Raw genomic sequence first — 66,444 nt, 5'->3', positions numbered from 1 at the left:
CGGGGGCTGTGGGGGAGGACTGAGGGGATGGAGAGGAAGAATGTAACCTGTTCAGATGACGGGAGGATAGAAGAACGTGAGGCAGGACGGGTGAGGAAGGTGCGAGGCTGCAGATGGGAGGGAGGTATGCCAGGCTGTGTGACAGTAGCTATATTGAGCTCAGCGTGTGTTGACACTGTCTCCTGTATCTCACCCAGGAACAAAATCTTCCTATTGGCACAGGACAGAGCTTCCTCTTCCCCTCTGCTATTCCTCTCTACTCCCTTGGTGACCAAAGTGCGAGCTCCCTGCCTCCCCCTCATCTGTCCTGATTTCCTTCCTTATCTTTGATTTGATTATTCTCAGTCTCATCCGTCCTTATATCAACTGTTTCAGTTTCTTTGGACTCACTATCATTTATTTTTCAGTGTTTCAGTTATAATCACACTTTATGACAACCATCGTTAATACATGGTAAACTGAGAATTTGTATACTCTTAACGCACAATGTAAAGATAATTAATCATGTTTACGAATTATTAAATTGTGCTGTTTTATCTAGAACGTGTTAAATGGTTAATAAATACTAAACATATAAAACTAAAAATCATTTACATGCCATAATAATTGATTTCTTGTGCTTGTCTTGTAATATTTAGAGATGTTTTACAAACAATTTCTCAAAGACTTTACCAAATAACTTTCCATATATTACTAATGAAACCAGTATGTAATGGCTATTGTATCTTAGCAGCAATGATACATGATGTACTTTATAAACAAAGTAATAATAAATTGACCTCTAGCATTACATATAATTACAAATGAGTAATAATTACAACACTTAATAATAAACGTAACATTTTAAAACTGTGGTGTGACCATAAGGACTCAAAGTATTGGTTTCATCCTTTTGGCCGGGAATTCCCTCAGTTGTTTTTGATGCTGATACAACCAAAAATCAGATCCTTTCTAAAAATGTAAATGTACAGTTAACGATTTGGGGAAACTTGCTCAATTGGAAATTGAAAGTCTGGCCCAATAGTGGTTTCACCATAAGGAAACAAACTCAGGAAAGCAAGAATCATGTAAGTATATTGTCTTCAAATAAGCCTGACCATTATAAGTGCTGCTGTATTGTCTTCAAATACAGTAAGTCAAAATATCGATACGTACAGAAGAACTCATAAATAGCTTCATACTTAAATCTGCTGAGCAAATTTACATGTTTCTCTGTCAGTTTCAAAGGCGTAAACCTATGGAGGGAGGTGATCACAGCCTTTACTGCTTTGGAGAGATGATAAACAAAAACAATTGTAACAGTTACCTGAAATAATTAACTTGTTCCCCCCTTCATGATGTAGATTTCAAACATCCCTCACTCTGTTTCCACGCTCTCATGCATACGTGTCACAGCGATGCCAGATTTAGAGTAGGTTAGTGTGTGTGTGTGTGTGTGATTGTGTGTGAGTGAGGCATGTACTGTATGTACGGAAGAGGTCAGCTCCTGTGACAGCCTCGGCTCCTCTCCCCTCTCCCTCATCCTCAATTACTCATCCTCACACCAAGCTAAGTCTGGGTCACTCGCCCCCCTCCTCAGATTGGATCACAGAGGTGCTCGGCCACCAGCCACCGAATAACCCAGGAATACCAAACGCTCATCACATACAGAGAATAGCCCTGAGCTCCGGACACAAGCCCCTGCAGCCACATAACAGCCCCGGGCTTGTTCCAAACATGACTTCACATGTTTTAACTGAGGGTGGGATGCAACGCTAAATCACATCCAGCGGCGGTACATTCATTACGGCGAGTGACATTTGGAGAACAGTTTTGGCAATTGAAGGAAGCTCCATGTCATGTGACCCAGTGGAATGATATCAAAGCAGTATTGGATATCCACACCGGAAAAATAGGACACACCACTTCTATTTTATCCGAATAAAACAAAGATATTTGTTTTAACAAAAACTCCTGGATTTTTTCAATAGCTTCTGTACCACTTGACCTGTTGATTCCAAATCAATGCAGTATTGAATTACTTCACTGAAAAGAGTCAGACACAACTGCTTTTGTAGTCTTTTAGTGCTTTATTATATGAATAAATCAACGTGTTTTTTTCTATTGAAGTCTTGGATTTGTTCAAAAGCTTCTAAATTATGTGACAAATTCACTCAAAATCGATGCAGAATGTGTAACTTAATTGGAAGAGCAGGAACTTTTTCATTGAAAAATCTTCAAAAGCTTGAATTTGATTTGAACATTTTACTCGAAATCAATGGAGAAACTGTAGTTGGTGGATCGGTGGTTCACTGAACGTCCCAGGTGGTGTGCAAATTAAAACACTGGATCCAGCAGGCCGTTTAACAGTTGGACAATCCGATGGTTTGATGGCTGTTACAACATGAGTGTGGATGATTTTATCTAAATATATTGGCATTGACATATTAGCTGTCTTATAATAACAACACTTTTCCTTTCACGTATGTACAGATCAAAGAGGGGCTAGCAGGTCAATCTAACAGGTAAACAAAACCATCTGGTAACTTTAAACTTAACATTTCAGATGGTTACAAACATTCCGGACATGCATGTGCCACTCACAGTACCTTGCTCTACCTGCAGTCTCCGGAGGGGAGGAAGGGATCTACCGGTCTGAAGGGCGGAGTTTTATAAGCCCTGGTAGGGGGAGTGGTCTACACTTGATTGACACTGGTGATTCAGGTAGAGAGGAGACGTGGGATGTTTAACAACACTGAAAGAGTAGGACACACCTCTTTTTCATATGAACAGTTCTATTAAAATTCAGCAATTGTTGTATTGATAAGTGGAATAACAGTATTTCAAGCAAAACAAGTACAACTTTTTCTATTGTATAGGACTATTTTATGAATCCGTTTTTAATTAGAAAGCTTTGCAGGATTGGATTACTACACCGACAGAGTTGGACACACCTGTTCCGTAGTGTTTTAGTGCTCCTTCTTTTTTATAAGAATATTTTTATGAATAATTCAACAGTTTTTTGATTAAAAAGTATTGGATTCTTTCAATAAATTACATGTCATGTGACCTAGTAACTCCAAATAAATGCAGCTTTGAATTACAGGGAAAGTAAAACAATGTTTTGAAGGACTTTAGTGCTTTTTTATCCTTTGCTATAAACATTGTAACTCATTTTACCAAAAGCTTCCTCAAATCACTGCAGCATTGGATCACTGCACTAGACAAGAGTGACACATAGTTTTTTTTTATAGGATTTTAGCGCTTTAAAAAGATATTGTTGTTAACAATTAGCAGCTTTTTTATTGAAAGTCTTGGTTATTAAGTAGAATAAACAAAATTCCAAAGCAATACGGAGCATTCATACTTACACCCATCGTTCATTCAGAGGACGATGTGGCTGAACCGTCTCCTTGGCCCCTACCCTCTATACCCCCCCCCTCATCATCATCAGCTGGGCACGCAGACAGCAGGTCTGTAGGTGGTTCAGTATGTGTCATGCATTACATGCCAGTGCAGGGGAGGAGGACTGACACAGAGCATGTGTTACACTTGCTCAGTTTGATGTGCTCTGCCCTCGCACAGGCACCGCTGTGGGTGGCATAGTTATGTGTCATAATCACCATCATACTCTGCTTTGTCGGATTTTATTCTCAAATGTGCGTGCGTGGCTCTACTGTGGGTCCCTTTGTGGAGGTGCTGCGCTGTGGGCTCATTCACAGTGTGGGAGCTGATGTTATTCATTCTTTCTGACCAGTGTGTTGTGTATTATAGCCGTTTGAAGCCTTAGCCTTAATCATGCAAGCGCTCCCCTAATTATGCATTCACTGTGCTGTGTGTTTACATGGACACTACGATTATCCATGGTTTTTTTTCAAGAATTGAAGTTATGAAACATTTTTTAGTGCAACAAAGAATTATATAAACTCAAGGTCAGCTCAGCAGATTCTTCAGGGTCTATGGAGAGGACAACTTGTGATGATTTTGAGAGCAGGGAAGGCAGGAAGGACGTTACATTTAAACCAAGAGACATGCAGCTTCACCAAAGATGCCTTAATAAGGAAACTGGTGGCAGGCATGTAAAGCTGGCAGGTAGCACGCAATCATAACTTTATATAGCAGTAGTAAAAGACAGGAACAATCAAAAAAACAGCCAGAAGTAAAGTGAACAACATAATCTAAAAGAAGGGCGAGTATGACCCTGTTAATGTCTGGATTTATACATGTTTATGCTGTAATATTTTATGATCAGATGTAACACTTTTTAAATTCCTCACTTAGAGGCTTTGTTTGCTTTACGACCCTGTCACAGTAATACTCAGGTATCCAAACGCCTGTTTCATTCCTCGAGTGTCAAGGTTAACTTTTGACTTTTGATCTCAGGGCAAACTCCATTTACTAGCAGGAGCATTTAGTATCTTACTTTTTCTCAAGAGTTTTTTGTGAGTAAATTGTGTTGTTGTTTGCTCTAGATATCAATCAGTTACAAACATATAATTCTGATTATTGCTAAATATCTTTCGATCAATTGGAGAAATTAAAAATCATCATCTTAAAGAGTTTTGAGAAGAGCGTTAATCAGGGCTCTCTGGGTTATGTGTCATCCAGTGGGCGGGCAACATCCCTTCTGTGCCCAATATGTGTTCCTGTGTGTGTGTGTGTTTCTGAATGACGTTCAGATCTCCATTATACCGTTGTGATTCAGGAATGGAGGAGGCATAAATGTACTAAATGACTGTCACATCCTTATCTCTCTGAAAGCGCTTTCATGTTAATTTCCGCGAACAGTCAGCCTCTTGCCTTCATTCAGGTTTTTGGCATTTTATTGACAAGGTGTAAGCAGAGGGGATGAGGGAAATCTAAGAGAACAGAGCCGTTATAATGATAAATATAAATCATATCCACAGTCACTGCGGGATTCGTATGTGCTGCTGATTACACCATTGTTCCAGACTTACCCTGAAGCATTGAATCGTAAACACGTCGTTGAAATTGAATAGCTGGCAGGAAATCAACCAACAGCATAAAATGAGAGTTTATCAGAGCTATTCACGTTCTTACAAAAGCCACAAACACAGATTGAAGTGGCTGAATAACAATGTGAGCCAAACTGTGATCTTTTTTATTTATTTTAACTCATTGAAAACTAATTCTGTGCTAATTTAATGAAACTGTATTCATGTTTCATAACAGTTTTAAACACGCTGAGAACCTTGAAGTTAAAGGAATTAAATTGAATTCATTGGTTAAATGATCAACTTTACTATCATCACCAATTCCTTTGTTTTAATTTTTCCAAAGCACCTCTTTCAACCCTCTGACTGAAACCAGAGCCCAGCCTGCTCTGATTGGTTAGCTGGCTGGCTCTGTTGTGATTGGTAAATCACTTAGAGATGTCCCGCCCCTTAACAGGTACAATGTGTTGGAGCGAGAGCCAAGAGCAGCACAAGTGATACATGGTGATGTCACTATGTTGTGAAATATACAACAAAGGACACACAGCAGGAAAGGGAAGACCAAAGAAGCATATAAGGACCTTTAAGTGTGAAAATGTGTTGCCTTAGTATTTTTTATATAAAGTGAATTGAATATCGCTGGATTTCTGACTTTTCCTGAGACAAAAAATGGACATTAGCTACAGCTACCTAATTTATTTTATATTAATTTCTTAAGCTTTCTAAAAAGCTACTTTTTCCATGTGTGGCTTGGTAGAGGGCAAGAGGTTGTGGGGTGAGGCAACAGTAGCTTACACACACACACACACACACACACACACACACACACACACACTGCTACTCAGGGAAGGAAACTAGATCTGTCTAGTGGCACTTCACCGCTGGCACTGTCTCTCACTGGCACCAACGCACGCACGCACACACACACACACACACACACACACACACACACACACACACACACACACACACACACACACACACACACACACACACACACACACACACACACACACACACACACACACACACACTGGCAGTGTTCCTGGTTAACTGACAGCTGGTGTTCTGTCTCCTCGTACCGCTGACACAGTGAGGCCCTGTTCGAGGCCAACTGCACCTTCACCGGGTTCCTCCGGAGCCAACAGAGTGGCTGTGTGTTAACTGACTCCTCACCTCACCAGATACGCTGCTCTCCAGTTACCCGCTCCATGCCACTGGGTGGTTTTACAGTCACGGAGACTGACTTCCTTTTCTCAGATGATGTCAAACATTTAGTGCTCAGACAAAGGCACGCAGAATGTTACGATCCCCATCAGGCCCACAGAACATTTGCTCCTTCCTATAATAAGTATCTGGAGATGACATTTTGACTCATCGCTGTTACATAGCAACCATATTTTATCTCAAGGAAGGTATTTATTAATAACTTATTTTGGAATGAAACACTATTAAAAGAGTATGACAAATATGACTTAATTAGCAACCATTAGCATTATTAAACAATATGCAGTTATGGAAGAAATGGTTGAAAGCTCTGCAGGAAATCTGGTAAGACTTTACTGTTTCAGAGCTGTAGAAAAACTCAACCCGAGGCTATTTCACACTCATAGAACATACATGTTGTTGACATTTTGAGCAATGTACGATCTCAACTTGATATTCTTAAAACGAAATTGAAAATTTGCAAATTATTGATGGTGTCTGGTCCACATTTCCTAAGGTGAGGTGGGTCTGGTGTGAGGATTTGGACTAATCATGTCATTATTTATATTTTTGCACTCAAAATCTTATTAGTAAATACGGAGCTATTGGTACTTGAAGTACAACAAGTAAAAGTAGTCAGTGTGCCATTCCACCTCTGGCATAAAGAAACATAAAATGTACTTTAAATGTATTCTTAAATAATTGACTAAATGTACTCAGTAACATTTCCCCATTAAGTATTAATGAGTGCAAACAACAGACTTATTTTGTGAAAGGAGAAATATATCATATTGATGCGACAACACAGCAGCCCAGATCTACCCGAGTCACCGTGGTGACAGGATCACATGCTCACCGCCGCCGTCCGTGACTCAACTCCAGGTGGGAGTCTAAAAGCTGTCACACTCCAGCATCCTACCTAATCATCCACCTACTGAGCCACACAGCGGGGGGAATGCAGAGGAGGAGGCAGAAGAGGAAGAGGAGGAGACTTTTTCCCAACTTGTTTCCCCTCATAGAAGACTAGGTAAGAGCATGTTATAAAGGGTAAAGCTTTTGTGTCTTTTGCAGAGGGTACAGTTACGGTTGAGATTTTTTTCTGTGTCTGTCTTTAAAACTATATTTTAAATTTGCCAGAGCTTAAATACTTCTGAACAAATGTACTTTACTCTGAAATGCATTTGAAAGTAAGCTTAAGACAAAATGAATTAATCCCAGAGGGGAAATTGAGTTTTTCCCCTCTGGTGTTGTTTACGATACATCACACACAAAGCATCGAAATACACACATGCACAAACAGGACATGTATACATGCAAGTGTCAGAGTAAAAGAGGCTGCCCGAGAGCATTGGGGGTGTTGGTGCCTTGCTCAAGGATACCTCGGCAGTGCCTGTGATGCAAACTGGCAAGTCTCCATCTATGAATCTGTATTTTTGGTCCGATCGGCACTTGAACCGGCGACCCTTTGGCTTGGAGACCGAACTGATTGAGCGACTGCTACCCCCTGTCCTGTTGTTGTCATATATCTCTATTTATTAGATTTGTTTTAGGGTATTTGGTTAGTGTTTTTTAGCCTCTAATGCTTTTGTACGATACACAAAATCACCTAAAGTCTAGACGTGTTAGTAGTATAGTGTTGAAGACTTTATGTTTGATGACATGAATCCTTTTTCTACATGTTTATTAAATGCAGTAGATGTAGAATGTGTGTTCTCCCCTACTTGCATTTTTAAACTTCGAATACATTGATTTGAGGAGGTCGAGGAACAGGAGGAGACAAGAAAACAAACAGAGAATCAAACACTTTTGGAGGCCAAACGTGCGCAACTGTTGGTAAATTAGCAGATGTCCCCTGACTCATAAGAACATAAATGGAGGGACAGATGAAGACGATCTGCCCTCTCTTCATCACCCCCAACAACAACAACAACAAGTCTGGAGGTGAGAACTTGTAATGTGTAGGGTGAGGAGATGCAGGGTGAGACTTCTACGTGACTTCCTCTCGCTCAGAGTGTCAGAAATCTCTGGGTAATCATTGCAGCCCCAGAAAAAAAGTAACACGTACATTGGACAAAAACAACAGCCTGATAATATTTTTCTGCCCTTCAGTACTTCATGAATTTATATATTGAGTCCCTTTTGACAGAGCTTTTATTTTCTTGATGTTGAGAAGAGGAACTCACATACCATGGAAATGAAAAAACTCATTTGGAAAAGGGTTTTTGGAAATAAAATGAAAGCACAAATGGGAAAGGGATACCCGCCCAGAGACTATGTATGTAAATTATATTTTTGGGGAAACAGCATTTTGACATCTTGTATTATATACACATGTTTTATTAAATGATATTGTCCCCATAACAAAAGGGTTCACATATTTGAATATTTATTTCACTTTCCAAATAAATGTTCTTATTTTTTTTTAACATTTAAAAACTAATTGATTAAATTAATTTGTATTTCCAACTATTTATCTGTTAAGTAATTTCTTATTAGTATCAGTTATGAATTCCTGTTTTGTAATGCCCTTTAGTCATCAATCAATTGAAACTATATTTCCATGACACTTGAAGTCCTCCATAACTACAGAAATATCAGCCATGGTGGGTTGTCTTTACCTGGGCTCAGGGAGGAGACATATACAGTCTAACAGCTCGCTCTACTGGTTGTAAAGGTACATGACATCTATAAGTTAATTTCCTGTTTCCTAAATGAGGTTTCTCCTGAAAGTGATGTTTGATTTAAGAAAGAGGACAAGAGCCAGGGAGGGGATCATCTGTACAGTTTTTGTCTCCTGTTTTATTTGGATGAATGAAACACTTTCAGTTACAAAAATGACTTAAAATGAACAACACTGTACAATGAACAAGTAGAGTTATTTTTCTTCTTTTTTTTGGTTTTCAAGATAAATACACTAAAAGGCTAACTTGCTACCACAAGGGAGAAAAGGGAGGGGGAGGAAGAGGAGGGAGGGGAGGGGGGGGGGCTGCCCACAGGATGGAAGACACAAAGGGGACACACACACACACACACACACACACACACACACACACACACACACACACACACACACACACACACACACACACACACACACACACACACACACACACACACACACACAGAAAGTAGTTTCAAAGTTGCAAACAATCTGCTTGATATCTACAAATTTAACATAAATGCAACACTGCTGCAGTGTTAAAATCAAGAAAAAAAGTCCTTTAATGCGCATACACACACACACACACACAAACACACATAAACACACACACGCACACACACACGCGCACACACACACACACACACAGTTGTGACAGGGGGAATTAAAGCTATGGGAAGTTGGCAAACAGTACGTTACAGTTGACGTGTGTGTCGGGGGATCGTTGTTGTCCAAAGAACAAGTAATCTTTTTTGTTGTGTTTCTTTTTAAACACACCACACCCGTCCCACTTCTCCAGCAACCGCCGCCCACCCAGTCACGCACACATGCTCACACACAGGTGGAAATGCAATAGACTGAAGCCCCTCCCCCTCTTTAACAGCTAACAAGAAACCATTTCGAGAGAAAAAAAAGGTTCCCTTTGTCAATGTTTGACAGCTCACACACACACACACACACACACACACACACACACACACACACACACACACACACACACACACACACACACACACACACACACACACACACACACACACACACACACACACACACAGGGGTAAAGGTCAGACAGGTAGACGTTAGGACGAAACACTGGGAAAACCAAATTAAAAAGGAGGGAGTAAGGGAGGGAGGGGTGATGACGAGCAGAAAGGACAAGAACTTAAGAAGGATCAGAACAGCTACAAAGATACCAAGAGAAACTTCATTATCATCGTCATCATCATCATCACCATCATCATCACCATCATCATCACCATCATTATGAGAAGATTATTTTTCCAATGACAAATACTTAAAAATATACATTTCATCATCATTTTAATTATCATTATTATTATTATTATTCCCCTTTGGATAGCTGAGGTTAGCGCTTCAAAGACCGGCGCGCTAGGTGACGGAGGAGATAAAGACAGCAAACAGGGAGGATGGAGAGAGAGAGAGAGAGTGAGAGAGAGAGAGAGAGAGGTGGAGGATAGGTGGAGGCTTTGTGTTGAAGAGAAGGTCAAGTTAGAGCTCTTTGGTTTTATTCTTTAACGTCTGACTCGCTTTGCTGTGTTGCTGGAGGAAAACCTTTGGACTAAAGCTGTATTGTAGACGAGAGAGACAGAGAGAAGAGAGGGATGGAGGAGAGGGTGGTGTGGAGGAAGAAGAAGCAGCTTGTTTGTTGTTGTTGTTGTTTTTTTGGCTCAGCTCACCATGTCTCTACTTCTGTTTCTTATCTTGACATGATTTAAGTATTGTTTCTTGCATTTAAAAGGAATAGTTTGACTTCTTTTGAGGTTTTATTGCCAAGGTTTTGAGGATGGATTGACTACACAAAACATGAAGCTACAGCTGGGTTCACTTAGCTTAGCATAATGGCCTGAAAAAGGGGGAAAGTGCTAGCCTGGCTCCACCCAAATTAAGAAGGAATTTTGACTCATTTTGCTGATTCAAATTGTTTTGTTCACTTTAGCACAAAGATATGTAGTTACTGATCATGCAGTTTGTTTCTCTTTTTCCAAAATAAACGTGAATTAAATACAAAGCAGTATTTAAAACTCTGCCATTCTGTCTTCAGTAAGTGCCAAGTTTAGGGTTAAAGTCGTAGTTTTTAGTACAAAACTAAACCTATACAGGACATAGTTTCAAGATAAAAAGCCCAGGCAAAGCTCATTTGCTACGGAGCTATCACAGCATTATTATTTATGTGGTCTTCCAGTTGGTAAGCTTTTAGATTTAGCTTTCAGTTACCATTAAGAGGAGTGCCATGGCTAGAAGCTACTGTCCTAATACATCATTTTAGTTTCAATATAATGCAACACAATTATGTATGTGTATGGATCAGCCTTTAAGCAGCTCTAAAGCTCAATAATGTAAGTTAGTTTGTTGGGAACTAATATAAACCTGCAAAGACCTTCCTTCCTGGCTCTTTTCTTCCTCTTGGCAGGAAAATTAATACACTTGTTTCCCCAAAAATGTCAAGTTACTCCTTTAAAACTTATTTTTAGATGTCTGTAAAGGCACATCTGTGAGCCTGATTATGTAGAGAGAGAATTATTAAAGCATGGAGGGAAGAGGAGTTTCTGCACACTCACTGAAGGTGGACATCAGGGTTTTAGGGAGTGTGTACATGGTGCTGGATCCCATGGCAGGGCATTAACTTTGGTATCATTCACTAAGGGGGTATCCCCGCCGGAGAGACCAACACTTCACACCCTGTCCCTCAAACCCTAACGCTCACTAAAGAAGAGCCTCGTCAGATATGGCCTCCTGTTTCCTCTGAATGCTGAAGGAGAGCAAAACAACAGATGCTTTTTCTAAAGTCTCAACACACACCGGGTCGTGAGAAGCGTTTGGATGCGTCACCTAGCATCACCGGTCCCAGCCGAGCCCCCTTTACCTGCCCTGCTGCGCCCCCTGATCTACATAAACTGGTCAGTATGCCCCCTCATCAGGCAAGACCTAAAGGCGAGAGGGGGTTTGGAGACCTTAAGGGTAAACTGCTCTGAGGCAGGAATCTAGAAGCTTTGGACTTCCAAAAAATGGATCCAGATTTGATTCTAAATTTGCACCAAAGAGCAGCTTCACAGTCCGTGTTTGACAGGGAGGAAGCAGCCAGGGTCAGATATGAGGAGAGGGCTGTGCTCAAAGCTCAACACAGACAGCGGGGGGTGTTTTCCAGGGGGACAAGGTGTGTGTGTGTGTGTGTGTGTGTGTGTGTGTGTGTGTGTGGACCAGAGCATGATCCAGTGCAGCCCTTTGACCTGAAATGGCAACTTCTGAATCCCATGGAGAAAAACTGATCTGATCCATGATCTGTTGACTCCCAGATCAATCCCAAACCTCTCTGTTCACAACCCGGCCTCACTGCCTCTGCTCCTGGGCCACACTACACACACTATCCACACATAACACCACTATCCCCACTCGAACCCCGCATTTTAAAGCATTCATCTATTTGGTTTATCATCAAAGAATATGAGGTATATGATGAACTATCTCTCTTTTACATCCTACAGTGGATGAAGAAAAAAGTTTAAACAGACGTCTAGAAAAGTGGAAACAAAAAACTGAAAAAAGAGACAAAGTAGAGGGTAATCTAAAATCCAGAATCACCCTCGTGCCTCCTTCTTTACTCTCTGTCATGTAAAAACCGCTAGCCCCAGTTGATCTTCTTCTTTTGTGTTTTTGGTTGTGTAGCTGTAAAGCTTTCAGTGTTTTCTCCCTGGAGAGAAGATATCGAGAAGAGGCAGAACCGCGTCTTAAAAAACACCTCATCCTCACACGTTATATTTGCGCATTGAAACAGCATTTAAACTAGCCATTTCTGTCACATCATCAGGAGAGGGAAAGTCCAGAAAGCCTCTATCAAATGCATTGTTTATCCTGCAGATGATGAGGTGTTTGCCACACAGTGCTGCCTCTCGTTGCTGTGAGTTTCTCCTCCCTTTACGAGGAGGAGAACATCTTTACGGCTGACCGTTCAATCAGCCATATTCTCTTACTAAGTCCCGACAGGACCCGAGGTTGCATTTCTGGTATTATTTGGTTTTAAGTAGGAAAGAACTTCAGCAGGGGGCACAAAAAAAATCACAAATACATCCCAGGATATGAAAAAGCACCTCTAGAAATAAATTAAACAAATAAATAGCAAGCAAATAAATCAACCCTACCCTGAATAAATAGTACAATCAAAAGTCTAAATCATCATTAATAACGAAAAGAAAAAGTCCAAAGAGAGATAGTTAAATTTTTGGTCTAAAATCAAGTTATTATCATCAATGTTTTTAAGGATCTTTTTTTTTTTCTCAAAGTCTTTTTTGTACGTTTTTTTCTTTTTAATACATTAGCGATAAGTAAGCAGTAGAACATAGATCTTTTTTCTACAAAATCTATAGAAGCACTAACAGATACATTCCGTCTAAGAGTCAATGTGGAGAACAGGTTTCACCTTTAAGGTGCAAACCCCACATCTAAAGTTTGGTTCGTGAAACGATTCTCGCGTGTCGACTGTTTTTCTGGTGTGGATCAAACCAAATATTCTTTGGATACGTTTACGTCCAGCTCTCAAAAAACATCAACCTGGCTGAGGCCGCCGCTGTGTGTGTGTGTGTGTGTGGGTTATTCTGCGTCGGAAGTGCCGTCTCTGGGGTCAAAATGAATGACAAGACATCACTGCAGACCCCTTTTCCTTTCCTGGCCTCCCTTTAAGTTCAGAACAACGCACAGTTTCACCTCAGACAAATCAACACGTTTCCACGCCCTCATGCAGAGAGGGCTCTTCTCTACTGTGTTTGGTTTGGTTCAGTATTTGGTTTTTCAAGGTTTACTATTTGTTTTTGGCTTGTTGTGTGTCTTTTTTTTTTTCCTCTGCCAAGTTTCTTTATCTAATAAAAATCTGGAAGCTAAATTTTCACAGTATTTTTTCCAACCACCTGATAAAAATCTCTAGCACGACTACGAAAAAAATAAGGAGCTCTTGTAGTAAGTAAGCGAGTACATTATTCCAAATGAGTAATAAGCACTAAAGTACAGTACATAAAACGGCATCAAGAGACACAGCAGAGATAAAACAATAAAAAAAAACAACAGAAAAATAAAAACAGATTTTTTTTTTAGAAGATTTCAGTTCAGTGAGGTCATTTGCGTTTAGCTCCATCCAGGACCAGAGAGCTGGGCTGGAGAGAGAGGCAGAGGAGGGGAGGAATTGTCTGTCCTTCACCTGTCTGTCTGCCTTTCTATCCTCCCTCCATCCATGCTACACAGTTTCAGAGACGGAAACTCTAAAGCTCACAGACAGACAGACAGACACCTGCACTTTGTCCCCCTCCCCTCCTCCCTCCAGCCACATTTGGTTAGGGTTTCTTTTTGGTTTGTCATTCCTTGGGTTGTTTTTTTTTTGGTATGAGTTTATTTTTGGTATCCTCTTACAAAAACAAAAAAAAGCCTGCTCCCGTCACTACGGTGCATCCCTCCTTCGTCCCGCCCTGAACCCTTCTTTCTGGGGGTTTCGGAGTAAAGGATCAGTTCCCTAAATAAAGCTTCCCCCGTGGGTTTTTCAGGGACGGGCCAGGTGGAGGGCATTACACCAAAGAGGGGCTTCAACGTCCTGCCCCTCCGTGTGTCTTTATTGTGTTCACATGTCTTGGCGGAGGCTCTTTAGCCCCGGGCCTTGAGAATGCTTTGGTTTCCATTTGAGAATTAATGGCAGTCTGAGGTGGAAAATGACAGTGAAATGTGATCGATGGGGTGATGATGGAAACAGACGAACATCAGTAAACACGTCTAGACAGGCAGGTGTGTGGCAGGACTGTGACTAAACTTGGCTTTATTGACTTATTTATTCTTCAGTCTCAAGGGTTATTACTTTTTAAATCTCCAATCACAGCCCCATTTCATACTTTCAATGGTAACAAACGCCATATTTCAGTGTGCGAAGTTCTCCAGGGCATGTTCATTTAGTCACAGAGGCTCTATGTAATGGGGTTATCTTAAAGAGAGGGGTCTGATTAACAACGATAAGTGTTTAGGTCTTAATAAATTCAGTCACACCGTGAAATCAACTTTCTGTTTTGGATCTATGGCACTTGGTGAGCTTCTCTTCACCTCTCTGCAGAATAGTCACATTTAAAACGACATACACACATGATGAACAACAATGATGATGATGATGATGATGATGATTCAAACGCTACGAAAAAAGCTGCAACAATAAATAGGAGTTGGATGGAAAATGACACTAATAAATAATTAAATCAGACTCTCAAAAGTGTAAAAAAACACACCAAGTCTCTCAAAGAAGAACCCTACTCTATGCTCTTGGAACCAAAGGTAGGTAAAGAGACTAAGATGGCGATCATTCAGCTCTGGACTCGCTCAGTAATGATGTTTTACAAAACGATTGAATATATATCTAGCATGAAAAGAGACGCATGAGCTGACAGACAGGATGGTGGGATGGGTTGGTGTGTGTGTGTGTGTGTGTGTAGCAGTAGTCCTGGTCCTGGATAGCTTCAGTATTTACACGTCCTTTGAATAAAGCTTTTCTCTCCGCATTTTTGGTTTTTGGTATTTGGGATTTTGGTATGGTTGGTTGTTTTTTTTTTCTTTTTTTGTCATTGTGTATTCCTCCTCTTCCTCCTCCTCTTCAGGTTAATTTTTGGTTTAAACTTCTCCTCCCTTCTCCTCTTCCTTCAGACCCGCAGCTTCTCGAAATAATACAAAAAGGGAAAACGTAAGCACAGTCCTCCCCTCCATCTTCTTTTGTTGTTGTCCTTGCCGCCATTCCTTTGTCACATAGTAAAGTTATCTTTTGTCATTTTTGGTTTATGCACTTCGACATGCTCCTCTGTTAGAGAGTCATTGGTTAGTTTTCCTTCAGAGAGAAAGAGTTGACATGTCGATATCACGTGTTATTGACAAAAAGGTCCCACGTTGCCTCCTCTCCGTCTGTTTGGATAGATAAAGATTTTTGGTTTCAATCTTCCCCTTTCCCCCCCTTCTCCCCTCTTTCACCTCCCTCCCTCCCTCTCTCCTCTTTCATTCTGTGTATTTTTGGCATCGAAAGACTGGGAGAGAACAAGAGAGAGAACCATTGCGTGAAAAATATCGGAAGAAGAGCGCAAGAGAGAGAAAGAGATAGCTTTGGTGTGAAAGGCGAGGTTTCCGTTTCCTCCTTCCTCCTCCTCCTCTCTGATTGGCCGTTTGGGCGCGGTCACTCAATCTTGGCCCCGCCCGGAGATGTTGGGCTGTGTGCCATTTCGCTGGAGGAGCAAGAAGAGGCGGGGCTTGAGCAGGGGGAGGGAGAGCAGGGGGTGGGGCTGATGCTGCTGGCCAATGGGAAGGGGGAGGCTTGGGAGGCTCTGGCTACGGCGGCGCTGAGGAGTCCCGGGTTCTGGCTCATGTGGAGCAGGGCCGGGTGGTTCAGGAAGAGGGAGGAGGGCAGGCCTCCTTGGCCCCCGGAGGCCCCCAGCATCAATTTACTGGCCCCCTCAAGACTGGAAAGAGGCAGCTGGCCACCACTGGCTGCTAGGGCTGCTGGAGGGAGAGAGACAGAGATTAAAACATTCAATAACTGTAAAGTCATTTAGCGTGATTAAAGGTGCAGTGCATGCTTTTCACTGGTTATACATTGTGTGTGTGTGTGTGTGTGTGTGTGTGTGTGTGTGTGTGTGTGTGTGTGTGTGTGTGTGTGTGTGTGTGTGTAGGCGGGTGCTCGTGTGTGTGTGTGTAAGACAATTGCTGTTTGACTATTCCTTATAACAAAAATAACAAAAACCTTTATGATCTGTTTGGAAAGTGTTTGAAAACGTAAGAATCAATCCATTCTGTCCCCCACAAAGGACCTATTTTAATATAGTTACAAGTCTCATAAATAAAAAGCATCACCCTTCTGAGGAACAGGAATCATATTTCTTATATATTCGATCAGTTATCTCTTATTTGCTGCAGGATGTGCATATGTCCCCGCCATGTGTCACTACCAAGCCCAGGACGAGCTTTTCACAAAACATCAGGACTGAAATAGACTTAAATGTGCGAAATAAAAGCCTCTGTGTCACCTCCCATAGAGGGCAAATAGAAAAGGCCATGTCTCATTATTTCGCAGGTAATTTTTTTCCTTTCAACCTATCCACCTCTTTCTTCAGACACTTTAATAAGGAAATACAAAGCTGATCGTTTGCTGATAATAAGTAAGATTGTTAATGAAGGTAGGTTTTTAGAAACTGTTGAAATAAATCTGATTGCAGCCCCTCTACAGATAACTGAGCATTGTCTTATATCCCGTATAGATCATCTTTGGGATCAGACACAGAGCACTGTACAGGTCATCTGGAGTGAGTGGTCTGTAGTTATGGAAACGAGGTTGATGATCTGGAGCTACGCGCAGCGCTTCTTTCATAATTGTAATTAAATACACCCTATTACTGTGTGTGACTGCATGGCAACAGCAGAACACATTTATTTTCATTGGAAACAGAGAATTGAGCTCCGTTACTGCTGTCGTGGAAACCTTTGGTGATTTATTTCTGCCCCCTCAGTGATTAATCTCTTGCTGTTTCAGTGTCGCGCATCAGACTGGATCTCTGTGCACGGTTGCACGTTTTAAGATGTGTCCCTCATGCAAAATATTTCCCAAAGCAATTCATTCAGGAGCGTTGCATAAAGTAGTTTTTAGATGGATTCCTTGCGTTATGTAAGACTTTCACTTTAAGTACAAACTGTCCTTCTATAGCACATGTGCGCTATGGATATGCTTCATTGGCATCATCATCCTTTAACTTTACTCGGACAACAAAGAGAATACAAAAGGAGAGAAAGGTGTAACTAGACAGAAGACAGGCATGTTGTTCCCGTTTAAAAAACTGATGAGTATAATATATTTCACTATGTGTAATATAATTGAGATTTTGAAGATAGACGGTTAAATCTAAAACCTCAAACAAGTTACTCATCGGTCTTAATGTTCACTGGGTTTTTCCCCGTTTTGAATATTAGGTCCTGGTTTATCCTCCTCCTCCTCCTCCTCCTCCTCCTCCTCCTCCTCCTCCTCCTCCCCAGTCACCATGAATTATGAAATGATCTTCAACATATTTCACATTTTAGAGACTGGTATGAGCTCGTTTCTGAGTTAAAAAAAGATTGAAAATACCTAAAGCAATGCATCAAGGAAATTATAAAGGAGCTAGAAGTAGAACCAACCTAGAGATCATCTTAGGACATCCCAAAGGAAGTTTTTCGAGTGTTTTATGCAATAATTTGTTACTCAAATGAACATTTAAGGGGAATTTAGTCACGAGATGTTTTATCCAACCAGGCGCTGATATTTAAAGTCGTTGTAGTGAATGTTTAATGTCATCATGTCCAGTATTGGTGCATGAAACCTCCCCAGCAGCATCGTTTTCATCTGTATTACAAAGTATTTGTGTTCCTACCCATTATACTGATGATGAAATGAAGAGATGAAAGGCTGAGTTTTGAGTGAGACACACAGAACACTTAGCCCACACACTAACGTCAAAGAGTTGTCACACACACGCACACACTCGATGGGATGGAGTCATGGATGTTGATGTCGACATACGAGTTCCTCTCTGAAACTCTTGAGCTGCCTCACATACTGTGGATGAGCAAACATTGGCTGTGTATTCAAGCATGTCTCCAGCCTGTAGAGCGATTTGATTCCCCTACCGTGCATAACTGTATTACTCATCATCACACTTCTGTTATTAGTACTTCTTCTCAGCCTCGCTGCACCAGGTGCGATCAAACAGTTGCTATGCTGGCGATGGGTTCGGCTGCTTCGTGGTCAGTTCTGCAGGATTGTAAACTTTTTATTTTCTTATTCCGTTCTTGTGTTGTTTCTTAAGTGTAGGAAGGTGTGTCGTGCATGGTGTAGGAGTGCGAGCGTTTGAGAGGAGGAGAATATATTTCCAGAAGATATTTTTACGTGCTCTGTGACCCTAAGATTTTCCTAAGAATGAAACAATAAGCATTTCAGTCGTGACCTTTAATTGATATTCTGTTTATCAGCGCTGATGCTAAGCCTTCTCTTTTTTTAGTCCCTGAAAAAAAAAAACTAATTCCAGCATGTCTCTTTCTCTTACACACACACACACCTTGGATAGTGGCCAGGGGATTGTTACCGAGGAGGGCTTGGTTCATCCCTGTGTTAACTCCCATCACAGTGTTCCTGTTGTTTCACACACACAAACACACACCATACATGTGCAGACAGAACGCAGACAGGCAGTGGGGGAAAGGTGAGAAAAAAAAGCAGGTTTAGCAGCAAGGACAAGCGGAGGGCATATTCAGCCCTGCACGGAGACAAAGAGCAGCAGTCGGTTGAAAGTTGGCAGAACAGATGTAAACAAGAGGTTAGAGATGCAGAAAGAAACTGAACATCTTGGAAAATTGTATAAAACACTAAAAGTTTCATTAACCCTCTGAGGCCTGCAGCTGTGGAACTGCAACATGTATTTAAAACTAGTCTAGATAAAAATTCACTTTATCATGACCAAAAATCATTGGTTGGGAAATAATTTAAAGTTCAAACAACATGGTTTCCCCTAGACCTCTATTTTGGACACATTTCCACTATCTTCCAGGTACTTCTGGGACCTAATATATATGATAATAACAATACAATGTATATTAGGTGACATTTGGTGGGTTTTCTTATGTTGCAGGAAAGCATCAGTGGCCTTTTTTAGATCAAAACGCCCCAACTCCTAAAAATAACTACATTTATCTTGTATCTTAATGTGGAAATCTACAATGTTTTATTTATTTTGTTTATGTATATGTGTGTCATAGGGATAAAGGTAAGTGGTTGAACTTATATATACTTTTAAGGTGTATCATTTTACACTTAATTTTTTAGGAAACCTGTTCAATCTGCTTGTTAATGCAAATATTTAATCACTTTGCAGCAATTCAATGCATTTAGAAATGAAAACATGCTCAACACAAACTAGTTAAGTTCAAATCAGGTTTCAGAATTGGGAAAAAAAAGTGATTTACGTGATGTTGAATGTGGCATGACTGAAGTGTTTCTGAAACAGCTAATCTACCCCAGTAGATTAGCTGTTTCAGAAAAAGCTAATTTGGAGACTGATCCACACAATCCTGGAAAAACCCTTAGAAAAATATTTGTTTGGTTTGCTAGAAGACTGTTTGCATAAATTAAACCAATAGTTCGAGAGGGTTGACTGTGTTTTCATGTTGGAAGTGATTCATTAGAAGAACACAGCTTTCTGATGCAATAAATAAAATCTGCACGTGTGTGTGTGTCACATTCACCTCAAGTTTGCAGCAAAATCGGTGATGTAGTTAGACACGTCACCGTTCTTTTTACCCATACGCCATAAGCTGTGAACACAAGAACCACACACACACACACACACACACACACACACACACACACACACACACACACACACACACACACACACACACACACACACACACACACACACACACACACACACACACACACACACACACACACAGGGTTAGAGTACACCGCAGCATAATGGGAAGCAGTGGTGCCCAGAGGCATGTTTAAGAAATCAGTGTGTGTGTGTGTGTGTGTTTACAGTATCAATCATTTAGCTACAAACTGCAGGTGAAGCGTGTGTGGTGCAGTGTTCACGGTGTTTATGGAAATGCGTGGTTGTATTTCGTGGCATTAGGAAATACTTCTCCTAAATGTATTCAGCTGTGGGTGCCATAAACAAATTCAGATTCAGCTTACTTCAAAATAGAACTAAACATAATACTTAAAGGGTCATTTCCCCCAATATTAATTAATTACTGTCCGAAACCAATATACACGTTAAGTTTTATTCATCAGTAGAGGTTCATTTGAATAAAGCTGCATTGTAGTTTATTTGAGATGTCAGGGGAGGCATTTTTCATGCATCATTTCCCATGCAGAAATCTCAGGACACAACATGTAGTCTAACCACGTTATAAAGCGAACGTATTGTCCGTAACGGCATTCAGGAGGGGTCGCCATAGACGGCGTAGATGTTTAAATATTTGAATAATGGAGCACATTTTCAGACAGTCTCTCTTCTGAAAGGCCTGGTAAAGCTGTACTTGTTTGCACACATAAAAAGAGGCAGATTGTGTTGTGTTAAGAGGACAAAAGAGGAGTTAAGAGAAGGTTTCAAGTTTCCCACCTCTTAACAAGTGGGCGTAAACTAAAATATTGTCCAAAAACAGAAGATGTTTAAACATCCATAAAGTATACTGTTGAAGCACATTGAATCTAGTGATGCTTTATATGTTTGTAACTGTGCACTGCTTTGTTACCCTACTGCTGCTTGCAAAATTTAGATGAATAGAAGGACATTTAATCTAAGTTTGATCAAATAAAACAAAAACCATCTAGATAGATAGAGGGACCATTTTTAATTCCTACAGACACTTGTGTTGTGTACTCACCCTGTGTTGAGGTTGAGTGTGCTGTGGCTGGGGGTGGCGGGGCTGGCCGTGCTGCGGGGAGGGGGAGGAGGAGTCACCGGGGAGGGAGCGGAGCTGAGGGAAGGGTGGGTGGAGGTGAGGCTGGAGGTCAGGGGGCAGCCAGGGGACATGGTGGTCACCGTTGTGCTGAGACTGGTCACGGCCTGCGACAGCTGGCTGGACATCTGCAGGGAGGGAGAGACATTCAGGTTGTTTGTTTTGAAGTGCACATTTATTTACCTTAAATGTACTTTTATTATGATTTTATTGCACATTTTTTACTTTAACTTCTTTGCTTAATATAAATATATACATATTTTTTATTATTATGTATTAATAATATGGATCTTTAAGCTAAATCTTACACATACATACATTAACAGGAAGACATGTGTAACAGTGAGGTTGTATATGTACCATGTGAGGGCTGTAGCAGGGCTGTTTGTGCATTTGGGGGGCAGTGGGGGGCTGGCTGGGCAGGGGAGGGGTGGCACTGGAGGGATTGATGCGTTTCTCTTTCTGCCGGCGGTTGCAGAACCAGACCCGGATCACCTCCTTCTCCATGTTCAGCTGCTCTGAGATCATGAGGATCTCTTCTGAGGTAGGCTTCTGGTTCTGCAGCAATAGAGAGGAGCAGTGATTCAGATATTTCTTCAGACATTTCTTCAGACATTTCTTCAGATATTTAGTGCAATGTTTCAGTCACTCGATATTGTAAAACACCTAAAAAAAATGGTATTGTATCAAAAGTCAATAAAAGCGGTAGATGGATGTAATGGAATTAAAGTGCATTTACTTTATTTCAAATGTAATCAAATAAGATTAAAGAGTATGATTCAAAATAACTATTTACCTAAAAATAAAGTACATGCAACAGTAAATGTAATGCCATTTAAAAGCTTAAAATAATAACTTATGGTTTAGAATCTCATAAAACTCATTTCATGTTAAAAACAATCATCTTTAATTGACTCTTTGATGTTTAATTTCTTCATTTTCTAAGGAAATAATGACGATAATTACCGTCATGAATGCGCGTTCCAGGGCCACGCGTACATTCGTCTCGATGCTGGTTCTCTTCTTCCTGCGGCGACCAGGCATCCCGTCAAAGCCCATCGAGGAAGAGGACAGGGAGCTGGGGCTAGGCATGGTGCAGTCTAAGGACATGGTCTCTGAGGAAGAGGAGCAAATCAATACATTCAACACATATTGGTAATTAGCAAAGGAGGCATTTTGGTTCATTTAGGAGCAAACTACAGAAGCAATTAGACAGAGTGTAGGAACATAAACACTAAAATCAGTAACCTCACATTTGCTTTCCAGCCCACACACTCAAAACTGAAACACAAGTTAAAATACATAGTTTTTTTTGAGAGCTCACCTGCATCATTGAGCCACTTCTCCAGCAGTGGCTTCAGCTTGCACATGTTCTTAAAGCTCAGGTTGAGGGCTTCGAAGCGGGAGATCGTGGTCTGACTGAAGTCGTTTCCGTACAGCTTCCCCATCGCCAAACCCACATCTCCCTGGAGGAGGGGAAGAAGGAGAACAGTCGAAAAAGATCCCTGCCTCAGACACTGTAGATGACCCGCGCCCCCCCACACACACACACACACACACACACACACACACACACACACACACACACACACACACACACACACACACACACACACACACACACACACACACACACACACACACACACACACACACACACACACCAGGCCTCTCTCCTCACCTGTGTGAAGCCCAATTTGATGCGTCTCTGTTTGAAAGTGCGGGCGAACTGCTCCAGTTCCTCCAGGTCGCTGGGCTCTTCGGGGTGAGGGGTCACTGAGTTCACCGTTGTCACTCCACTCACCTCCATACTCTTATCACGCTGAGGCGGGAACCACGTCAGAGGAAGGAAAGTGAAACCAGGAGTGAAAGAGAGGACACACAAGAGTGTTTGTATTACTGGTGCAGAGGCTGTGTGTTCATTTTCCACTGACTGATGCTCGAATACATTTCTGATCTTCTGCATCATTATGATAAGTGTCCTCATACCTGTGCTTGGAGTCCCATTCTATTCGAAGGGGACAGCAGGCTCCCTTGGGTTTGCTGAGGTAGCGAAATGAGATTTGGTGTCGATAGGAGTCCTGAGAAGAAGAAAACAAGCAAATAATCCACTTTAATAAAACAAATAAAAAACGAGAACAAACAAACAGATCTTTATTTTAACAACTTATTCCAGCCAATAAACACAAAAACAGGATTCCTGTAGGAGTTCTTCCCCACCTTGCTGGCCCTGCTGTGCCGGTGGGAGGAGGAACTGGGCCGGAGACGGGAGGGAGTGACCGGGCACCAACACCAGCTGCTGGAGCTGCAGCAACTGCTGGATGTCCTGTCCAACCAAGAGAGAAAACACAGATCAGAGAGAGAAACAGTCAAGACTTTTAGGAAGTTAGAGGGCTATGCCAAATAAAATATATGTTATGTTTCTCCTCTGGAGGTTTTGATTTTTAAAGTCCCTTAATGTATCTATTACACAGAGAATGCAGATCACTCTCACCGCATCACTTGAGGAAAAACAAAGAAAAACAACATTACAGAAAACAAAAAATACTAAAGAAAGAAACGTATCATTAAGAGAAACAAAACAGCTCCCCACTGAGCATGAAACATCCTCAACATCCTAAATCTGACGGAAAACCTTCACTTGGTTACAACATAGGATTGGATTTGGACTAACGGAAACCCAAAGGTGGGAGGAAAATCATTGTCATTGTATAAGTTATGAGAAGAGAAATGGAAAATATGTGCATTTGTGTAGGGTGGAAACTGTGAATCATGAAATAAGCATGCATGAAGAATTGTTCCACGGCTACTGGTTCCCCAATCAAGCCGCTCACCAGGAAGTGGCTCTGATTGGCGGGCAGTACCTGGGCGGTGAGCTGGATTGGCTGGGAGAGGGTTAGTTGGGGAGGCTGGACAGGGATGCTTTGGGTCGTCTGTTCCTGTGTGCGCTGTCCCTGTCCCTGGGACTGAGACTGGGCCTGCTGCCCTGTCTGTCCCGCATGCTGCTGCTGCTGCTGCTGCTGCTGCTGGGCCTGATGATTCGCTGCTGCTGCGGCTGCCTGAGCTTGCTGATTGGCTTGGGCGGCTGCGTGGGCAGCATGAGCGGCGTGTGCTGCACTGGACTGCTGCACGGCTGCAGCCAGGAGCTGAGCCTGAGCCTGCTGCAGCAACAACTGCTGCTGCGCTGGCAACAGAGCCGTCAACTAGCGGAGCGGAGAGGAGAGGAGAGGAGAGGAGAGGAGAGGAGAGGAGAGGAGAGGAGAGGAGAGGAGAGGAGAGGAGAGGAGAGGAGAGGAGAGGAGAGGACATTCAGACAAAGCAGAAAAGATTGCAACAGACAGAGGGACACAAAGAGGGAAACAAAATGTTTAAAAAGCAGCACAAGAGAAGCAAGCAGGATAAAAGCAAAGCAAAGTGTGTGTGTGTGTGTGTGTGTGTGTGTGTGTGTGTGTGTGTGTGTGTGTGTGTGTGTGTGTGTGTGTATTGTAACTGTGTCTCACCCCTGCTAGTTGGGAGCCGGTCAGCATGAGCTGTGTGTGCTGCAGGGCCGTCTGAGAGGGAGGCGGGCCGTGAGACATAGGGAGCGCCGGAGACATCTCTCCACACTCCTCCATCTTATTCTGAAGGGAAGACAAATGTGATAAAGAAAATAAAACAAGTTCTCGAACAGTGCTGCATCACTTGTACTTTTTCACTCCAACATAATTAGAAGCTGGTCACTCTAAAGAACACACTTGCAAAATGAAAGAGCAAGATATAGACATTTAACTAACTACACTAGTTACCTCAAACTAAATCTGCTTACCTGGGTATTCAAGATCAGGATAGGGACTGCTGATTATTTAAATGTAAGATGTAAGTTCTCCGAGGAAATGAGAGTCCACTACTCTCTTTATTTATAACATAAGGGGATGAACTCTCCTCCCAGGGTGAGCTTTGTGTGAACGGGCATTGGACTCTTCCAGCAGACTGATTTGCATACCCCCTGTGGTATGCAAATGAGGGTCCTTTCCCTTTTTCTGGACAAGTGATCAATCAGTGCTGTATCACTTTAACTTTCTCAGTTCAAAATATTTACAACCAAGTCAAACTCTAGTCTTTCCCAGGCATTAAGAGTACACTCTCTTTATTTAAAACACATGTGTGAACGGGCAGTGGACTCTTCCAGCTAACTGTTTTGCATATCTCCTGCAGTATGCAAAAGAGGGTCACTTCTCCTTTTTCCTGGAAGTTGTGTAATAGTTTTATTACAATTTTTTGAAAAGGGAGGTGATTGAATTTGTGAATATTCCTGTGAGTGAATTTGTTTACATTCAGGAGGACTGGGTGGAGAGTCGACACATTATGAACCTCAACGATGAACAGGACAAAGGAGCGACTGAATGAGCAGCGATGAATACAAAGCTGTACTGTCAATAAACCTGGACACACAAAAGACGCACAGACAGAAGAGCAGACATGCACAGGCCGCTTGGTAATGTGGACACACACACACACACACACACACACACACACTGACCTTGTTGCTGCTCAGGGTTTGTGAAAGGGAAAAGGGATTGACTTTCATTGACTGAGCCTAGACAGAAAGATAAAACACACTTCATATCAGAAATTACTGCCAAACATGACTGTAAATGCAATCTATTTATATTATTTTATACCACAAATAGTTGATGTATCAATACATTTTTGAACAATTGTTTTAGTAAATGATCAAGACAAAAAAGACTTTATTTTAAAAGTGATTATTTTTTAATGACGTTCAAGCGATTGAAGATCACCTCTTGACGTCATTTCTCACTATTTTCTTACGTTATGTTGAATAATAATCGTTGAATAAAGTTGAAGAGATGATGGAAATAACCAGCCTTTTAACTATGACTGGTTCTGTAATCTTTTTTAGCTATTAATGATGTCGGAGAAAGAGGTGTGAGATAAGTCGTTGTAATCAAAAGGCCTACCTGGTGATTTGATTCAGGTCCATTCCGCTCTGAATCTGCGTGGGAGGGAGAGGAAAAAGTGAGAAACCTATCGCGTGCAGAAGCTCAGACGACTCCGACAAACGCCATCACGTAGAGCGGAGAAATCTAACTAAGTACATTTTCCCACTGTAAGTACCGCTCTTGAGTAACAAATGAAGGTACTTGCAGTTGAGTTTCTTTACATGCTTCTTTATATTTCTTTACCCCATTTCATTTTGTTTGCTTTCTGATTTATAGTTTGTGTCTTATCACCTGTACATGTATCAGTGTGCATAGAAAAGCACTATATAAATAAAAACTATCATTTATTATTTTATTATGATAGAAATAAAGCAGACCTTTTTTCACTTTATTACATGTATTTCAACAAATAAGTTATTGCTTATTTTGCAGATTTAGATCAATAACACCAGATATAAATTAAATAATAAATACAAATACATTATGATAGGTTAAGCTACCCAGTAGTGTATAAATTGATTAAAATAAACCAAGTGCAACGATGAAGTGCATCCGCTAGTATAAAACAATAACTTAGTGAATATGTCTCTGAAACATGTTATGTAAAAGATCTTCTTCCACCTCTGCATAAGTACTACTTCTAATACATAATAAGTATTCTCCGTCTATAACAGCAGCACATCTCACCTGCACCCTCCATCGGAGAGTTGGCCCCAATTTTCTCGACCTCTGCTGGCTTTGACATCCTGATATCTGCAACAGGAAGACCCAAAGATAAATAAGTCTGCAAACTTCTTAAATCTATGTCAGAGAGAGAGAAAAAAAAAAACTGCAGACAGCAGCAGAACATATTCATGAAGCGGGCGATAAACAATCTGGATGACGAAAGGGGAAAGAGGATGTCCAGGGCGTTGTTGTCAGAGAGGTTAGAGTGTTTTCAGGTCGCAGGCCCACACACTGTACAACAAACAATGAATCATTCATTCACTGCAGCCCACATTCATTCACTCTTTCCAATTAGCGGTTTAACAAAGGAGTAGGCTGACCAAAGTGTTTGCTGCTTCTAAAAATACAACTCAGGTGTTTATGTGGAAGAAGCTATAAGTGTCTCAGGTTTGTGTGTCATCCATTACGAGACCACATCACTTCCTGGTTGATACTGTACCGGGACAGCACCGTCACGGCAACATCAGAGGAGAGAGGAAGGCGTTCAGAACCCTAAACTTTGTACTTCTATTCCACTACATCTCACAGCAAATATTGTACTTTTTACTCCAACAAATTGTATTTTAACAGACATAGTTACTAGTTGCTTAGTTCATAAAAACCATGAATATGCTGATTCGGTATAATGCAGTACTGTGCTCTACACAGTATTTCACGTATCGACAAAAAACTACAATACTAAAAGCTCCCACATGTATGTAACAGGACAATATAATAACCATAATAACACAATACTTTGAGAAGTTACTTTCTGCATAATGAGTGCTTTAACTTTTATACTTTAGGTACATCTTTATGTGAATCATTGTGTACCTTTACTACAGTGACATTATGAAATCAGGAGTTTTATTTGCAATGCAGTAAATTAAGACCCTTATATTTGTACTTTTACTGAAGTAAAGGATCTGATTACATCTTCCAACTCTTTTGGAACCAAGAGGAAGGATCATCATCCTTCCTCTTGGGATGAGGGATTTGTGTGTGTGTGTGTGTGTGTGTGTGTGTGTGTGTGTGTGTGTGTGTGTGTGTGTGTGTGTATGTGTGTATGCAAAAAGTGGAATCTAAGCAAGATGAGATAAGTCAAATCAAGGCAATACATTTAGTTTTTGTCTGACAGGATAAGGGGCAGTTTTATGTTGCAGATGAATGAAAATAGCTAGCCTTGTTTATCGTGGTAAGATGTTGTAACTTGTTAATTAGATATTAATAATTGTTCTTATTAACGTAATGATTGAAACTTATGGGAATTATAAAGATGTTTCTCACACTGACAAGTACAAAACTGCTTTGTAGAATTCCAAATGTCTTGTTTAATGCACGTTATCCTTTCCATCTCCTCACACATTCAGAGCGGATCATGAATAAACTTACAGCACGGCACAGAATGCACAGGTCTGTGTGCCGAGTATCAGCTTGTTTATTCACTCAAGCTATTATCTCACTATTAAACGTTTTACTAGTCTGAAACCACAAACTGAAAGACACTGAACTTTTTGTTGTGTACATTTGAAATCGTTTTTTCTCTCTTTTCTCTCTCTCCCTGACACACACACACACACACACACACACACACACACACACACACACACACACACACACACACACACACACACACACACACACACACACACACACACACACACACAGCTACTTCCCTTTTGTGAACATATGCAAATCTGCCCAACGACCGACTAATTATATCTGCCACCTGCATAATAAACTCTCAGTCTCCCTCCCCCTGTCTCTCTCTGCCCCTTCCTCCCTCCTTCATCTCTCCTCTCTTCAATCTGTTGTTTCTCACGTTGCAGCTGGGAGATGGTACACTTTAATATCTCCATTAGGTTATTGAGTTTAGCGTCTTTAACTATATTATACATTGGCAAGAAATGATTGTATTGGACTTTGGTAGTAGTGGTCAAACTCGTTTTTCGCCATCGGGGGGCAGCAGTGTCTCATGGAAACACCACCACTGACCTGAAGAAGCTTTTAAATAACCAAACCACCAATCCAGTGCAATCATTTTAAAGACAAAGATCAAATGATTGCACACCAATATTATATTCAGCGACAAAATCAGGTTTGTCTCAGTTAAATAAATGAGAGGACCGTGGACATGCAGCTTCTTTAGGAGGAAGGGGGGAAGTAAAAAAACTCCAATCTGCCTCCACACTGGTTATTAACTGAGGTCAGGACACACACACACACACACACACACACACACTGACCACAAGATTTCCCTCAAATAAACAGACTTCTGCAAAAAGCTAAATTGGTCACAAACCCTGTCGATGCAACATCTGGTGTATCTATTCTCAGGTTGGAGCTGTGGTTATTCCAACATTACAAGTGGTTTTTGTATTGGCATTTTATTTCAATCATGGCAATGCGTGAAACCCCCAAACAAAAGTGCCCGACGTTGCTCAATTTCTGATATAAGTGTGAGGTCTTTGTATCAAGATGGACACATTTTAAAAAGAAGTACGGTGTATTAAATTGGACTGTCCGATCAGCAGTACTAAAACCCAATTCCACTATATAAAGTAATTGAGCAGCTCGTAAAACATCTGTAACATGAAGTTCCCAAAGTGCCGCCTCTCGCAGGACACGCAGGGAAGGTGTGTATTGATTCATGTTTCAAAATGGCCTACAGACAGTGTCATGGTGGATAATGTGGTCAGTAATACAGTAGTGGGACAGTATATCAAGATGCTGTGTCTTTTTCTCACTTCCCCTCCCGACTTCCCCTTGTACCGGGTTGAACGCAGAGTGCTAAACCCAACACTTACTGTCAGCGAGGCTATTAATATTAGCGTGCTCACTCTCTCTTTACAAACCCTCTCTTTCAACACATTGCTGCATACACACTTATACTGCTCGACATACATTTTAAGAGGGTTGTTCTGAATTTGTCTAAAAAAGTATGAGAATTAGAGGCATCTCCTTGTTCTTCTTTGACAGTGGTATAAAGAAAAATTGTTTCAAAGTAGAATTGTTAATTACTCTTTGGTCCCTCATTAAGATGTTTTAGTAATCTCACAGCAAAGCCCAGGTTTAACTTTGAGCTGCATCGTACTCACTCTCTCTAAAACAGACTAAATTTAGTGCTGTATAATCCTGTGTCACGATTAAATGATGCAACAGAAAGGAAGAAGCAACAGCAGTCTGTGCTCAGTGTGGACAGTTTCTGTTATTCTCCTCTGGGTATTTTGGCAGAGATGAAACTCCGGTGCAACTACCCCCTCCAAGACCACACAAACACCCTCCCCACCACTTCCTGATTCAGGACCCAACCTCATGGTCAAACAGGGTGTCTGGGAGTCTTCACAGCTACTATCTACAGATCAATGCACTTAACAAAAAACTGCTTAAGGTAAATGATGTTGATTGCAAACTTATATGTTCTGTTTAAAACTGAACGTCGAAGAGTCCGGCTGAACAGCTTTCACACATCTGGATGAGAACATGAGTTGATGTCAACATTTGAGAATGAAATAAAGAATAAAGCAAGGAATTGAAGAGGGGAATCCAACAGAAGAAGCTAAAGGACAATACAATGAGAACAGCGCAGCATCGCTTCGATCTATGGTTGTTTTATCAGTGTTATCTTACTGTTGTATTAACCACAACACAAAATACTATTACAACTTAAATTGCTTTCTTTGAATTCATATAATACCTGATTTGAATAGAAGCAAATGCTGCTTGAGTTTAGAAAGAAGTCACTGTGAAAGGCCTTTGTAACTGAAAACCTCCCAGTAAGTTTGCTGAATAACTGAATTTTATGTATTGCATCGAGGCAATCCGAGCCACCGTGAGAGGCTGTAAATGCAACAGGCAAGAAGACCTTACTTTTAATCAAAATAATTGGAAATCCCACATTAATTCACTCATAATTCTGGTTTTAATTAGTCAAATGCGTTCACAGTTAAGTTAACTTAAAAAATTGTAGCAAATGCCTCCTAATTTTTGACTTATCGACATCGGTTATACATTTATTGGGATCTAATTCTGTTGTGTTGTTGTATGTAGCAGGTGCAAATCCGGTCAGAGTGACTAACTAAAGCGGTGACCACATCAGGTCGAGATGTGACTCAATGACTTTTAACTCATGAATCACTCACTGATTAATAAAGCATTGTCATCAAACCATCATGTAATTTTTAGGAAATCTTACCAGGAGATTTCGCACTGATAAATGCGAGCTAATTGACATTTGAAAAATTGATTTTTGGTAATTAGTGAGTCAGCCAGAGACTCGCTGTCGGTCATCTGAGAATCTGTCTGACCCCCAACACAAGGCCGGGGAGCGAGAAGAGACACATTCTTCTGCTTTCTTTTCATCTCTTTCTTGAAATCAATTCTGAGAATTAATGCTATTTTAGGCATTTCCCTTTCAGTCTTTGAAAAAAAAATCAAGTATCTTTGTGTTCGAGCGCTGCTGAAATTAGTTTTAAATTAATTGAACAAACGTCATTGATTTAAATTAAAACAAATTGGAAAAACTATAATAAGTGCAACCCCGCATCTCTCTCACACACACACACACACACACACACACACACACACACACACACACACACACACACACACACACACACACACACACACACACACACACACACACACACACACACACACACACACAGTTCACATCAGTTTAAAGTGAAACCTTATTAGTACAATATCTATTAACTGAAAATAAATGCAACACTGCTGCAGGGACAAACAATAAGAGGGAAACTTATTTAAAGAATATAAATTAAGATATATTAAAATAAAACAATATATACTAGCTGCAACAACGGCTCTTCAAAAAACATTTTACCTCATTTTCCTCAAGCTTTTTTAGCATTCAGTATAAACACTGGAACAAACACACACACACACACACACACACACACACACACACACACACACACACACACACACACACACACACACACACACACACACACACACACACACACACACACACACACACACACACACACACACACACGGGTTTGCAAGGTGTCTGACCTTTCCTTCCTGCGACATGCATCCATCCATCCACATCTTTCCCTCCGTACCACCTCTCCCTCTTTGATGCTTGCTAATTAGCTGAACTTGTTAGACCCTGTGGCATTAATCAACAGCGCAGACACAGTTCTATTTCTTTCACTCTCTCACACACACATACACACACCCTGCCCTCTCCCTCACGCAAAGCTTAATTGGTCTTGGTAAATGAAGGCCAGCAGAGAGAGGGCTCCACAGACAGTCACTCACCTGGCAACCACATACTGAAGAAGTCCTTCGCTGCTATTGCTGCTGTCTTGGTCATATCTGTGTGAGTGTGAGTGTGTATGCGCAACGTAAAGACAAACTCTCACTCTCCCTTCCTCCCTCCCTCGCTCTCAAACCAAAAAAAGGGGGAGTGTGTTAAATCATATGGTTGAGAAGAGAAAAATTACTCTCTATGTAGTCCACACCCCCCAAGCCCCACCTCCTCCCCACATCCTGCAACACAACAGGAAGTAAGCCTCAAAAGAGTTGGAACTCTGCACGGAGGAGAGAAAATACAAGACAGAAGAAGAAGAAGAAGAAAAAAAGGGGGATAAGCTAGAGGTTAGAGAGTGGGAGAGTGAGTGAGCGAGGAGATAGAAGAGATAGACGAGGGTGAAAAAGAGGGGGATGACGGGTGTCGACGGAAAGTGATGGCACGCTGGAAACAGCAACTCACACACACACACACACACACACACACACACACACACACACACACACACACACACACACACACACACACACACACACACACACACACACACACACACACACACACACGAGAGAGAAACAGAAAGGGTGACAATCTGACCAAGAGTGTGTGATACATGTGGAGCTTTGAACCCTAAAACTTTCATCCTTAACTTTGAGATGTTCCTGTTGTCTTCCATTAGCCATGACCATCTCTCCTTGGTCAGGTGTGTGTGTGTGTGTGTGTGTGTGTGTGTGTGTGTGTGTGTGTGTGTGTGTGTGTGTGTGTGTGTGTGTGTGTGTGTGTGTGTGTGTGTGTGTGTGTGTGTGTGTGTTGCTGTATATCAGTGGGTGTAAGGTGGTCTGTCGACGGAGGTCAACAGAGACAGCAGAAGATGTGAGACATCCTCCACTACGTTTAGATGATTCTCTAACCCGAGCGGAAAGAAAAAGTCAGTCACAACACTCCGGTACCACTGACCACCCCAACACTGTGGGCTGCACGCCACAGAAAACATAACCACAAGTGGCACGAGTGGAACAATGTAGATCAAATTAAACATGAGTCACTATCAGTGGGATTACCAGACTAAGAAGCAGCCAAATAGGTGAGAGTGTATATCTGAGGAATGATCTACAGAAAGCAGAGCAGCATGTTTCAGCAGAAAAACTGCCTTCATCTTCAAATATGAAAGCTGTGACAGTGTGCCGAGGCGACCACAAGGTGGCACTCTTGATTCTCTAATCCTGTTGGCTCCATCTGCGGAAGAAAGGACCACTGATCACCCACCCGCCCTCCCCCTTCCGTCTCCCTTGGTCCGAGTTCACTAATTCAAAAGCTAACGGCAGCAGAGTTCCCAAGTTTAACCTTATAAATACTTTATGTGGTGATTTACAACAACCCGATGTACTGCCGGGGAGGCGCTCAGAGAGGAGTGCATGTGGCGCTGCACTCCAGGTGCTCTCTGTTAAATAGAGCCATGTTTTTATAAATCAGTCCTTGAATGCATCCCATTCGGATGTTTTGAGAGATGTACATTTATATTAACCATGAGGTCAACATCAGTACAGGAGCTTGGGTTCATTGCTTTCTAAAAGAAAACCCTCACCAATGCACGATAGTTATGGGGATTTACAGATAAATCAATTAACCGATTAAGGTTCGTCAACAGAATAAAGAACTGATAGTAGATTATTTATGTTTAATACATGCAAACTCAGAGACTACACTTAAGACCAGACAGACCGAAGACCAGAACAAAAACAGACGACACACACTAAAAAGCATCATTCACAACCCTGTGCCTTAACTAAAGTGAGTCTTTTCTTTTAGTATATGATAGATTATTCGTTCCTTCTTTAAGCAACACTCCTCAAACAGGATTTGCTGATTGTCTTTTCCATATAACAGTTAACTGATTGTCTTTTGGCCTGATGATCAGATAACAAAAGAGAAGACGTTTTATTAACAGTTAATTGATTATTCTAGAAAATGATTAAAACAGAAAACTAAAGAGTGTGTTAGTTACGGCCCAACAACGAACTGTGCAACAGCTTTAAGCTCAGACTAGACACCGAACAGACTCAAACGCCTGAGAAAATCTTCCGTTTGACCATTTCATTTGGCCTCGTTGTGTCTGTGATAAGGTTTGGACCTTGATCGGGAGGCGAACGGACAGACTGCTGTCGGTGACAGACGCGCGTTGGGCAGGGGGCGTGTCTCCGGGTCAGAGGTCGTCTGGGCAGCCTGGCTTTGGCCGTGACCTTTATTCAAACTCCAGTCCACCCACACTGCTACCGGAGTGTGTGTCTTTGTGTGTGTGTTTGTATGTTTGAGTAGCTCCAAATAGGTGGCTGGTGCAGCTAAGTGTGCTCTTTGTGTGTGTGTGTGTGTTGTGTGTGTGTGTGTGTGTGTGTGTGTGTGTGTGTGTGTGTGTGTGTGTGTGTGTGTGTGTGCTGTACAGTTCATGGCCATGGGGGGCCTTCGTGCCCCAAAGAGGTTTGAGCATTGGTTACCATGGAGACTTAGCAACACTAAAGCCTCACTTAGATGATATAGGGCCCGCGGCAAAATGGACTCAATTGAAGAGGACAAATGAACACAAACTACACACACACCTGAGATATTATCTAGAATAAATGTGTGCATACATCTTGTATTACTCTGGGTATTATTTAAGGATTCCTTATTTTTTATTGTTCCTTATTGTTGAAGATCAGCTGATTTATATTTACATTTTTTTATTAGCCCTCACCGCCACCACGTCTCAGGACCCAGGGATCCCTGCTTTTATTTCTAACTGAAACATATCATAAATAAAAAACAATATATATATATTATAATTATTTTTATTAGGGAATGTGAGTTATGTTAACGCAGTGTTTTGCTCACCGCCTGAAGTTATGCTCGTAACATAATAAACGCACACACATACACACACACACACACACACACACACACAGAATCTGATAGTGGGACCCCAGGGAGGAGGATGGGGGAGGCTGAGGCCTCTAGAGCGCCATCAATCACTCCACTGTCAGAGAGAGAGGGAGAGGGCAGGGAGGGAGGGAGGAGGGGGGGTTACTAAGAGGGAGAAAAAGAGGAATAGTAAAGAAAAAAGAAAGGAAGGGGATGAAGGAGAAAGAGTGATGGGGATGAAGGTGAGAGATAGAGAGAGGATATTTGCTGGGGGTGAGGACGCAGTCGGTGTATAATGGGTCATTGCAGGGACGATTCAGAGGGTCTCCAACCCAGCTCCGACTCCGGCCCTCCTATATCTACTGCAGCCTCGGGCCTGCAGCACACACTGCCTCTAATTCGTATAATCCATCATATTCCTCTCTTCACAGAGCAGACATAGCGCGCTGACGGACCCGCCAAGTCCCATGCACAGCTCGACAGCAAGACTCTATCCTGCAAGGTGTGAGATTTTAAATCCAGTCCAGAGTGTAGGTGTGTGCAGGTGTGGCCCCATGAGGAGCCGCAGGACTATAAACAGTAGGTGTAGCGCTGTGGAGACTACAGAGGTTGAGCTTTTGTATGAGAAGCAGCAGGGGCTAAAACACACTCACACTGTTGGCTACCATGGGACCCGGCGCCATCTCACACACTCATACGCGCCGCCTACACCTTTACAACACCTATTCCTCTCCTGTCCTAATACCTCTCAATCGCTCCCCTTTTCTTCCTGCGGCCCCTCCATCCTTCTCTCACACCGTTCCCCTCCTCTATATCATCTTGCCGGCCCATAGGGGAGCCGGGCTTGTCTAGACAGACACCGCTCTCTCCCACGGCGCTACCAAGGTTGAAGCTCAAATCTTTTTTCTTCCCCTGTTCTTCTTCTTCTTCTTCTTCTTCTTCAGCTTCTTGTTCTGGCACAAGAGCAGAGGGTCTACGGGGAGGGACTTCATCGATGCCTGGAGGAGCGTTTAGGCCACTTTACACCAAACTGGTCACTTACACTGACAAAGCAGCTGTTGTGAGCTTTGATGGTCTACAAATTCAAATACAGTAATGGGTGACTTGAGTTATGCAACCAGCTTCAATGTCCACTCATCCTCTCTTCCCCCTCGGTATTATTCAAACCTTCTCATCATCATCATCATCATCATCATCATCATTATCATCATCATCATCATCATCATCATCATCTGTTGCGACCTTCCCTGCTTTCTCTTTCTCCAATTCAAACTTTTTCTCCTCTCCTCCTCCCCCTGTCTCTCCTCCTCCTCTCTCTCTCCGTCCTGCTGGTCAGCAGCAGCCGTGACATCACCGGCCACTGTTCTCCGCGCGGATTGGACACTCGGCCACGTTGCCAGGCAACAGCAGTGAAAGGTCTCAGTGCTGGCGTGTGTGTGCGGCGCACGCCTGCATGTGTGTGTTTATGTCTGTTTATAGCTACGTGAGTGAAAGGTGTGTGAGCGATTTTCCTCGCCGTGCCCTTTATCTGTGCATGAAGAATGATCAGCACAGATCTACTCCGGCGCTTTATCTCAGATCAAAGCATGTAGATGATTGGGCTGCACTCTCCTCCACCACAGAAGAAGAGAGATATGTGTGTGTGCGTTGCCTTAATGAAAAAGAAAGATGGTACGAGTGTGCGGGCGTGTCAGTGTCTGCACTTGCGCTGAACCAAATAAATGTGTATGTTTGTGTCGAATACGGGTATGTGTCTGTATGTTGTGTATGCGTCTAAATGCGTGTGTGTGTGTGTGTGTGTGTGTGTGTGTGTGTGTGTGTGTGTGTGTGTGTGTGTGTGTGTGTGTGTGTGTGTAAGCCCCCGGGAGCGGGTGGTTATTGTATCTGACACAGCGGCTCTTTCTCGCGCCTCATATTTCTGGGCCGATCGATTCCTCTGACTCCCGACAAGACAATAATCGCACCTCCCTCTCTCACTCCATCACTACCATTATTACTGACCTCCCCAGGGAACGAGCATCGAGGAGGGAGGGAGAGAGGGATGAGGAAGGAAGGAAGGATGGAGGGAGGGTGAGGAATGAGAAGGGGAGACATAGAGTTGACAAAATGAGCCTATGATGATGAAAAAGCAAAAAGGGACAGTGTTGAATATGAGGCGGACGGGAAAAGGGACATCAGTGGTGTAGAGAGGAAGAAAAGAGGGTGAGGAAGTTGAGATAAGGCGATGACAGAGAAAAAAGAGTGATGGAAAGTATAAGGAAAGGAGGGAGGAAAAAAGCAAGCGTTATAGATCACCGCGAGAAAAAGGAAGGAGTGCAGAGACACAGAGGGCCGAACGGAGGGACAATAACGCAGAGAATTAGTGGAAGAGAGATGAAGGATTCGCACTATCTTCTTCTAATAAAGGAAAGAATGAGAGACAGGGACCGGGGGAGGGAGATAGAGGCAGGGGGAGAGGGTGGGGGTTAGACTGAGGTGAAAGAGGGAGAGACAGAGAAACGTATAGGAAGACACACACATTTAGAGCGCTGGCTGTGGAGGTCGGCGCTCAGAAATATTATTAAATTGACAAGAGTACAATAGTTGATTGGCAGGCTGACTCCTGCACTGCCATTCAGAGGAGAAGAATGGAGTGTCACACACACACACACACACACACACACACACACACACACACACACACACACACACACACACACACACACACACACACACACACACACAAATGCATGTACATCTTCAGTTTCACAGAACAATCAACACAGCATGCAGAGACATCGACACACACACGCTGTCTTTTGTCTGTTTGTGAGCGTGTGTGTCCACGGCTGCCTGCCTGTCACTGCTGTGTCTCTATGCTTTGAATCCAGATTACAATTACAGTAATTGGCTCTCAATTCAAGGGATTGCTGTTTGACCCCCTCACCTCTCTCTCTCTCTCTCCCTCTCTCTCCCCACACACTGCACCCCCCTATTCCCTTCCTCCTCCTCATCAATATTCCTCCGCCTCCTCTCTACCTGTATCGCTACATCCATCTTTCTCCGGGTGCAATCCCTCTCCCCCTTCATCCTTTTCTCTACCTTATCCCTATTCTCCCCCTCCACACACACACACACACACACACACACACACACACACACACACACACACACACACACACACACACACACACACACACACACACACACACACACACACACACACACACACACACACACACACACACACACACACACACACACACACACACACACTTTATCCACAGATATATAACTATCCTTCATTCCTGTTTTTACTTCACACACCAATTTTGCCACTTTTTTCCTCCCTCATCTCCTACCTTCCTCTCAGATAGTTGGGGAAACAGGGAATCTATTGTATGCCATACTTTATTCATGCCGTATTTATTATGGAGAGATAGCTATTCAGCTTTACAGTCAGGGGGGCGGGGGGGATATTGTGCATTTGGGAAAAAAAGGGGGTGAAAGAGAGATAGATAAAAAGACGGAGGTAAGGAAAGGGGGTGATAGAGTTGGTGGTGATGGTGATGTTGGGGAGGTGGTGGTGAAGCGAGCGAGGAGGAGGAGGGGGGGTTAGGAAATTGGTCTGGCTAGCGGAACAGCTTTTCACCTCTCTCTCTCTTTCTCTCCCTCCCTCTCTTTCTCTCTCCCTCTCTCTATTCTGCTTTGTATTCTGCAGAGATGACAGGGGGAAAGCTTTATTGCTCCGAGTTTGTATCGATCGGGGCCCCTCTGAGGGGGGAGGCCGGGGGACGCGCTGAGCAGGCCCTTTCTCAACGACCGCAGCTCCAACAACCCCCCATCCTCTCACTCTTCTCTTGCCCAAGCCTCCCCTCCTCTCCTAACCCTCTCCCCCCCCCCCTCCTCCTCCTCGTCCTGCTTCCAAACCTTACTCTTGCTCGCTGGCTCGCTCTGAAATTCAAATTCAAGGCTCTTATTCTCAAAGGTTAGGAGAGGCAGAGCACCAGGAAAGCAAGAGAGGAGAGATTGAATGAGGAGAGAGATGCAGGCGTCTGTCTTCTTCCCCTGACTGAGGCCCTGAATGGAGCTGGGATCTGATAAAGAGGAGCCCACAAACACAAACAAGGGGAAGAAATAGAAAAATAAAGAGAAGGGAAAAATATTAGCCAAGAGGAATACATCAGCCCCTTTCTTCCCTTCCTCACATCCTCTCCACTCTTGATTTTGTTGACAGGTGAAGAATGAGCCGGGTCCAGGCATGCATAAAGCCGCCTGCCTCGGTCCTCATTAGAGGGACCCGAGGAGAGCCAAAATACACAGGAGACAGGAGGAGCCCATGAGGATCACACCGGATCCTATATTTCAATACTCCATTCACCAATTTCAATATTCAATTTATCACAATACTATTTTTTAACACTCTTTCTATGTATTGCAATACTCTATTTATGCATTTCAAACATCTTTTTATGTATTAATACTCGTTTTATAATTTTGAAAACTATATTTGTCTATTTGAAAACTCTTTTATCGTGTTCTTAATCTATTCTAATACTCTTTCTATTTATATTTATTTACTCTATTTATCAATATGAATCAGCTATTTATGAATTAATACTCATTATATATTTAAATACTCAATTTCATTATTTGTGTTTGTCTATTTCAATACTTTTTTATAGTTTTCTTAAACTCTTTATATCTATTTTAATTCTCTATTTATTCCAATCTGCTATTACTGTATTTGAATACTCATTTTTAATGTTCTACTTATTTTTATACTCTATACATACATTGAAATACTCAGTTTATATATTCTAATACTCATTTTTGTCTATTTCAATATTCTTTTACCAATTTAAATACTCTAATGATGTATTTTAATTCTCTATTTTGTTACCTTTATCCTCTGTTTATCCATTAAAATGCTCTGTACATTTATACTCTATTTATCAAATTAAATAAATCTTCCTCTCACACCCGCGTGCAAACATCAAAATAACAAATCACCGCACTCCAGGGTTCTTCCTTTTTTGTTAGCTCCTCTGTTTGACAAGCGTTAAATAAAAAGGGGGCAAGACCCAACGTCAAAGCCACAGCCAACTGACCAAACACTTGACTCATGCATGGAAGTGTCCCTGAGTACACACACACACACACACACACACACACACACACACACACACACACACACACACACACACACACACACACACACACACACACACACAGAGAGACAGCCTCTTTATCCGTTAATGGCATGCACAGCGCTGCAGCGAGGCTGGGGAGAAGAACAGATTGTCCATCAGGGGGTTACAGGGTTCAAGTCCATGACCAGAGGGCTAGAGGAAGGTTAGGGGGTTGTAGGTTCAACTCCCAGGGGGTGAGGAGGATCCCTGCTGTCTCCCCGTCCGACCCCAAGCCCCCCCTCCCCTTCCCTAAAGCTCCTCCTGGACAATATAACCCCGCTGCTTCACTTCCCTCCACCCTCCTCTCCTGCTCTCCATCCCGCTGCTGGCCCTTCTAAGCCCTGCTTAGTCAGATCACACACATGTAAACCTGAGCCTGCAGACTCTCCCCGATTGTCTCAGATGTGTAGCCTGCTCACAAACACACACATTCAATCACACAGATAACTCACCGATGCACAAATATATTCAGAAAACTCCAGCACACTCAAACAATTCAAATGTTTTGTTATTGCTATCTTGTTTTCCCATATTACAGCAGATCATTTCCCCTGCTTTGTGATTGAAACAGATTCCTTTTTGCTTTTCCAACTCCATCTCATTTACTCCTCCTGTGGCAAAGACCAAACAGAGAGACGGCGTTGCCTCGGCTATCAGTTGCGGCAGATGTGAGCAGATATGAGATATTTGTGTAAACATTGGATACATATATATTTTGTCATTGATATTTCCTCTGTGGTTTACATGAAGCTCCAGATAGAGTCAGTGAAGGAGTATACATCAGAGACTGATTCATGGAGAGCACACACACACACACACACACACACACACACACACACACACACACACACACACACACACACACACACACACACACACACACACACACACCTGCACACACCAAGCATAATAACCTGCAGGCCCTAAACCTGTCTTGTTGGCTGGATGGGTGGATGCATTATTAAACACGGAGGATTTCATATGTAGAAGCAGAATATGAACGCTGCACTGGGTCCAACTGCGGATATACTCTGGCTCACTGCAGTCTCTTTATCCGGAAACTCCTTTACTTATCACACTTAAGATTTACATCCCACGTTAGGGTCTTTATTTACATAACACTGTCACTCTGTTTCTCCATATTGTAGTTTGCTTGTTTACTCCGCACAAGGAAGAGGATTCCTCCTTTGTTGCTCCATCTGAGCTTTCTCCCTTCATTTATTTAAGAAGTATATGTGGTTGTTTCCCGAATCGAGGGTCTGAGGGACAGAGGATATGGAAGATTTTAAAGCCCTCTGAAACACGATTTCATGTTGCGCTTTTCAAATAATTAAAGCAGACTTGAATTGATACGTGCTGCTTAAATAAAAGCCTCTAACTCAACTGATTCAATCTGTAAAGATCAGACAATGGATGATGATTGTGGCCTTAGACTGGTCGAGGATGTCCAACAAGAAGTAATCGTATTTTCAACATGACGAGTAAAAATGTGTATAAATGAGGGGTGTGTAAAATGTGGGTTATTAATTAATTAAAATTGAGTCAATTTGACTTTTACTGTTTTATTAAAAGACTCTAATTTAGCCAATGAGATCTGTAAGAAATGCTATCAGTCAGAAGTTGAATTTGGGTCCAAAAGTCCAACATTAATGATCATATTTTAGAGGACGACCTCTCAAAGGCGAGATTTTATGAATAAGGGAGAGGAGGATTTTAAAGCTTTTGCTGCGTAACTAAAAGAGTCTTATTCACCGGATTGCATATGTTAGGAAAATGGTTTAGGGCCTTAAACTGCTCCAAGATGTCTGCTTTGAAGTCAAACATCGTATTTTGAAGATGGTAAGAATGCGGAGGTGGAAAGTTTTAAAGCTCTCTGAGAAACAAATCTGATTTTAGGGCTTTTTAAATAATTAAAATGGAGTCAATTTTACTTTTACTGCTTTATTAAAAGACTCTTATTCAATTTGTGAACACTATAAAGAATAGATCAACCAATGGATGAGGGCCTTAAACTGGTCCAAGATGTCTGCTTCAAAGTCAAATACAGGCGATAATAAAGGTCAAAGGTCGGATAGTGGGTGTATGACTTGAAGCTGGGTCATCACAAGAAGCCGTCTCCACAGATAAACTGAAGGATTTCCACTGATTAACCAAACGGGCCACACAAGAGGAGCGGTCGAAGGACAACTAAACCACAACACGAGCGCTGTGTGTGTTTACATCTGCAGGGCGGGCGGGCCGGGCCCTGGCTCTCACGGTAATCGATGAACGGGGGAGGAAAGGGAGGAAGGGAAGTGTGTGTGGGAGGGCGGGGGGGGGGAGAAAATCGGTAAAGAAAGCAGGTTATCTCCCGTGATTAGGGGAGGGGGAATCCCCGTCTGAAGGTGGGAGGGCGGGGTGGGTGAGGAGGGTGAGGGAAGACCGGGGTTCATTGATAAAAAGCGAGAGGGAGGGAGAGGGGAGAAGGGGAGACTATGTTTGGCATCGAGAGAGAGCAGACAATTATCTGTATTGATTAGAGCGGCCCAGTACTGTGAAGACTGAGAAAACTATGACTGGATCAATACAACGAAAGGGGGAGGGAGGGAGAGAGGAAGGGAGTTAGAGCACAGACGGACCAATAGAGAGAAACAAACGACGGAGATAAAAGATACAAATAACGCCAAACATAAGGAGAAAGAAACATAGTTTATGGTGCAAAGCGAAGTCAAAGACCCAAGGTGGCATAAACGCTAAGAGGGGGAGTCAAGGGGGGAGACAGGGAGAGTCAATGAAAGCACAAGGAGATACATTACGGTGTTGATGTCATTACTCTTTATCATTGATTTGTCAGCACAACCACAGAGTTCATTCAACAAGCCCACCGGAGCCCTCCCATCACCGCAGCACCGCTAAGCAGAGAGAGAGGGGGAGGCTGAGAAAGACATTAAGTAAAAACACACCGTGACCACAGACTGCTGAGACAGGGGGACAAACCTGGCAACCCAGAGACAACTGACTGGGTCAAATCAAAAGGGGCTTCATCCCGACCCGATATTAAAAGTCTGCCATGATACGATTCTGATTATACTTAATTCAGCGAGCTGTAATCCATATAAAGCAACTTTTTATGCCCAATAAGTATTTTTTTAAAGCCTTCTCAACTCAACAAATAATGAGTTGCACAGATATCAAATATGTTGAAACCAATTATATTGATTCCAATCCGGCGCGTGAATATGATAAATGGGTTTTTTGGTCAAGCTCCTGTCATATAAACTACGGTCTGAATCAGAATCAGAATAGCTTTATGTCCCACAGAGGGGATATTTTCATGTGTTACAGCAAAAAGAGCCAAAAACAGCTTAATATTACATCCAAGATACAAAAATATATACAAAAATTACACAATTTTACAAAATACACAAAACAAATGGACTTTTCCTGAGTAATCTGTAGAGACAGCAACCGCTCCTGCCACCTTCTGCAGCCTGTAGACACAACAGCTAAGATCTTCACCAAAATAAAACTTTAAAAGGTTTCCAAAAACACTACAAGTTCAGACCAGGAAAAAGGCGGTGTTTACTTTAAAATATCTGTAAAAACAAAACGAGAAAGCTTCAGATTTTCTTTCCTGCTGTCATATGTCATTTACATATTGAGTGTAGTTATGTGCATTTACATTTCTCTTCCATTGGGAATTCTAATTCTAATTCCTTATTATAGACCTGCCAATGAAGCTAATTGGAAAAAAAGGAGAGAAAGAGAGGGTTTGAGATGAGAGGGAGGGGGGAGAGTGTGTGTCCGAGGGGAAGCTTTGAAAAGTATCTGGAGGGAGCCGGTGCTCAGGTAGGGGGCCGTGCTGTGGGGCCTCTTTTTGTCGGAGAACAAAAACCAAAATGGTGGAATAGGGTTGGAACAAAAGGTACAAGGGGGTGGGGGGGTGGGGGACAGGAGAGTGACAACATGTGCTGAGTAAAAACATCCTGCTGACACACACACACACACACACACACACACACACATTCCAAATCAGACCCCATTGAGCGTGTGTGTGCAAGTACTCACTCACTATACTTCCAGTAGAAACTTACATTTCATGGAGTCTTTGGCCCCATTACCCAGACACCACACACACACACACACACACACACACACACACACACACACACACACACACACACACACACACACACACACACACACACACACACACACACACACACACACACACACACACACACACACACACACACAGGGGGACCGCATCTGTCATTCCCTAATTTATTGAACGATATGAAATGATAAAACTCAGCCTCCCGCTCTATTGATATATTTTGACACGGAAGAGAAGCGTATTGTCGGAAAAGGTTTATACAAAAGCAAACAAACAGATGAAAAAACATAAACCCTGAAAGAGGGAGCCGGGGCTGGATATTGAGGAAACCTTTGGTAAGGGCAGAAAATGTCAGGTTTGACAAATGACCTTTTAAACATGGTGCAGATGTGGAGAGTCGTGTACACTGTGGACAGAGGGCGGCTCAACTGTCTCTCTTTTAACGGCAAGTGAACAGATAAGCGTCACTGTACAAACCAAAACATAAACGTTTAAATCGAAAAACTGGAACAAAACGATCAAAAGAGGAACAAAAGCGAAGTGGAAAGTGCGCAAAAATGGGGTGAAACATGGGGGGAAAATAGTAGCGTTTAAAGTATGTAAAGACAGAGAGGAAGTGGAGAGTAGGACATGAATTACAGGTGTGGAGTTACGCATGCATGACATCACCGGACCCCTCCTCCAACCCTTGGGAATGGGCACCTTGGAAACGGTCGCTAAGGGAACAGAGTACAGAGAGAGGGGTGGGGGGTGGGGGGGGGGGGGGTTGGAAAAAAAGTGGTACAAGAAAGATAGCTAATGAAACACTGAATTCAACCTCGGTGCAAAGTCATGCAGTCGGAGGAAAAAAATGTCCGTTCCCTAACAGACCGACATTTACCTTCCTCATGGCCCATTCGGCAAATGGGCCACCTCTGGGTGAAAAAGCAAGCTCCATCACAGCCAGAGCCTGCATTGTCCTCCACCCCCATGTACTGTGAACTCTCATCCACTCCAGTCATTTAGAGCAGGGAGATTTAGTGCGGCCCGATGCAGCGTGATGGTAAAAACCAGCACATTATAGAGAGGCAGAGATGGCCTAGGGTCTCGGGTTTAACACATGGAGAACTATTGATGGAAAAACATGTTGATGGACAAAGAGAAGCCGGTAAAGTGAAATGTTGGCTGTTAATGTATATGGGTGCTTGGAGGTCATTTTCGAACCAAGAAGCTAGAAGCTTTGTAAGTGGATTGAGAAATTGAAGTTAGCACACACCACCCACTTTGGTCGTTTGAAGCGTCGGAGTAATGAACACACAAGCGCGAGCCCACAGGAAAGAACCGTCGTGCCTTTCTGACCTCGGCAAACTCTCCTCATCCCTGCAGACGATGCACTGTCCACACACACACACACACACACACACACACACACACACACACACACACACACACACACACACACACACACACACACACACACACACACACACACACACACACACACACACACACACACACACACACACACACACACACACAGCAGCTGAATAGATGCACTTTGCCTGCCTCTTTTGACCGGTAAACAAAACTCTGATCATTTCTGCAAAACACTGCAGCTGCATACGAACTCTAAATATATTTAGCATCCGGAAAGGGTTGCAAGGTTTATGCACATAACAATTCAGCATGGGGCGTATTCACAACGCAGTATCATATACATTTCAAAGGCTCTGGTTTTGGTATGTTGTATGGATTTGGTATATATGCATAATATGTGATCAATATCTGTTGCTGAATAAAACATGCTGCTGGCTTTTGACAGGCCGATTTGAAATGGAGATGCTATGCTAATACCAAAGGCTTCAGTGAGATTGGCCCTGAACCTTCCACATACCAGAAGTTCACATTTAGACGCTCTCACCTGCACTCTCCATAATGCATGAGCTGCCTGAATATATACCACCCCCTGCCCAGCTCACTCACTCACACACACACACACACACACACACACACACACACACACACACACACACGGCAATGCAGGATCACACACTTGCACAAGATAGCCAAGTGTACATACCGTATGCACAAAACAACCTAAAGACACTTCATGCTGAGAATCTGATACCATACATGTAGTAAAGAAAGAAATACAGCAACAACAAAAATGCCTTTTGATCTAAGAAAGAAAAAAGGGAGAAAACTTTGCAGTATTTTAGAAGTAGCATTCAGCACCCTTAAATCTTTGTTTTCTATTTACTGTCAGCATTTTGCCCGCAGTAAAAGGGCATAACTGTTTTAAAAGTTCTGATTGCTACGAAACATGTAGGGGCCACATTCGGTAAAAAGCAGAAAAACAGATAGTGTTTCTGTGCTTTGATCAAGTGGCGTGAGACACACAGGCAGCGCTTAATCAAAACAGTGGTAAGTCATCCTGAACTTCTATGCTTTCAGCAGCAGGAAACAGGGTCAGGGTTGCAGAACAACTCAGTGTGAACGGGTCTGGAGTTTGTGTGTGTGTGTGTGTGTGAGTCTGCTGTTTGCTTGTTGAGAGGCTTTGTCAGTGGTGTTTGCCGGCTGCCAATTAACACACACACACACACATTTTTTTGCGAGGTAGAGGCAGCCGGAGCGAGGAATGAGGAATGGAAAGTAAGAAAAAGAAAAAAGAAGGTTGAACGGATGATATTACATGGGGGACATTACTGTCGGGCAGGTTATGATTTACTTTACATTACAATCTTATGATGGCCAATAGTAAATATGCATTTACAGCGCAGTCTGTCTGCTTCAGAAGACAAGTGGATTTACTCAGTGCCTCCATCCCTCTCAGTCTCTCTGCTGCTGCTGGTCTTTAACCTTGGCCTCTGGTGCTTCTGCCTATCGCAATAAAGTCACCCCTCCTCCTCTTTACCTCCCTCTCTTTCTCTCTCTTCCTCCTCCTCCTCCTCTCTGTCTCCCTCTGTCCCCCCGGCACCACTGTTGTCCACTGTTCCACTCATTCATAGTAAACACTATTGATTTTCAGCAGGGAAAATAAAAAAAAGGCCATGAATTTTAATGCCCCTATCTGTCCCCTTCTCCATCTCTTCCTATCCCCCCTGCCTCTCCCTTCCCTTCACCCCCTCCACCCCCCCACGCCTCCACCTCCACCTCTTCTTTCCTGAGGGGAGGATAAAGAGATGGGGATCGTGTGTGTGTGAGTGTAAGGTGGTGGTACACGGGGAGGGGTTGCATTTCTCATTTCCCAGCTGTGCCTCTCTCACACTACTGCTCCCCACTCCTACTCCTCCTCCTCCTCCTCCTCCTCCTCCTCACTCCTTACACCTCTCCTTCTCCCTCTCCTTCTCTGCTCCTGCATCCTCTCCCCTCTCCTCTTCACGCTGACTTTGGGAGAGAGGGAGTAAGCGAAGCTCTCACACAGATACCGTCCCATCCTGCTGCTGCTGGTGTACACACACTTAAACAATCACACACACCACAAGTGATACAACCGCCCCTCAGTCAAGGCCACGCACAGGCAAGACAAACACATACATATAAATGCCCTGATTTAAACACACACACGCACACACACACACACACACACACACACACACACACACACACACACACACACACACACACACACACACACACACACACACACACACACACACACACACACACACACACACACACACACAGAGCAACAGCAGCGGTGGAGTCATGTATCTAAATTTCCCATTCTCTTCTTCTTACTTTTCAGTCACTTCCTGCTCTATCCTCACCGCCTTCATCTGCCTTCAAACACGCATCCCTCCCTCTACTGTCTTTCCTCCACCTCCCTTGCCAGGTCTCTCTCTCTGTCTCTCTCTCTGTCTCTCTCTCTCTCTCTCTGTCCCTCTCTCTCTCTGTCCCTCTCTCTCTCTGTCTCTCTCTCTGTCTCTCTCTGTCTCTCTCTCTCTCTCTCCCCCCCCCTCCTACTCTGTGTATTGATTTTGCTATAAGCGGTGTCCCGGTTGCGACAGGTTAGCACAGACAGACAAAGGCAGACTTCATCAACCAGCGTTAAACACAGGAGCCACGTCCTCAATAATCACTCCATCACACAAAAGACGATGAGAGAGCGGGAGAGGAGTGAGCGGAGAGGATCGTGTAGAGAGTATTGACCAATACAGAGAGGAAAGAACAGAAGAGGGAAACTGGAATATTTTCAAGGTTGTCTTTTAGTTTGCTTTCATTTGTAGGAAATAGGAGGCAGTTAGAGTTAAGCACAAGCAGAAAAGCTTGCCAAATGTGTAAAAAATGTAATGCTGTTTCCCTCTCTGTGTTTTTATTCTCATTAGCACCCTTCCTTGGCACATGCATGAGTTTCAAGTTCTTCATGTTCACTGCAAAACCCCAATTAGTATCTTATTAAAATGTTGGTTCCAAAAGGAAGAATTTTCTTCTCCTTTCCTCATTATAACAACAATTCTGTGTGAACTTTGCTAGTCATTTTTTAATTTGTGTGTGTGCATGCGTGTTTGTGTGTGTACGCAGACAGTTTTCATCTCTACTTAATCTCCCGCTCCTAATTCAGAGTGCACATTGAGCCGCCTAATAGGATGTGACTGGAGCGCCTGCTGCAGTACTAGCTAGCTAGCCGCTAATGAGAGAGCCGCCACAGCCGGGGAATCAAAGCGCTTTATCAGCACTCCTAATTACTGTAAACCTCGTTAGCTGGCCGGAGAGCTAACATCTGCTCTCGCTAACAAAGTCCATCCAAATATAACACAGAGTCAAAGAGCGTGTTGGTACCACACCCGGGGATTTAATTGTTCTCGTCTGCGCTGTGCAATCATAATGACAGGAGAGGACTCTTGTGGTGATTTCAAATGAAAAGTCCAAGTTCAACATCAAAATGCATTGTGGGGACAATTCTTCTGATTAACTGTGGTTACAGAGCGCCGTTACAAAGCCCTGTGATGTTCTTTCGTACGCTGAGGTCTGATGTGGCCCATCTCTGAAGCAGCAGGTGTGTGGACAGCAGGTTTCCATGTAGCTCTGTCTGTTTCCCCGCTCACCCCCTCTCTATCTCTGATCAAAGCACTTCCTTTCAACCCCTTCACCCACCCCCCACCACCTTCTGCTGTTCCTCTCTTCCTCCTCCATCTCCCCTGGTCTCCACCTTCTCCCCCCCCCATCATAATTTGACTGATGATTACACTTGTCACTCAAGGCAGCATGTGGGCAATTATGAAGAGGGGTGACGGGGTGCGGAGGGGAAAGATTCAGGTTGTGATGAAGGGGGTGGGCGACGGGTTATAACTTCTCACCGCTTGTTCCACTTCCAGGTAGCCTTTTTAGCTCTTAGCTGTGGAAGAAACAAATATTCGTTTCTGTTCAATTTTCCTTAAGAGACTCAAGAAACGTCCAAGGGCAGCTCTTCCTCCGCCTCTCTTGGACGCTCCGGCCTTGTCTCACACTCTCTTGGCCACTTCAGTGTCTCTCCATGTTCCAGGGTAATCACAGACTCATTTAAAGTCACTTTTGTACACTACCTCTGACTGGTGGTTAAGAGTGCGACCGCAGACAAGGCTTTTATGGGCCTTAATGTGTCCTACAGACACTTTGGCAACCAGGCTGCTGCTCTGGAAAGATGCGGGTAGAGAGAGAAAGAGGGGTGGGAGGGGGGGGGGGCAAGAGAGAGAGGACAGGACATATGAGGCCAACAGCCATGGCGACTTAACCAGCCTGAAAAAAGGGGGAACGAAAGAGGATGAAAGAGGAGGGAGGGAGAGGGACGGACACGACAAAATGGACAGAACATGGGAGCGTCAAAAGAAAGGGGAGAGAGAGGTCACTTAGTCACTCCTCCGGCACCCCTGCTCTGCGCCTCCCCCCTCGCCCCCTTTACAAGCAGACAAAGGGACAGAGGGGTGCAGCCCTTGTACAAGAGAAGGAGGGGTTTACGCCTCCCTCTGTTATCCCCCCTCTATTACTGCCCCCTAATATTTATAGAACATCAGTGTTTTTGTTACGGATATACGAAGGTAGAAAGGGTGGAAAATGGAGATCTATCAAAATACTTGATGTTCATTTAGAGTGTTTGTTAAGTTTAAAATCTATCAGATGTCATTTGTTTATCCTCTGGCATTTGTTTTTACACATAATGTAAAAAAAGAGTTGCACTTCTGAAAAAAAGCCAGCGAACAAGAGAAGGAAATGAGAGGCAGAAGAGGTGGTGAAGTACAACAGATTAATTTCTTAACAGAGCACTCCTGCCGAGAGAAGGGCGGCGAGCAGGAAGGATAGAGGGGATAAAGAAAAGGGAAAATGCAGAGAAGAGAAAGAGAGGAGGGGGATTAAACATGCATTCAACTCCCTCAAAGCTGCTGTTTGGAGAGCCTCCGTTGTGTGTGACTGTGTGTGTGTGTGTGTGTGTGTGTGTGTGTGTGTGTGTGTGTGTGTGTGTGTGTGTGTGTGTGTGTGTGTGTGTGTGTGTGTGTGTGTGTGTGTGCACTCCAGAGGGTGCTTTTTGCGATGAAGTGACATTGCTTATAGCGATCGTGTTCGCTGCCTCCGCCTCAAAACACGATCGCTAAGCACTCTCATCCACCCCTCGCTCTGAAGGACAGCCGTGGACCCCCAAAGGTTAATAGGACCCCTTCATTACCATAAATCTTATCAGCTAAATGAAATGGAGAGAAGGACCTCTGATTTAGTCGTCCGCTCTGCTGGGCTAAGGGGAGACACCCAATCAAACCCCTGGATTTTATTGGTCTTTTTTATTATCTAAATGTACTGGCACATGAGCGGGGTGGCAGAGGTTACAGCCCGCGGCAATCAACAACAAAAAGACAGCGGCTGGAGAAAACACATTGTTGGTGTGTTTACGAGAACACGGATAGACTGCTCGGACCCTATATGCGACAAAAAAATAAAATGCATACAGCTTTGGCCCCTCCGACCAGAGGAATGTAGGGAGTCTCATGTTTGAATAAATCAGGAGATCTTTAGAGGAAGAAAAACAGCAGATAATCAGGAGTTCAATGTGGTCAGCGGGAGCTCAAGAGCTTGTTTTGACTGCCTAGTCTGATGTGGGTGATTGGCAGCATGTTGCGAAACCCACTACAATCCTGATCACAACCAGGCCACCACTGACCGAGCGTCACACACACACACACACACACACACACACACACACACACACACACACACACACACACACACACACACACACACACACACACACACACACTCAAGGGTACAACAGGATGCCCCCTGTGTAGAGGTCAAGTATGCTTGAGTCCTCCCTATGTACGCCATCTGTATGTCATTGGAGGAGAGAGAGGCAAAGAGGTGTAAATCAATTCCCACAATGGAGTCAGGTGGTTCGTATGTGTTTATTCCTGCTGATGTGTTGATTAACTGCCCACGCACACACACTCTATCCCTCTGTGTGTGTGTGTGTGTGTGTGTGTGTGTGTGTGTGTGTGTGTGTGTGTGTGTGTGTGTTCTCCAGGTGATAGCTCTGATTAAGTGGCCTGCTCACCCGGCCCCTGATTAGGACTAATGCTGGGCTGTATTTCACTGGACACAGCGACCGAGTGCACAAAATTATTCGTCGGCGCGCGGGTCCGCATACGTGTGTGTGTCAATCAGATGATATAGTGCGCAGCGACCACATTCAAGAATAATGGACGGCCTGTAAATGCTACTCATCGAGCTCTTTAGAGGACTACGATCCTCCTGCTGTCTTTGTTAGAGTATGCATATTTAAAAAGCATATGGGTAAAGGTCATTGATTGGTATGTGTGTGTGTGTGTGTGTTTATTATTACACTAATGGTTAACAAGGATGCACTATATATATATATTTGTGTGTGTGTGTCCGTCCTTGGAGAAACTGAACACCACTCAATGTTGCTAATGAGCTTTGGGACTTCATCAGCATTAATACTACATTAGTCTCAACACACACACACACACACACACACACACACACACACACACACACACACACACACACACACACACACACACACACACACACACACACACACACACACACACACACACACACACACACAACCTAATGGTGTGAATGTACACCTGTGTAAATCCATAAAGAAGCAAACAGTTAATAGGATTAAAAGGAACTCAAATGTTATCACTGCACCTTTGGATTTATGTGGATTAATCCAGGTTTGATTCCCAAATGTCTCAATTTAAACAGAGCAAAGTCACCTTAAGTAGAACAGCAGGTGACTGCATGCTCAGAAATGATGCTACGCTGTCATAAATAAGCCTTTTTCTGCTGCCAGATGATTTGAGTAATGCCCTATGATTATCTTTAATCATTCTCTAAGAGCAGGAGTTCAGATGCTGTTGGTCTCATTGTATTACTGCGTCCCTTAAACACAAGTAGTTACTGATGAGGCTGCTTTTGTCCCCATCACGTTGTCAAACTTAGCCGGGGACATCTACTGTGCGTGAGCTTAATATACGTAAATAGCCGCACATATAGCCCATTAGCTCCAGAAGCATTCTGCCATCAGCCTGCCGCATTCAGGACCCTGTGGCTGCCTCATATAGTGCAATCTAATTCTACTACCACAGGGACAGAGAACTGTGTTGTGACAGAGAGCAGGAGGGAGAGGGAGAAGAAGAGGAGAGAGAGGGCTACGGAGAAGCAGAGAGGTAGCTTAATGCAATAAAGCATGTAGTATTGACATCTTTCTCGTGTCTATTGATTCCCCATTATGTTGCTAACAAACCCAGGTTGACATTTTGTCATTTGCAATCATGTTAACACTGCGACTTGCACGCTCCCCTCCACAAACCGATCTATACCTACACACACTAGTTTGCACGTGTGCTCATGCTTGTGCCCACACACACACACACACACACACTGACGCACTCTGTAACGCACTCTCTCTTGCTCAGACAGAGCAAATGGGTCGGCACATGCACAGTCTAACATCAGCCATGGACGACATGTGCCGGGCCCTCGTGAATATGTAGAAATGTCTCGGAAGTAGCCAGAAAGCTCAGACACACAGAGCTGGAGACGGGGAGACTAATGGATGAAAAGGGAACATTTTGTTGGATTGAAAAAAATGTGATTGGTCCTATGATCAGGAACAGGTCTGAGAATTGTAAATAACAATAACTGTTATTCTGCCTGAAATGAAGCGGGGCTCAAATCTGAGTGGTGTGTGTGGGGGAGTTAGGCAGTATGTGATAGCAGGTGGTGGTTAATGGTGTGTGACATGAGGTGCATAGCTGAGATGAAGTGAATCTAGGTGTTTGTGTAAGTGTATGTGAGAGCAGAGAGAAAGAAGCAGTCTCCAGACCCCTTGATGTCCCATCATATCAAATCATATCATATCGAGCCCTGCACTGTGTGGGGAACCTGTGGTTTCTCCTCTATGTCCCATTAAACTTTCATACACCAGTTAATGCTGATGGCTTCACAAACCACTTTGCTACACACACACACACGTAGTTCACACAGCATTGACCTGGGCCTTCACAGACACAATGCCATTAAAAATAGAACAAAACTTGGATGGGTTACAGCGGCTCACTATCCAGGTGGAAAACGGCCGAACATGCTGCTTTTATGCTATATGATGCTTCGCCTGTTTCATGACGATGTCTGTGAGTGAGCCCCCACAGGGGCTGTGCATGAGTGCTCGAGGCCTGTTGTAACATGAAAGAAATGAAAACACAGGGGGCAGAGAAGGGTCAGGTGGGGCTAAATCAAACCCTCCTGCTGTGACCTCTGACCCCGTACAAAGCTCTGACTCACAGGAAGTCAAAGAGCTACCACCAGTCAAAGACACAAGTTAAATACAAATCAAAAGTCCTAAAATTCCCCTGGAAACGTGGGTGTGTGTGTTTAGAGCTCAAGGGCACAAGGCCTAAGCTGGAGAAAAAGTTCCTGATGGCACTTTTGTGCTGTGACAACTCTTTCTTTGAGTAAAAACATCCATTTGTTGTCGTCCCATTGGTATTTGCCACTGCATAATTCCTAAAGAAACAACAGGACAGACCGATTTCAGTCATGAGAGGCTGAACTGACCCTGGACCCGTTTAGCGACAAACCCTCTGAGTTTGAAAAGGACAGCACCGTGTACTGTGTTATCAGAGGGGAATAAAATCAGCATAGCATTGTGAATCACTGTTATCCCAGCATCTCAGGGATCCAGCAGCCTGTGTACACGTCGTATCAGTTTGCCTGTTTATTCAGATGCTGGCCCTGGCCCGGGACGCTGCAACATAATAGCTCATCCGTGGTTTACTCTCACCTCTCAAACTCAAACTGGGTTTTCCTCTCCCGCCTCGTTTTTCACTCTGTCATCTACTCTTACTTCCACCCACTTCTCCCTCTCTCCCGTTCTCTCTTTCCACATTTTTTTTTATCTCATTCTGACATTCGCCATTTTTCAACGTGCAGTGCGCTGAAACTCCTCCTCCCTGGTCCCCTCGTCCACCCTCCAACCCCTCTCCCCTCTTTTCTGTGTGTATATCTCTGGAGATATGGAAGTTAACAGGTCCCTCTCCCCCTCTATCACCTATCACTTCATTGTCACATGCCGTGCACTGGTGACTGAGTATGTGGGGTAAAGGGTGAAGCTGGCATCTCTGAAATCAAATAGGCTTGAACTGATCTGGAAATAGAAAGGGGGGGGGGGGGGGCAGTTCACTAGAGGGGATGCATGGCCCTTTAAGAGTCCATCTATCGAACAAGGTGCACACATTTACGCACTGCACGTTACTGTATGTATATGCATTAGTGAATAATCCAATTGACCTCAGGGCATTTTCCCCTCATACTTTGCTGCCCTTTGCACAAACAGGACAGAAAACACATTAGAGACATCCTTCCCTCTCCAAAGATGTAGTGGGGGGGAAAAGGCTGAGCAGCTGTTGCTTGTCTGACAAACAGTCGAAGCTGGACTGAGCTGGAGCTCTCTCACAACGACAGTCAGTGACACGCTGAAGCCAGCCTGGCTGCTCCCACCATGCGTCCTTTTATTCCGCTCCAGCGCAGATGAAACGCAGACGGCGCCCCAGCCGGCACCCTCCCCCTTTCTCCCATCCTGACTCCCTCCACACTCCCTCTGCTCCTCCGCTTTCAACCGTGCAGCAGCCGAGCTGCGGTGGGACAGGGAGATGTAGTCTCTAGAAGGGAAATCTATTTCCAGTGGTGTTTACAAACCATGTCCCCTTTAACCAGCATGGAATCAGAGCAAAGGCATCCATCACAGAAACCACAAAGCAGAACACAAACATATTATATGTGATTAAACCCCATTTTCAAAACACTGTGAAATAAAAAGGGGGAAATAGTGGTTTCTGTCTCCATACTCTCGTTTGTTCGTACTCCACCGTGCACCTACTCTCTCCCCCTCTCCCTTCTTCCACCGGCCCAGGAATCGATCTCCCCAGGATCGATAAGTTGGCATGAATATTCCCTGCCTGCCGAGAGTCTAGTTGGGGAGAGACGGAGGCTGAGGCTCAGGCGCAGGCAGCGGAGGAGAGGGGAAGGATGGGGGACGGAGACAGGACAGAAATACACTCGGAGAAATGGGAAATACTCGGAGTGGAAATTAAGCAACACACGGGCGGAACAGTGGCGCATCGCTGAACAGAATGGACTGCTAAAACGGACATTTTACGCAATTAATTTTCAATGAGGCTGGACGCTCCGATGCGCTCGGGAAAGCTTCTTTGATTCTGAAGTGTAAAGGACTCTGTTTAAGCCTTCAAAGGGAGCCGGAGGAGTGTGTGTGTAAGTGGGTGTGTGCACCGACTGCTTTCCCCTCTGCTAGTGCATCCGCACCGAACGAGGCGGGGCGGGTCTGCATGGCTAAGTCTGACCGACATGGAGGATGTGTAAGCGGGGGAGAAGAAGGGGGAAAATGTCTTACCGGAGTTGGAGCGGAGAGCCAGAGGGGACTTGAGACGCCAGGCGTTGAGGTCAGAAGCAGTTCTCTGAAACACGAACGGCACCGGCAAGGGGACAAACATGATCTTCCTTCTTGTTTTGATGCAAATAATCTGACAGAAGTACCAGCTCTGTCCTCTTCTGGAGCTCTGTTGTCTTCGTCCGATTCTCTGGTGCACAGCTTTGGGGAGGTTTTTGGTATGGAGAGCTCACAACATTCGCCGTTAGGTGTGTACACATTTAGCCCAGCTGCGCCCTTTTATTTACATGTGTGGATGTCGACTGGTGGCCGGCATTAGTTTTGGTGTAAATGTGCATAGAACATATATGTAGGATGGTCCCCTTGAGTGCAGCAGTTCAGCTTTACAGTCCAGACTGACACACAGACGGATAGAGCGGAGATCACTTGTTCAGGAAAAGTTGTGTTACAATTACAGGCCTATTGCTGTGGCTTTAGAATAAAAGGCTGTGTCTCGTTGATGCACCTGCGTCTCTGTTACCTTTGAAACCGTAAACATAGAGAGCTTATTTTATCCTTTCACTCCTCACTAATGTTTCATATAGGTGTGAAAAGGCATGAGAACAGTCGCTAGCCTCCTGTAGCACACACCGGCCGGGCTTAGCTTTGGTATTCTGCAATTTAAAAACGGCACAATAAATAATCATACATAGAAACAAGACAGTGTAAAAGGCCAGCAGAGTTAGAAAGTCTTATTTGGATTTCTGTAGTATTTGGTTTGATCTATTGTATTTGGTCTCTAGCTCCTCTCTCTTATGAAGGCTACATAGAAGACATTCAGCCGCTGCGAAAGCAAAGCAGCGGATCGCGTCGCGAGCACATTCAAAACAGCCTCATTAAAGGCTATCATCAACAAATAAATAAACAAGTGTGGCAAAAAAGGCTAAACACACACACACACACACACACACACACACACACACACACACACACACACACACACACACTGAAACACAACGCGCACTTGGCCCTGACGCTCCTCCTCCTCGCTCTCTGTCACAAGGCAGTAATTAAAACGCAATCAATCGATAGATAAATAAATAAGAGCGGTTAAATAAATAACTAAAAATTGCTTTAAAAAAAATACCCCAACGGAAATCAGATGTATAATCCGGTTATGGTGTCGCGTTTTATCGGAACACTTGCCTATCTCCGTCCATCCGTCTGTGTGTCTTTTTGTCTGTCTGTCTGTCCCCGGTGTTATTATGGGAACCCCAATAGCTCATTCGACCCGGCTCCCTCCAGGATTGTAGCGATCTGGCCGCAACATTGAGGCGAGAGAGGACCCGCTACTACTCACACATCACCACCCCACCCCCGCACCTCCCTCCCTCCATCCCCATATCCCTCCCTCCCTCCCTCCCACCTACGTCCTCCCACCCCCCATCTTCCTCGTTTTCACTACCGCTGCAAAAGGTATCCTGTATTGATTTCTGGATACCCCCCCACCCCCCTCTTAATAATACCGGCTATAATGATGCCAATGGTGATCAGTACATTACTATAGCGGCCTGCCTCGGAGGGATAAGGACCCGATACGAGAATCCATGGATACCTATAGGTGCTAGTATACCCAGCATGCACACAATTAAGTTATCTCATCACTGCTGCTTTTAATAAGCCCTCCTGAGCATCATTATGCTATTCAGATGGAGGAAGACAAGAGCGACCACTGCTGTTCTGGGAAATATGAAGCTGTGTCTGTGTGTATTATCTTTAACAAATGTTTAGACTGATGCATTTTAGACCATTTAGGGTCAGAGTGGTTTCGTTTTTAGGGTTTTTGGTTACTTTGGGGTTGTAATGTTTCTGAATAATACATGAACTCTCTCAATAATATGTATTAATGATATGTAATGTTTATGTTTATTGTCAGAGCCCTGTTCTCAAGCTTCCTATAGCTTATGTCCTATTTCACATGTCTCCATTATGTCTTGTACTTGTATTTTATTTAAAAACCTTGTGAATAAATGATGATGACGATGAAGCTGTTTGCAGCATGAACGTACATGTTGGTGAGGTGAGGCCCCACGTGCATGAACTTCTGTTATGTTTGCATGTCAATAAAAACACAAATGCATAAGTCCAGCTGTCAGGGGATGAGCCCCTCCATGATTGAGGTGACCACCACCTCCCTCGCCTCCCCCCTGCTGTCCTGTATTTTGTTTCCTCCGTCCCAGGCAGCATGCCGGCCTCCCCCAGCATGCCTCTCTTCTCCTCGCCTCCTGCCCTCTCCCTCCACATGTTACACGCTGTCAATTACAGACCAGCATCCGTCAACGCCTGCCGCTTACACACCAGATTATTGTCGATATAGATTTTTAAATAGAAAAATCTATACCTTAAACATCGCAGTCAATACGAGCAAATCAATAGGAATGAGTGAGCTCTTGCTCCTGAAAGCCCCCTCCCACAGGACTGTTTATACCTCACCACTTAATGCTGCGTGTGATTAGGCCCTGTTTTAATGGAAATTGCACATCAAATAAATGATTTTGCCATTATCACCAGACTTGTCATTTTCTCTGTCATCACAGACATATTGACAAGAAATTTGTGCCGCACTCCAAAGTGGCATGTTCTTAATTATGAAAAATGTGTCATCCTCTGTAGTAGACAACCAGGTTTTATTGTCCTTCTCCCTCCGCTTCACGTATGACAGATGACATCCGCAGGTCCAATGAGGGAGAGGAGAGGAAAGGAGCGAGAGGAGGACAAAGAGAGGAAGAGGGGAAAGATGGAGGAGAAAGACGGGATGAAGGAGAAGAAGAAAACTAACAGAGAGGAGTAAGGTGAAGCAAATGAAGGAGAATGAGGGAAAGGGAGATGAGGAGAGAAGAGGAGAAAGAAGGAGAGCAGGGAGAAGTGACTAGTTGTCCTTCAAAGACCCCCTTCTCTCCACAGAGGGAGCCATGCGCGCCCCCTTTCCCTCCTCCCTACACTCCTTCCAGACAAAAGCAATTATTTCTTGTAGAATGTAGTGTGGTTGTGCGCGTCTGTGGAAGAGAGGGATGGAGGGAGGGTGTGTGAGATTGAAAGAGGGGAAAATAAGATGGTGTTGGAGGGGTAGAGGAGGACGGGGAGGTGAGGAGCAGGGGGAGGAGGAGTGATGCTAACACCTACAGCATCCACCCCTTCGTCCTTCCACGCACTCCTCTGACCAAACTCCTCTTTTTCTTCCGTCTGACACGGCCGCAGAGACAAAATATCAGGAAAACTATAAACTAGGTATTCACACGCGTCAAAAAAAAAAGACTCCACCATCAAAGAATTTCAGATGAATTCACAGACGATATTTGGACATCATTATCCAACATTTTACAACTTTTTAAGGGAGAAACAAACTCTCCTTTTCTTTCTCTGACTGGCTCTTTCTCTCTCATACCAGTCAAACACCCAATAGCCGTGATACCTGGAGATGACACCCATCTTTGGCTGTCCATCTGTCTGTCTGTTCTACCACCTGAATTCAGCGGACTACCCCCCCGGTGTGTTTCATGCTTGGTGCCTATAGGGGCCCTGCAGCAAATCGGCCTCTACAGTTTCACTCCCCAGGGACCCCCGAGAGACCCATGGGCCCAAAAAGGGAGAGAAAAAGGGAGAGACAGCTCCCTTGGGGCGCCGCTCCAGCCAATAACCCCTGCTGGACCGCTCTCATCGAGGGCCCTCACGGCCCTGATTGCCCACCTCCCTCCCTATCAAGCCTCCCAATCCATACAGAGATATATAGCTGGTCCCATTGTTTTCCACGCTGTATCTTACCCCCGCTCTATTGAAAAATGCTCGTCCAAAATGGTCTCTTTCTCTCGTTTAGCTCTATATTTGAAGAAATACTGTAATGGATGTAATGAAGGAAGCCAGCAGTGAAGTCCAGTCATTATGGATGATTATTTTATAATGGGGATGCAATATGCACTTTTTATCAGCACAGAAATATAATAAAACCATGACTTTATTTCGAGAGCCTGCCTGAGTATTTTATTATGAACAGCAACACTGTTTTCGTATTTATTACATACACCTTTAACATTTGCATTTGTAGCACTTTCTACATTATGTTTGCTTTTCCAATTTACTATTTTAAATAAAAAAGCATATATATCACGTTGTAATGTCACACTGTTTATATATATTCTGCAACAATTACCACGTACTGTGAGAATAGGACCTGTTCAAATTTGCACATTTGGAAAAATCGTGTTAATTAACTTATATTTTATTATAATTCTTCCAGTAATGCAATAATCATATGAAACGTAACTGCTTAATAAAAGATAATAAAATATGGCAAAGGGAACAATTACCAACACCTTATTTGCTATATTTTATATTAGTTTTATGCTGACATTTGTCTGAGTTGGTTAGACGTGATGAGACAATATTTAAGCTTTAATTTAAAAGTTTAGCCCGTTTGTAATAAAATCCTTATTTGCTGGAGATGGTTTGGTTACCTGCTTTTCCTCTCTAGTTAGAAACACAGTTATTCATAGTAAGCAATTTGTTCAATTCTCCTCCACAACATGTTTTCCATGTCATGTGCTGGAGGTCAGGATGTGGTATGAAATATTTATCCAATCAGAAAGAGCCAGAAGTAACCTTAGGCTATACATTAGTCATAGCAAGGACAATGCATTAGTCATATAGCTTAATGCACTCCTGGTAATTGCCTGTTTTTCTCTTTGAATGGTCGATTTGAACGGTTAAGAAAACATTGTTTGAATATTGAACACAATTATCTTTTTGTAATTGATGCAAAACAAGCTGCAGGATTGGAAGTGTTATTCTGCCTCTGTGGAAATGGTTGTTTTTCTCTGTGTGTGTGTGTGTGTGTCTGCGTGACCCGGCTCATCCGCGGGTGTTCGCATCCATGTCATGGTCGTAGTTAAATGGTGATGTCATGTTGACAAACGAGCCGGTTGAATTAAATTCTCACTCATCAATAACGCCGTCGGTCGGGAATCAATAGCAGCCAACAGTTGCGTTACTGCCTCTGTCAGCGGCCTAACAAGGCCCCATTAGAATGGACAACGCTCTCTCACTGTCGCCCCGTCCCGTCTCAAACCAGCAGCACCCAGCGCCAACGCACTCCCTTCATATCCTCCTCACACACACCTACACACACACACACACACACACACACACACACCAATAACACAGCAAAATGCAATATTCACATAAAGCCATGCTCTGACATGATGTATAGATTTGTCAAGATAATATGGATATGATGCATGGGATGTTTTGAGGTTTGTTTGTTTGTTGGTGTCTTTGCCAGTTTGTGTGTGTGTGTGTGTGTGTGTGTGTGTGGGTATTGTTTGTGCCTCTTGCTCAGTGCCAATGGCGAGGTTGTGCAGGCTTTGGATCCCAACCACAGAGTTCAAATCCAACCCAGATTCAATCAATCCAAGAAGACACACATGCAGGGGAGGAAGAGGTGAGTGTGTTTCACAGTCACACACACAGAAAAAGTCCCACATGCACAGCGAGGGTGATAAAACTTAAATTTAGAAACACGCTCACACACACAGATACACATGTTTAGACAGAAATGCAACAAGACGCGCTCCAACTGAACAGCGCTATCTCCTTTCTCTCCCTCCCTGCACCTTCACGTCTCTCCCTTTAGCGGCTGATCCAGCTAAAGCCCTTGTTCTCTCTGTATTCCTTGTCTTTTTTATTAGTTTTTATTAACTTTGCCTCCCTCTCTCTGTCAGCACTCTCAATAATCAATGCTGATATATTGCCAATATCCAGCTCAGTCCCTCGTGCCATCTTTCACCGAGCCGCCCGTTATTGGGGGAGATTGGCCCAATAATAATGATATTTATTATAGATATTTATTATCTGGGTTTTGCTGCTGAAGACTTACATGCCGGCAAACCTAGGGCCGCATAGTCACATAAACGCACACACACACACACACACACACACACACACACACACACACACACACACACACACACACACACACACACACACACACACAGAGACACACACGCAAACACACACACACACACACACACACAATCTATCCAGGGCTCTTTAATTTACACTGGTAATATCAGGCGATTATTCCCCATACAGATAGTGTAGGGTTATCAGCTCACAGTATTCACTCCACATTATAGAGTCCATTGCATCTGTGTGTGTGTGTGTGTGTGTGTGTAGTCACAGGTTCACCTATGGCAGGCTGCCGGCGCTGAGCAGTGTTTAGAAGCCGAGGGAGGGTTGATGGGAGGGGTCAAGATTCAAACAGCGCTTGGTCAGGGGAGGGGATGCAGGAGAGAGGGGACTGGACAATCTGGCCTCTCGCCCCCCCCCCCTCAAATATACACACACTCTCTAACCCCCCCAGGCCTCATCTACACCCCCCCACCCCCCCTCCATCTCCCTCCATCCCTCCAGTAGCCAGGGCCCCAGACGGTAATCCACCCCAGTGCTCCTCATCCTTTCATGTATTGATTTCCTCTCCTGCGCCACGGTTACATGTCGCACCCACGTCATTGGGTCCCGGCTGCTTCTGCTACCACCGCCTCCCCTCTCCGTCTCACCCGTCCACCCAGCATCACCCCCCCCCACCACCATCTTCAACAACAACAACAACTAAAAGAGGACGTGGTGGTGGTGGTTTGGGGGGGGGTAGTACACCCAACCCATCCAGGGGAGAGAGAGGGGAAGAAAAAGGCGTAGGAGGGGGACTAAAGGGAGGAAAAAGAGGGCAGATAAAGCACTGCAGTATTTCAGCAAAGCAACCAGCATTTTACAGGGATAGAAACAAACAGGGGAAGATGGAGAGAGAAATAACAGCAGAAAAAATCTGCCCCCGGGGGCTGCAGAGGATATTGTGGAAATTATCAGAGTGCGACACACGCTGGAAGTCCATGCCGAGAGATTTATTTCGAATTTGTCTTTGACAGTGAGATTCATCACGGAGTAGGCCTGTATCTGCTCTAATTCTGTAGACACGTTTGCGCAAGTACGAGGAGCCGCTGCTCAACAATTCAAAGTATAACTACAGCTGCAACTAAGCCGATTAATCAGTTAGTCATCTGAATTAAACGACGACATTTTAATATTGTTTTGAATAATTTTCCACCAAAAAAACCTTCTCTGGTTTCCACTTATTCAATAATATTTCCTGCTTGTTCGATTAGTTTTATGTCCTTTAAATTAAAAGCCTTCGACTGATGATTGGACAAAACGTGACATTTGCACTATATTTCATTTAATCTTCCAAAGTATTCTGACATTTTTCATTCAAACTTATCTAAATCCACTCATTTTTTTCTAGTGATAATACAATTATTTTGCAGTCTCTAATTTTAAAATACATAATTCCAGAAAACACCTTCATTTATCTTAAAGATAGAGGCATTTCTTTCTAATCTCACACTTTTGACAAATCTCTTTGAATTTATGACAGTAAAAGTTCATGTGATCAATACACTGTACTGTAAGTGTGTGTGTGTGTGTGTGTGTGTGTGTGTGTGTGTGTGTGTGTGTGTGTGTGTGTGTGTGTGTGTGTGTGTGTGTGTGTGTGTGTGTGTGTGTGTGTGTGTGTGTGTGTGAGACACCCGCGAGTGAATGGATGAAGTATGTATGAGACAGCAGGCTGGGAGTACGACAGGTCAAGGTTATGTTTTGAGTGTGTATTGAATGAAGTGTGTGTGTCTATCTCTACGTGTGTGTGTGTGTGTGTATGTGTGTCTGCGAGCCCAAGGGCAGCGTATGGGTGCGATTGCATCGTTGCTGTGTGTCCGTCTCTTGATCATATGTGTATATGAGGGACATGTGCGTGTGGCAGGTGTGTTTTTTGTGTGTGTGTGTGTGTGTGTGTGTGTGTGTGTGTGTGTGTGTGTGTGTGTGTGTGTGTGTGTCCGTGTGCTGAGTCTGCAGGTTCTTACTTCTCATCTAAAAAAGCGGTCAGTAAGAGTGACCATCAGGCAGTTGGAGCCTTATTGTCTGCGGGAGTCGGCATGTGTGTGTACATGTGCAATCTCACATGAGTAAAGACACATATTCCTCGTTCATCCATGCTTTCTCAAACCTGTGTGTGTGTGTGTGTGTGTGTGTGTGTGTGTGTGTGTGTGTGTGTGTGTGTGTGTGTGTGTGTGTGTGTGTGTGTGTGTGTGTGTGTGTGCGTGCTGTAGGGCCATCCCTATCACCCGAGCAAACACAGTCCCCATCACTACAAGGCAAACAGCAGCTCAGCCCAGCGTATGCATTTTAAACACTTTATCTCTCATTGTCTAGCCAACACACACTCTGCTGTGAAATAATATGTTATTTTACATTTCCTGCAGATGCAAACTGCGGGGAAGAAAATGTAAACACTGAAAGCTTAAGCAAAACAATCTCTTCTGCCAGTGTCATCACCATCACTGTCATTGGCAGCTTCACCATCTCCATAATAATGCGGCCATTAAAGAGCACTCTTTAAAACATCATGCATTTAATGTCGCAGCAACACATTATCCCCGAAGAAGCCAGAGATATTTAAGTTGTTTCTCTCTGTGTCGCTGACAATAGTTGCCTTTCCTTGCTTGCCATTTGAAAGCACTTATCTTAAGTGGATCTACAACGAGCAAATTGTAATTGCAACACTGTAATGCTACATATGGTCCATATATTGTGTACTGTGCAGGGCACTCAACTACACGCCGAGACTGAAAAGCAGCAAATGACTTGAGAAAAGGTTAGCTCAATTTGGTCAAGTACAGAGGCTATAAAAGAAAATGCTATGAACTGAATGTTTGAATTTCAGGCTCCACACTTAAGCCAAGAAAAGGTCAAAGCACACACACACAGATACACAAACAGATGTAAAACACATGTATGTTCCTGTGCACACGCACAAATAACAGTTTGGAACACACATTCAAGCTGCATGCATGCACGGAGACATGGACACACAGGTTCAAGCGGCATGCATGCACGGAGACATGCACACACACGAATTCAAGCGTGCACAGAGTCACACACACAACCACAGAGTCGGATACAGCCAATTAGGTCCACCACCTTCAGAGAAACACCAGTGGGCATGTAAGATTCGGAGTCCAGCGGGCCTCTAAAGCCTAACACAGTCACAAGCCAGAAATAACACACACACACGTCTCCAGTAGGCTCTGCAGACCATGTGAAATAGCAAGGCGAAGACAAAACACTCCATTTCATCTCTGACATTTCCAATATCTGTCCATCCCTCATAAACCTCTGTTCACCCATAAACTGACTCATCCTTCACAGATGAACATGTTCCAGCCGGGCGGCTACAACTCTCCACCAGTCCCTCCTGCTGCGTGTTATAATTATTAAATTATGGATCCTCTTCAGGTTTGTACAGCTTTCTGCTATAGTGTACAGACAGGCGTGTAAAAAGATGATAATGGCTTTAATTAAGACGGTGTATTGTAGATTTTGTAGAACTCTCTCAATGCCCTTTACCTTCTTCTCTAAATGTCCTTTTTTTTGTGGATATCCCCACAGCTCATCACTCTGTTCTCCTTTCTGCTCGCTCTCCTCTCTTCTTAATTCACTACACTGTCACCGGCCAGTGTATTTACCTAACACCAATCTCTTTCCCCCTTCCTCTACTCTGCTCTCAGTCTTTTTTCCTCCATGCCTGCCCCTGTGAAAACGGTGAGACTGTGTGAGTGAGTGTGCAGGAGATTTAGAGCGGGGATCAATAAGAAATTTAAAAATCAATGCACTTAGCGCCAGGAAATCAATGGGCCTAATCGGGATGCCAATCGGCCCAGTCAAAACAATTAAGAGGGAAGAAAAATGTTTAACAACCTCCTCTCTCTTGCTTACATAGACACAGGGGAGAGAGTGACGGAGGCCTAAAGAGGAATATCAGAGGCAGACAGAGAGGGATGAGATGGAGTGATATATGGGAAGGAAAAGCTCAGGAGAAAAAGCTCAAAGCTTAGACCCAAGGAAGGCAGGATTGGAGGGAGGGGCGGGGAAAGGCAGGGAGCGAGGGACAGGAATGGAGATAAAGAAGAGTAAAAAAGGAGGAATATGATGCAGTGGGGTGACAGTCATGAAGGACAACAGAGGAGAGAAGGAGAAGTTGAAGGATGTGGGTGGAAGACCACACTTCTGATATGAAT

General features: G+C 43.5%; 1 protein-coding gene across 2 annotated transcripts; it reads right to left on the bottom strand.

Annotated features, from left to right (window-relative positions):
• Positions 1-14,586: 14,586 nt before the first annotated feature.
• pou2f2b (POU class 2 homeobox 2b) lies at positions 14,587-56,390 on the bottom strand. 2 transcript variants are annotated; one of them, XM_063878295.1, is made up of 16 exons: positions 56,291-56,390; positions 26,943-27,008; positions 26,274-26,308; positions 25,832-25,888; positions 24,813-24,932; positions 24,378-24,515; positions 24,177-24,338; positions 23,533-23,638; positions 23,302-23,393; positions 22,994-23,134; positions 22,637-22,778; positions 22,279-22,427; positions 21,673-21,870; positions 21,238-21,440; positions 18,906-18,979; positions 14,587-16,320 (listed from the first exon to the last, which is right to left on the bottom strand). In XM_063878295.1, the coding sequence occupies exons 1-16, from the start codon at positions 56,388-56,390 to the stop codon at positions 16,001-16,003; spliced, it is 2,103 nt and encodes a 700-aa protein (XP_063734365.1). In that variant the 3' UTR covers positions 14,587-16,000. The 2 variants fall into 2 exon arrangements, with proteins under 2 accessions (XP_063734365.1, XP_063734367.1); XM_063878297.1 differs by lacking the exons at positions 18,906-18,979; positions 24,177-24,338; positions 24,378-24,515; positions 56,291-56,390 and adding exons at positions 20,089-20,157; positions 32,250-32,363 and having other exon boundaries at positions 16,139-16,323.
• Positions 56,391-66,444: the final 10,054 nt, after the last annotated feature.

Source organism: Eleginops maclovinus, chromosome 3 (assembly GCF_036324505.1).
Source record: "Eleginops maclovinus isolate JMC-PN-2008 ecotype Puerto Natales chromosome 3, JC_Emac_rtc_rv5, whole genome shotgun sequence".
Lineage (NCBI taxonomy): Eukaryota > Metazoa > Chordata > Actinopteri > Perciformes > Eleginopidae > Eleginops > Eleginops maclovinus.
This window is presented reverse-complemented; position numbering and strand designations above follow the sequence as displayed.

Coding starts and splice junctions, on each gene's coding strand:
- pou2f2b (XM_063878295.1), bottom strand. CDS start 56,390: ATGTTTGTCCCCTTGCCGGTGCCGTTCGTGTTTCAGAGAACTGCTTCT. Junction 27,009..56,290: donor GGCTCTCCGCTCCAACTCCG/GTAAGACATTTT, acceptor TTCCTGTTGCAG/ATATCAGGATGTCAAAGCCA. Junction 23,135..23,301: donor GAATGGGACTCCAAGCACAG/GTATGAGGACAC, acceptor TTCCCGCCTCAG/CGTGATAAGAGTATGGAGGT.